This window comes from Pelodiscus sinensis, chromosome 26 (genome assembly GCF_049634645.1).
Source record: "Pelodiscus sinensis isolate JC-2024 chromosome 26, ASM4963464v1, whole genome shotgun sequence".
Classification (NCBI taxonomy): domain Eukaryota; kingdom Metazoa; phylum Chordata; order Testudines; family Trionychidae; genus Pelodiscus; species Pelodiscus sinensis.
The window spans coordinates 12648652-12718472 of record NC_134736.1 but is presented as its reverse complement, the minus strand read 5'-3'; the positions used below and the strand labels follow the sequence as shown (position 1 = coordinate 12718472).

The following is a 69821-nucleotide window of genomic DNA, read 5'->3' as shown; positions in this document are numbered from 1 at the left end:
TGGAGGGAAGATCTGAAGTGAATCTTTTGGGGTGATCACTAGGTGACATTCTTCAGCTCACCCCCAGCTGCAACTGAGGACTCACACCACTGGCTGTGGTCTCCAATGAGAGATGAAACACAAAACCCCTTGTCATTAATGACTGCATAGTTCTTCTTGAAGAGTTAATCCCCAGACATTTGCTAAAGGAGGGGTCATTCCATTCTCCCTACCTTAAGGCCTCTTTGAGCTTAAATTGGACACATAATCATCTACACAGGACTCTGAACGGATATTACCCTTTACTCCTTCCTGTCCTAAATTGTCATGGGGTGTTATGAATGCCCAATCAGGGTGTTGCCAATACTTAGCAGCCTATAGGTTTCAAATGGCTACACTTAAAAGACGTGCAACTTTGCAATACATTTTTTTCAGCCTCGTAAAAAGCACATCTCAGGCCTTGCATATAAACACACAAAGACTTTGTAAAGTGTAAAAACGAATCATTCTTGTTACATGGTGGCAAAAAATGCGCAAGGGCGAAGGCGAGACCCTTTCCACTGGGTAACGAATGGAACTTTTAAACTGATTCACCGACTCACGTCAAGCTTCCTAAGCCACGTGGCCCTCAGCTGTCACCGGCCAGGAGCCAATGTAGCCACATTTGTTTTTTCAAAGGAGCAGCATGGAGCTGAAGTCAGAGGCTCTATGGCAAGGCAGCGCTTACAGCTCTACCTGTAGGCTCACTAGCGATTCCGTGAGGCTCTGTCTGGCACGCTGGGTGACTTGTTGTGCTAAGAATAGTGATAGAAATGTAGCCGTGTTAGTCTGGTGTAGCTGAAACAAAAAACAGGACTATGGCCCACGAAAGCTCATCACCTAATAAGCCATCTTGTTAGTCTTTAAAGTGCTACATAGTCCAGTTTTTGTTGTGCTAAGGCAGCCAGGGGCAGATTTTGGTCTCCATTGCTGGACTGAACAACACCCCGGCACACAAGAGGAAGTGACAATTATTACTGGCCCCAGGTACCCCCCTCCCCACCGCAGTCAGTCTGGCTGTGAGACGGGTGGTGAACACACAAGGAAGGGAGAGGCCCTGGCATAGACACCACCCAGACAGAACGGCAGGAAGGGTCACAAGTGGGAAACCGAGCAGACCCATGGCAGGGCTAGGGAGCGCATGGAGATCTCCAGGGTCCCAGACCTGGGCCTTAACCCTAAAATCCTCTTGGGAAAAGAAGCAAGACCCCCTCTCCCAGGGCCTGGGATACAGCGGGATACGTTTACACGCTCACACCTGCCTGGAATTTGGCCAGGATGCTCTTGTGCAGCGTGTCCGGCGATGTTGCTACTGGTTGGCCAGGCCCTGCCGAGGGCTCACATCCATCAGCAAGGCAGCAGCCGCCGCGAGTCTCTGCTGAAGCACTGGGCTCCTAGGGACTCAGAGGGAGCCCTGCTGCCTATTCCAGCACCAGCATCTCATGCTCCGTCCTCCCGCCCCGGGAGGTTTCTGCCGACGGAGGCTCCACCCCTGCCCTGGGGCGGGAGGGCGGAGCATGACATGCTGGTGTTGGGGGAGCCCAGCCCTCTTAGGACATGCAGACGTGCCTTTGGAGATGTGGCGTTGGCGCGCGCTGCCCAGCACCCCGCAAGGTGGGACAGAAGGACGCATGTGTGACGTGTTCTCCTGCGGGGGCCATCCCAGCACGTCTGCAGTGCTGCTGGGGGCTCCCACTGCATCCCTGGGAAGATTCCACTGAGCGGGCTTTGGATCCAGACACAGGCCCTGCTAGCCAAGGGTCTCCAAGTCTTCTACAAAGCCTTGTCCCTGTTTTAATGAGGAGCCAGGCAGGCTTGCAGGGACGGGCATGTGGCCAAGCATTTCCTGACACCCCCCCAAACTCTGGCTGCCAAGTGAGGCTGGCACAAGCCAGTGCAGCCTGCTTAATACGCTGTGTTCCTTCCCAAAGCCAAGCTGCCCATGGCTTGTAGCACGTCGCTTCAGCGGTGCTATCTCAGCAGGCTGGCCTGCACGGGGCGAGCACCTCTGGTCCGGTCCACTGCATCACGTTCAGGCATGGCGGCCGAGGCTCTCAGCTGCGCCCGTAGGAGGCACAGCCTGGCACATGTAACCCGGGAGCAGGGGCTCAAATGGCGTTCCCATACCGGGCTGCTCTGTGGCCATGCAGCCTCTTCCACGAGGGCAGCTTTTGCTTACAGAAGCCCCATGTCCGCGCACTGCAGAGCCCCTGTGAGCACCCGGTACACCCCGTGTGGGGCTGGGGCGGGTTGGGGGGCGGGCCTGGCATGCAGCAGCTGAAGCCGAGGGACGTATCCTTCCCATTATTCCTAAGTCTAGGAAGCTTTGCCCAAGATTTCAGCTGTTTTCCCAACTCCCAGTCCTGTGCGTCCTCCTTCCGGTCAGCACTGGGTGCAACCAATCTCCTTCCGTGGGTGCCGGTCCTGTCGCTGTACTTGCCACTATCCTAACAGTCACCTGGGGGGAAGCACCCAGCAAATGGATGGTCTGTCTTTGCCCTCCCCTCCCTGCGTCGCATCGGAAACGTTTCCTGCAGCGCAACAAAATTCTAGATTTCATCCACCTTTCTCCCTAGCAACGGCATCTGCCCATGTGCCCCGGCTAACTGCCACCTTCCCACCCCCTGGGCCCCCTGTCCAGCCTTCGGCTCCACGTGCCCTGCCCGCTGCCCCTGACCCGGTGCTCCCTGGAGCCCTCCGGCAGAAGCGTTTTCTCCCTGCGCTGGCTGGGCAGAGGATGGTGCGCGGTTGCCATTCTTCCACGCGGAAAGTGGCGTTTCCTCCCTGCCGCCTTTCACTGCACCCCATCGCGTGAGGCGCTGCCGTCTCAAGGCACCGCCATGGAAAATGGGTCCCCTGCCCTGGGCCTGTGAGTCATGGAGCTCAACCTTTCAAATAAAATCTCCGCACCTCATTCCTTCTCCCATCTGGACAGCAGAGGCTGCGGCACATCTGCAGGCCAGATGCGAGGGACCTGACGAAGCCACGGCGAAGCCCTCAGCTGCGCAGGGCCGGTGCTCGGTCTGCTGACATGTGGGAACTCCAAAGAACCTTCAGTCCTGCTGCCCAGCCACGGCGAAGCTCCCCCGCCCCCCGGCTTCTTGTTCTTTGAATGGGGCTATGCTGGAAATGCTGGCTCGGGTGCCGGCGGCTGGCTCCGTCCTCCGGGTTCAGCACCTGCTGCTGAGGAGGGCTCTGGGAAAAAGACAGAAAGGGACTCGCCTGCTTTGCTGAGCAGCCCTGGCCCCAGACAGGGAGACAGCTGGAGCCCTCCCCCTTTGGCCCTGGAGCAGCGGGGAGGAGCAGCCAGTGCAGCTGCGGAGCAGTTCTAGGCAGCATGTCCACAACGGGCAAAGCAATCGGCCTCGGAGCTGCTGAGAACCAGATGAGGATGTGGCTCATTGCTCCCCAGCCGGTCGGTCGGACACAGAGAGCTGCGTTTCCAGCAGGACGGCCATCACAGAATCCTAGAATCCCAGGCTGGAGGAGACCTCAGGAGTCATCGAGTCCAGCCCCCTGCTCAAAGCAGGACCAACCCAACTAAATCAACCCAGCCAGGGCTTTGTCAAGCTGAGACTTAAACACCTCTAGGGACGGAGACTCCGCCCCCTCCCTAGGGAACCCAGCCCAGGGCTTCCCCACCCGCCTAGGGAAATCGTTTTTCCTAATCTCCAACCTAGACCCCCCCCCCACTGCCACTTGAGCCCATTGCTTCTCATTCTGCCATCTGCCCCACTGAGAACAGCCTCTCTCCAGCCTCTCTGGAATCCCCCTTCTGTTAGCGGAAGGCTGCTCTCAAATCCCCCCCACTCTTGTCTTCTGCAGCCCAAATCCCTCAGCCTCTCCTCAGAGGTCATGTGCCCTCATCATTTCTGTTGCCCTCCACTGGACTCACTCCAATGCATCCCCATCCTTTCTGTAGAGGGGGGCCCAGATTTGGATGCAATATTCCAGCTGTGGCCTCATCCGAGCCGAATAAAGGGGAATAATCACTTCCCTAGATCTGCCGGCAACGCTCCTCCTAATGCCCCCCAGTGAGCCGTTAGCCTGCTTGGCTACCAGGGCGCCCTGTTGACTCAAGTGCTGAGTCAGCAATGGGGAATTGTTGGGGTCCAACCCCTTCCCTTCAAGCTGCCAGGGAAGGAGGAGTAGGCCGGACAGTGTGAGATTGGAGAACCCTGCACAGGTGAGGAGTTATAAGACTTAGTGTCTTCTCCAAACTCTGCCCTGTCACTCAGGCAAGTCACGTCCTTGCTCTCTGCCTCAGTTTCCCCATCTGTCAAATGGGGTTATTGGGGTTTCCTTTCCTGTGTAAGGCACTTGGAGAGCGACAGGAGTGGGGCCTGAGAGGACAGTGACGTTGTGCCACGGGAGAGCCACAAAAGCAGCCTGGTGCATGGGCTGAGTCCTTTGCCAGCTTGCAGTTGCATCTATGGCACATAGTGTCAGCGCTGCCAACACCTCATCTCCTCACCCGACGTGCTGGTCTGGCGAGTGATGAGGAAGCAGCATTGCTTCCACACCAGGCTCCACACAGGTCCCCAGACACTTTCTCTCTATTCTTAGACTGCTTGGAAGAGAGATGACAAAGCTTCAATGAGATGGAAAATGTGGCGTTCCGAACCCGGCCTCACTGGAAACGAAGGTGGGACCAGCAAATGTACTTTCCTTGTGCAACTTTATTACACAGAAAAGAACTTTAATAACATCACCAGAGTTTTATAGGAAAAGAAACTATCAGACAAAATCAGTGTCTAAGTGAAAAGACATATGGCATCGTAAAGGGTCCTGGGAAGGGAGCCATATTAATAAAGGGGAAAATGCAAAGGAGGCTGTGACGAGAAAGCAGTTAAGCAAACTCAAGCACTTGTAAAAATCTGCTCCAGAAAGTTACTGCAAGGGTTAGTTTTAATTTGAGCTTTTCCCTTCTCTCTCCCAGGGCTGCTGTGCCTTCTGGGGGCGGAGGCACGTCTTTGCCGGGAGTCGGTGGAGGTAAGAACGACTGTGCAGCCTGTGGAACGGCGGAGCTGTGAGCACAGTCGGGTCCAAAAGCCACCGTGGCTGTGAAGCGCTCCCTTGGTTGTGTGCACGGCAACGTTCTCCGGCTGGGAAGCAAGCTGGTCCCAAATGTCCGAGGCCCACAGCCATTCAAATCTCAGCCAGACCCACCCTATGCTGGCCAACGCATGGGGCCCTTCCCAGCTTAGAGCACCAGATGGTGAGGTGGGAACTAAAGAGCCAAGGTGGCTGGAACAAACATCATCCTGAACTCAAGACACTGACAACAAACCATGGGAGGCGAACAGAGTTGGGGGCTTGGAAAGATGCAGCTTGTGGTACCCCCGATCCTGCACCGCGTAGCAGCAAGATGAGACTCGCCAGCCAGTAGAACGGGGGGTTATTGCTTCTCCAGGTACAGCCCAGCACAGCCGTGATGTGTCTACAGGAGCCAGGGCCAGGCAGCCCTAGACCCCTTGGGGTGGGGTCCCCAGGCCCCTGAACCCTCAGTACTCAGCTTAGTCTCCTCTCTTCATGTTTTCCCAGCCAAGACTGCCCAGCTGCCAGGCCCTGCCCCCCAGCCTGGTGGCCACCTCCGCCTCCCTCCCTTTGTCTCTCCCCCTGGGAAGAGCCTTGTTACCTGCTCAGGCTGGGACTAGGTGTCTGGGCCAATCCACGTGTGGGGGAGTCAGTGGAATCCCACAGCACAGCCTAAGGAAACCCCGGGTCACAGAGCAGACAGCCCCCACTACGGCACACAGCTGCCATGGAGTTCTTAAATGGCCACAGGCTGCTCACAACCCACTGCCCAGCATAGCAACCAGCAAGGTACCCCCCACTACGTCAGAACCTGGGATGCAGGGGGTCCCAGGCCCAGCAGAAGCCCCCATGGGCACGGTGCCTGCAGCTGCGAGGTCTGTGGATGGGCAGGCTGGACACGCTCTGACTCAGGATGTAACAAACACACCCCCCCCCCCGCCCCCCGAGGTCCGGCCACGCCCCATCTGCCCACCTTCCATTGCCCCGGCCATAGTTTTGGGATGTTCTTGAGCCTCTTGGACTGGTTCAGCCTTCTACGCCTCCACGGCTCTTGGGGGCAAATGGGGAGGAGCTGGATCCAGCCATCTGCTGACTGTCCTGGCAGGCCCTAACCCTCAGGCTGGAAATCCCTCAGCTCTCTGGAATCGCGTGTGTGAATGCTCTGCTGTAGCAGGCGCCCCTGTCTCCGGGACGTTTTCTAAGTGCAGACCTTGAAAAGCAGGGCTGGGGCTGATCTGTGTGAGCATCAGAGACGCCCTGGCACTCCCCGAGGAGCTGGCATTTGCTCCAATGCCTGGATAAAACGGCAGTGGCTCCTCCGCTGTTGTATGTGCTGAGTTCTGGTTCTCCCCCACCTGGCTGCGCTCCAGGGCGTCTGGCACAGTGCAGGGCCACTGCACGCAGCTTTCCCCTCCTGAGTCCAGCAAGGGCAGCCACTGTCCGTCCTCTGACTCCCCACCCTGGCCGTTTGAGAGGGGACCTGGCTCCCCTCCGTACAGAGCGAGCTATTCCCGGCAGCTAGGCCCAGCAGAGGCAGCTTGAGTCAATTAAACCTAGGCTGGACCAAGGTCTGGAAAATGCACTGCTGGGAATATTCCTGTGCCGGCCCCTGTGTGCTGGGTCAGCTCGGTGGGCATTGTACCCCTCGGACTTCTGATTCGCTACGTCGTGGACTCAGGGGCCCAAATCCATCCCTGCCGGTCTCCGAGGAATTACACCGCTGGCATCATTGCTGAGCCCTAAGATCTGTGACGGGCTCGCAGACAACGGCTCAACAGCTGAAGCTCCTGCTGAACTAACAGAACACGGCCGAAAACGGCATGCACGGAAAGCGGCCTGTGGAGTGTGCAGTGTTAAAGGCCGACAGCTGTGCACAGCTGTACGTCAAAGGCTGGCGGGTGGAGAGCCTGGGACAGGCAGAGTTTGCCGTGGTGGGGGGTTGGGGGCTGGGGCTGTAGTTGCTAGCGCATCCCACTACCTGGCCTTGAGGATGAAAGCTAAACAGGCACAAACTGCTGGAACAAAGGGCTGCGCATCCTCAAGCCTTCCCTTTACAGGCCACGAGTTCAAAGCCAGCCCCGGGTACAAGGAGTGAAAATTGTAGGTTAAAAATGCATTCGGCTTCCATGAAGAGCTCAGGTGGGTGCATGTCATAACGCTGTCCTGGTGATCTTCCTGGAAACACCATCCTGGCCACCACAGATGCAGAAACTCTTCCCCCATCATTCCCTGGGATGGCTTTGAACTCATCATTCCATTATAGATTTGCCCTTTTCTAGTCCTCTGGAATCTCTCCTGACTTCCGTGACTTTGCAGAGACAATCGCCAATGGGTCAGATACCTCCTCCGGCAGCTCCCTGGGGATTGGAAGAGGCACGTCTCCAGGCCCTGGTGCCTTGAAGACGTCTAACGTGTGTAAACATGTTTGACTTGCTTTTCCCTTCCAGCAGAGCGAGCTGAGCTCACATGATGCTCTCAGAGATTGGGAGGTGGGCAGTTGTGCCTAGCAGTTAGAGCAGGAGTTGGTTGCCAAGAATCAGAGCCCAGGGTCTAGCCAGAGACAAAGGTCAAATCCAAGAGTCACAACCCACGTCAGAGCCAAGGGTCAGACTCAGAGTCAGAGCTGATGGCAGAGGTTGGGAAGTGGAACCAAGTGGCAGAACCAGGTTACCTGGAGTGAGGCAGGTTCCTACAGGGTGGGTGTTCACATGGCAGACAGCCATGACAGTCGGCCATGGCAACTGGAACTGATGAACCTCCACGATGGACATTTGCGCCCGACCTCACCCCCCCTGTCCCTGCCTGTGAGGTTTGGGACAGGAGCTGGGGGAGCGGTTGCAGCTGTCAGCCATGCCATACAGGTCCCTGCGCTGAGGAGTAATTCCCATGTTTCCACGCCCAGGATTGTCATCCCAGCACCTGTGGCCGCGACTACAGTGAACCTGCACACAACTTCCCTGCCGCTCATGGCCGCCTGTGGGGAAGAGCAGCACTCTGGGTGCCCGCTGTTTTACCGGCAAACTCAGAGAGCTATTTCCATAGAAATGCACAGGATGTTTATGTCTCAAAACACCTCTCAGTTCCAAGCCCCTTTCTTGGGCTGCTTGACTGCTCTGAACCCAGGCCATGTGGCTGTCTGGAAGGCATTTCACAGTACACTGCAAAACCCATCTCCGTCCCCTGGAGCTCGCCAGAATGAGCTGTTCACACTCGCACAAAAAAACACCTTTCCGATATTTTACAGATTCCCAAGTAACGTGGCCCTGGCTTTTTCATCTGTTTCTTATTCTGGCCTCCTTTGTGCGTTCAGTACTGCAGAGCAGCAAAACCCACTTACAGGACGGACAGCAGCTGGGAGAAGCGAGTCTTCCAGATCCCACGAAATACTGGCCTTTGATTGAACGGTGCTTTCTGGATGTGCCAAGCATACTGTAGAATCGGCACGCGTTGGCCTTGGGGGGGTGGGTGCTTTTATGGCAATATTCACACTGCACAGCCAGCCATTAGAACAAAACAACACGCAGAAGCAGTGAGCAGCTCCGGGGACATTATGTGATCCTCACACAGGCCTAGTGACAATGTGAGGGGCTGGAGCACAGGACCTATGAGGAGAGGCTGAGGGATTTGGGTTTGTTTAGTCTGCAGAAGAGAAGAGTGAGGGGGGATTTGAGAGCAGCCTTCAACTTCCTAAAGGGAGGTTCCAAAGAAGATGGAGAGAGGCTGTTCTCAGTGGTGACGGATGGCAGAACGAGGAGCAGTGGGCTCAAGTTGAAGCTCTGGGATGGGTTCCCTAGGGAGGGGGTGGAATCTCCATCCCTAGAGGTGTTTAAGTCCTGGCTTGACAAAGCCCTGGCTGGGTTGATTTAGTTGGGATTGGTCCTGCCTTGGGCAGGGGGCTGGACTCGATGACTCCTGAGGTCTCTTCCTGCCCTGGGATTCTCTGACGATGGGCATGAGGGGAAACCAGAGGAATTTCCTTTCACTGAACAAACTCTTCCCTGGTTTAAATGCTCCGGTTCTTTCCCAGCAAAAATACATTTGTCTCCTGGATTCTGATCTTCCTGCTGCCGACTAACTCCTTTGACATCAGTGGAGCTAAAGCTAGATCAGTGGTGCGCAACCCATGGGTTACGACCCCCAAGGGGGCGGATGTCTTCCTGGGGGACCGCCAATGGCCAGCCCCAGCCCCCGGCTGCCCGGATCTAAGTGCTGCACCACTTCGCACTGCTCAAATTATCTTGGGGGTCACGACACAAGTATATGGGGGTCGTGGTTGAAAAAAGGTTGCGCACCACTGAGCTAGATCACCACCATGCTATCTGACACTCTGTACAACTCCCATTACCACAGCACAACCTGTTTACTCTAACCGTGAGCTCCGCTGAGGGAACGTGTATAAAAGGCACCACAATAGCCTATCCCAGAGAATGCTAACGGGAAAAGGAGCAAGACAGAACATGGGAACTAGTCCAAGCAAAAGGCCTACAGCTATAATTCGAGGACTTTGTTAAGCAATGGACTAAAATTGCCACAAGAAAGGTTTAAGCTGGACATTAGGAGAAACCTCCTAACTGTCAGCGTAGTGAAGCACTGAAACAATTGCCCGTGAAATGGGGAATTGCCATCCCTGGAGATATTTAAGAGCAAGTTAGAGCAGGGGTGGTCCACACACAAAAAGCTCAATGAAAAAGCGCTGTGCTATTTTGAAAGAGCGTCCACACTGCCAGGACGCGACCTCGCATTGGAAGCCACTTGGAACCAGTTCAGGCAGGGCATTGGGTCAGCAGTTGCTTCCGGGTGCTGCTGCCTAAGGCTAGCTGAGACTCGTGCTCATATGGACCCCCCCTGGTCAGTCATCCATGGAGACACTGTCCCTGAGGCCTTGCCCTCATTAGTAAGCTGAAAGCAACAGTCCTGACAAGCAGACGGGGGAAGTGTTTGGCCACACTGGGATCCCATGGGCGGGAGAGGGACCGGAAGCAGCCTGGCCTTCCATGGGGGCCGCGCACACACCTGTGCCTGGCAGCGCTGTCCCTGGGAGCGGGTGGTGCCATGGGCGGGTAGGCATGCCCGTATGCCGTGTGTGGCACTCCTCAGTCTCTGTGCATGTGCTCTTGTCCCCAGCCTGCTTCCAGCAGTGGCTGGCGGTGGGAGGGCATCTCCCGGGGTAGACATGAGGGCGTCCCCCCCGGGGGTCAGAAGCGTGTCTGGCCTCCCCAGAATCTGTGAGCAGGAGCCCAGAGCTGCTGACAGAAGGGCTCAAGGAGCTGTCTCCATGTCAAAATAACACAATTGCAGCATGGAGGCAGGTATTGTTTTTCTGGAATAATGGACGGCGTTGTGCTGAGCTTGTGTTTGTCCATTTGTTTGGAGATTCAAGTGCTGAGCTGTTTCTTTGAAGGGCCGTGTGCTCTGACCAGCAGCTGGAAGCTGTGAGCCTCTTAAGAAAGATTTGAAATCTAGAACCCTCTGTTCATTAGCAAGCCTAGAGCAGGGGGCTGGACTTGATGACCTTCTGAGGTCTCTTCCAGTTCTATGATTCTATGATAATCAGGAAGACCAGGGGTTTATAAAGCCACTAGTAAATGTAGTCCTCTTACTAAAGGTACCTCTGACTTTTTCTGGGAGAATCCTGTGTGTTGCAATCTAGCCCTAAGGACTACAACTCCCATGAGCCCTTGAGGAAACCAGGAAGAGAAGGCTTGTCTGGGCATGTGGAGAGAGGGCTCAGAGTCCGGGATTCTCTATTTTGGGGCAGAGGAGCCAGGCTGCTGTGAGGGAGCCTTATCCAGTCCAAGAACTGGTATTTTGCAGCTACAGCCTGGGACTGAGAGCCTGCGGGACTTGGATCTAGCTAGCTGCTTCTGGGGCAGCTGATTGCCCCAGAGGGGAAAGACTCTGGCTGCACCTGTGGCCGAGAAGGACACAACAACCAGCGCACAGGAGGAGGCTGTAAGGAACTGGGCTCTTTGGGAAAGGGCTGCCTGGGATGGACTCAGAGATACAGACTAACCCTGGGTCCAAAGAGAGTCTGTGTGTCCAACTCAGGGAACCAGAACTGCTGGCATTTGGTGGAGCCTGCTTCAGTGGCAGAGGGAGTCTGCAGCTGGCTGCACAACTTGGACTAACACACACAACCTACAGAAAACCTCCTGCAGATCTTCAAGCGCGCTCACGAAGCAAGGGTCTGGGGCTCTGAGTCCAGAGGAGAGCACACTCTGGGGTGGGAGAAATGGTGGCAGTGCAAATGACAGCTAGGTAAGTTCCTATTCCTTCTGCGTACTTTGTGAATTGATTTTATTCACTGTTAATCTGTTAAACCCTCAGCTGGGCCCTCATTGGCTAATTCCTGCCACAACTGCTGGCTCCACAGCTCCAGCCCTCTCCCAGGGCTGGGTTTTAACCCTTACGGGGCCAGCGTGGGGCAGATGCCCTTCACAGCTGCTTGCTAGCAGGAGCAGCAACAGCGCTGCACAGTAGAGTTGTCCAAGACACACTGGCAGGTCCTCTGAAGTGGTGGCCAACTAGGGTGCAGGCCTCATGTGCCTCATGACCCAGGAGACAGAGAAGGGCCGATCAGGCCGTCCTGGCCTGTGCCAAGGTGTTTCGGCTCCTTTGTCTTGCCGGCGGCAGCTTTCCAAACTGATTTCCCCCCCCAGCCCCAACCAGAGCTCGGTCGTAGCCAGCTTCCCCTACGAGCCAGCCTCCATTCCCCTTTCCTTCATTGCTTCCTATGGCTTCTAATCATTCCCTCTTGTCCCCAGCAAAACGTTCCTTCTGCCTTGGTGCTTACGCCCTTCCAATGCCTGCCCTGCCCCGCTTTGGTCACCATGGAGACAACTCCTGGGGCCCTTCTGTCAGGCCTCAGTCCCCTCCTGGATTTCCGTACCATTCTGGCACGCCGGGTCCCGGACAGGCCGGAGCGCTGCTCCCCTCGTAGGTTCCATCCACCGTGACTGCAGACGTCAGTGGAGTGGTGCTGGTTTACACTGGATGAAGATCTGGACCAGGACTCTAGCTGCGGCCTCTCCAGAGCTGCATTATTATTATTTTGCATGCTAGGCTCTGTGCAGCCACTCCAGAAGGGCAGCCCGTGCCCTGAAGAGCTCCCCGTCCGATAGCAAGAGATGGGCAGATAGGGTTTGCTACCCTCTCGCCTTGCAAGCTGATGTTTTCTAGTCCCTCCCACCCCTAGATCTCATCCTCTGCACCTGTGCGCCGCTTCACATTGCGGATTATCCCCCCAACTTTCAGCTCCTGCTTGTCCCGGTTCAGATCTGCTCTTGCACTGTCCTGGAAGGGAGCTGAGTGGAAGAGCCCAGGGTGGGGAGAAGGAGTCAGAAGCTGAAGGGAGAGATGGAAGAGGAGGAAGCTACTTCAGAGCTTCCTCGTGCCACTGCTGAGCAGGCTGAGTGAGCCAGGGAAGCGCTGAGCAGCCATATTGGCGTCCTCGGGAGCACTCCTAAGTGTCCGTGTTTCCCCGCTCTGGCCAGCCTGCTCAGCCCCTCGGAGCAGGGGGAGGGTTAATCCCCCCCCCCCAGGTGTGAGAGGGGAGAAGGGCTGGAATGAGCCTGACACAGGAATGAAGGGAATGCTGGAGGGGAGAAGGAAAAGGGCTGGAAGGGGAAGGCCTGGACAGGGGCGCCTGGTGTCTGTGGGAGGAGGGGGTACAGAGAGGGCCACCCAGAGGGGCAGGAAGAAGCCTGGGGGGGGCACCCTTTTTAGCAATTAAAATTTTGTCAGGGGCATGAGGGGCGGTGGCACCGCCAGAGTGCTGCCATGAGGCTCCTGTGCGCCCAGACACTGACTCCGTTAGATTAACAGGCGGGGCCGCGTGTGATTGCTGCATTGGGGCGGCTGGGCACGAGTGCCGCAAGCCCCCTAGAAGTGTAGGGAGTCACTAGCACTGTGGCTCTGCCCCCAATCCACCCTGAGGCCTGCTTCTGCCTGCCCCCTCCCGTGAGGCCCCCTGCCCATGTCCTTCCTCCGTCACTAGTGCCTCTCTACCCCAGTGGGTGGGAGGAGGCCCTGTGAGGAGGGGGCTCAGATGTGCAAGTGGGGAGCCGCTGGGGAAGAGGTGGAGTCAGGGCAGGGCGTTGGCTGAGCCGAGGCGGTGAACTGGCCTGCCTCCAGCGAGAGATGCGCCACATCCTCCCCGGGTCTCTCAGGCCCACGGCAACAGGGTGTAACATAAGCGAGAGGCTCCCAAAACGTTAAGAGGTGAATGAAGGCAAGAATCCGAGCCCCCAGGTTAGCGCTGAAGGCAATTCATAGGCAATGGGAAAGCAGTTCAGACAGGCATGGCTGGAGTAGCCAGTGGTCGCTGGGTGTACACAGGGCTTCATGGGTTGGCAGGCCTGGACTCAAGTTGCTGTTGTCCTGCTCCCATCTGCCGCCTGCACACAGACTGCCCTACCCAGCTGGGCTCTCTAAGCCCCCCCCCACTCCCTCATGTAGAAATGGGCCGTGATGGAGAATCTACGACTCCCCCACCCCCGTGTATATTGTTCCGTGGTGAGCGTTCACATGTTGTCTTGTTTCCAGTGCGGCTTCAACTTCCCGCCACTGCAGCAGGTCAGACTTTCTTCTGCGCAGCGAGACTGAAGAGCTGCTTGTTAAATCTCTGTGCCCCAGTCACACCTTCGCCTTCTAAGAGTGAGGTCACTATGGGCACCAGCTGGTGACCGCACTGCAGTGGTGAGTCAGAAAGACAAGAGGTGGGGTAAGGTCTGTTGGGGAGAGAGACAAGTGGAGCGTTAACACTCCTCCCTAAACCCTGAAGGGTCCATTAGAACAAAAGCTAACTATGTCTGCTAGACTATCCACTCAGCGGTGCCTGTAGCTGTGACACTTGACTAGGCTCCACTGTGCACCTTGCCACGGGCGCGCCACGGGACGGAATGCCCTGCAGGCGCCATTTTGTAAGGACTGGGCAAGAGCGCTCCTGGAAGCAAAATAAAATGCTCCCCCTTAGGTAGCCCCACGGCTGGGAGAGTCTCTCCTCCCGCCTCAGCCTTTGTCACTGGTAAAGCCCAAACATTTTGAAGATGAACGTGCCGTCTAGCCCCGGCCTAAGGCCCTTTCCCAGCCCTGGAGCAGACTCTGCAGCTCTTTCTCCCACAGACGCCGGTCCAAGGTAGATGTCAGTTCACCCATCTTGTGTCTCCCATGCCGTGAGACCGCACAACTCCAGCGCGGTGCCCAGCTGTGAATGGCCTTTGCGTGTTCCAGTCACCCTGTGTCTGGTTTGCCCCCTTGCTTTCCTGTGATACCAGCTCCCCACACCCTGCTGCCTCCCTGGCTGAATTTCAAGCTTCCTCCCCCCCCCCCCCTCAAATCCAAGACAGCTGTGCCCCTTCGTGAGAACTGAGCTCTGCCCAGGATTTCCAGCTGTTTCAAGAACTCATGCGACGGGTTCAGCTTTTCCCCAGTAACATAAAATGGTCCAGTTGGAGCGTGTGTGTGTGTATGTAGGGGAAGGGCAGCGGTCACCACTTTCCCCCTTTACATCCCTCCAGGCCTGTCTGTTCCCGGTAGCTTGGTGAAGACTGGTTCTTCCTTCTGCAGGGGTGGGTTTGGCATTTGTAAGTGAGAAGAGAGAAAACAGCCCGGCCCTCTCCAAGCGGCCCACAAAGACTCAGCTTCATGGAATCTGCAAAGAGAAAAGTTTTCACTTTCTTTAATGATCTACGGCTCTGTAAGCAACACTTGGGGAGTGTGTGCTTACCTTGGTGCTGAGCCAAGACAAAGGCCAGGCCGGCACATAGTAACCGACTGTTGAAAGTGAGAACTAGCAGCAGCAAGTCCCGTGTTCGGGCTCTCCAGCCCTTGCAGGGTGCTGAGTGGCTCCTTTTTAGGAGGCTTGGCAGTCCAACGGTGCTGGGTGCGGCGCCGGCACTGATGGGGCTCACAGGACTGTGGAGTCTTGACACTAGCAATGGCCTTTGCACTGGCTCCAAACTGACCCTGCCTGACTGGGGAGTCCCTGTTGCCATGAAGAGCCAATTGGTCCCAAGACTTGTCTCTCTTGTGGGCTCGCAGTGACACCTTTCATCACCAGCCAGGGAAGAGAGAGGCCCCTCTTCTTAGTCCCCGTTTGGAATAGGTACGCATGCCGAGCGGCAGAGCGTGAGGTCACTTTTGGCACTGCATCCTGGTTTGTTTCAACTGCCTTAAGCTCTGTTTTAATATCTGCAGAAACATTCTTGAGCAGGGTGGGTAGGAGTTATTCTGGATAAGTCATTTCTTAATCAGAAATTATTACTCCTATCCACTAGGGTCAAATTGCCTTTTCCCCTCTTAGCCTGAGCAGTCATTGCACAGATGTTCCATTCAAACGTAGAGGGATGGCGAGGGAACCAGAAATGTGGATTTCAGTGTTCAGGGCCTGTTGGGAAAACAGAAATATGGATCTCAGCAGGCTGACAAAGAGCTTTCAAGCTGCACGTGTGCTCCAGGAATGCTGGGGAATCAAAACAGTTTGGGATGTTTGTGGGCAGCTTCTAAGTGAATTTCCTGCTGAGAAAAACTCCAGGCTGACAGCACCGGAGTCCTGTATCTACCCAAGGGTATGTCTACACTACCCCTCTAGTTCAAACTAGGGGGGGTAATGTAGTCATACGGAGTTACAAATGAAGCCCGGGATTTGAATTTCCCGGGCTTCATTTGCATAAAGCCGGCCGGCGCCATTTTTAAATGCCGGCTAGTTCGGACTGCGTGCTGCGCGGCTACACGCGGCACGAACTAGCTAGTTCAGATTAGGCTTCCTAATCTGAACTAGCTGTACATGAAAAACATGGAACGAGGCGTACAGCTAGTTCGGATTAGGAAACCTAATCCGAACTAGCTAGTTCGTGCCGCGTGTAGCCGCGCGGCACGCAGTCCAAACTAGCCAGCATTTAAAAATGGCGCCGGCCAGCTTTATGCAAATGAAGCCCGGGAAATTCAAATCCCGGGCTTCATTTGCAACTCCGTATGACTACATTACCCCCCACCAGTTCGAACTAGGGGGGTAGTGTAGACATACCCCAACAGAGATAACATGGGGAGTAGCAGTGCAAACCTCCCCCACGCTGCTCCAGCAGGGTGGCTCGGCATGAGCCGCCAGGCGGATGGAAATTCAGCTGTAATAATTGAATGTTGGGTAAAATTTTCAAAAGCACCGAAAGGGACTCGGAAGCCTGGCTCCGACAATGCGAGTGCTGATTAGCGCCACCGTGGTAGTGTGTGGATGTGGACACCTGTCCCATGGGAAGCGTCCGAGGCCACCACTGCATGGTCATCAGTTGGCCATGGCTTTGATTGAATGCAATCTGGTTACCTATGAAAGGCCTCGGTTTGCCATCTGCTGCATTTCTTAGCAACTGACGAATGTTTATTCAACACAATGCAATACATCTGGCTCGGTTTTTATTTCATACTCTTTGCACACAGCCCAGAGCTTCGCAAGGCGTCAGGGGCAGGCGGAGGCTGATGAGAAAACGGAGGCTGTCAGGTGAGTGCGGAGCGGGCTTGCGGAGCCAGGGTCTAATGGAAGGGCTCGGTCGGGAGGTGGGGTGCAAGCGGAGAGCCTGGAGGGGCTGAACTGGGGGCTTGTGCTCGTGGAGTTTGGAAAACAGGCAGTTGGCTCTAGTGATACAGAAGGGGCTTTATGGTCCCATTTCCTGGTGTGAGTGAGCAGCCTGGCCACGGTGTGTGGAACCCCCTGACATGCAGAATGAGTACAACCGTGCAGATGGACGCAGTTAACTCCTGGAGCACAGATTGGCTGAGGCAGGTCAAGGGGTGACCTGCCAATGTTCGGGCGGTGGAGATGACTAAGACATCAGAGAGGGAGGAACTGAAGCCTGAACACGCCCTTTGGAAGCACATGCAAAAGGAACACTCTGTACATGGCTCTTCCTTTCCCTCCGCCACGCCCCTGGCAGAAGTCCCCCTCTCTGGGGCTCTGACGCAGATGGAGGGAATGGGTCATGAGAGGGCTGGGGACTGAGGGTGGAGCTGGATGGACACATGTCAGGGCTGTTCCCCGCTCTGGCACTCCGAGTGCAGAAGGTGGGGGCCTGCAAGAGAGCTTCCAAACCTTGCCTCTGCAGGCCCTGGTTACAAAATCTCCCCCCATCCTAATGCACAGATTTTGGGGAACTGCTGCCATCATCAAGTGCTTTTTTGTCCCTAAAAATCAGGGGTGAACACTTGAAATCACCCCCAGGGGGACCCCAAGTTCTTTTGCCCCAAAAGAGCTTGAAAAAAGGAAAGAGAAAACCAAGCTGCAGTCCCTGGTAGCTGACCCCTCAGCCGGAGGCCTGCACACACACACACTGAGCTGCCAGGACGCAAGAATCAAACCATCACCTTTAAGTGATTTTTCTTACAAAACAAAAGGTAAGCGCGATAAAGCAGACTGGGCTGCTAGATGTTACAGAGCCACTAAGGAAAACCAATTAAATCACAGAGAAAAGTTTCTGGGCACAATGGGGGATGGTAAAGGGGGGGGGAGACGCAGAGATTCACACGGAGCAGTTCAAACCAAATCACAAAATAAAGAAAAACACGACTGGATTCACTTTTCCCTTTTACTTACTTCCAGTGTTCGCTTGCTCAGTCCACTCCCATGCTCTGACTCCTTGGAGGCATGGCAGTCCTGCCTGGGTTTACATCATCCTGTGTCTCAACTCCTGGTTTCTCTCTCCCACACAAGGGAAACAGGCAAGGAACCTAGAACCAATTCAAATGTCGACTCTCCATCTCGCCTGGTTCCCCTGGGCCCCCCGGCCAGCGCCTTTGTTTACCTATCTGCGTTTAGCCCCTTAGTCAGCACTCCTCCCGTCATTGCACCACACACCCTCCCGCCACCAGTCTGGTGGGAATTAGTCGTAGAGTCCCCCGGGGCGACCACGTCTGACCTCCTGTAAAATTCAGAAGGGAAGGTGGTAAAGCCACATTCGGCTGCTGCCCGGAAGCAGGGGCAGAACCGCTGTGGATCTCCAGGGCTGTAGAGATCTTGTGGGCCAGGCCCTCGCTTTGCTCCATGGGGGGAGAGAGGTGAGCTCCGTATTTAACTGTAGTCTGTGAGCTGACATGAACATTTCCAGCTCCCCACTCCCTGCGCTCCCCACCAGACCTCCCATTGGCGCAATGGGGCCTTTGCACACTGGCCAAGAGGGTATCTGGCTTTGCCGAGTCACTGAGCTTCTGGCTGTGGTTATGATTTCATAGCTATTCGGCTCTGTGTTGTCTCACTCAGCATCACTCAACAGGCAAAGCTGCTCCTCTTTAGAGCTCCCCAACTTATGCCCTTTGCTTCTCTTCCTTTTCCGTCCACCTTTCCCTGCTTGTCTGGGGCAGGGATGCCTCAGCCATGGACACGGGTACGGTCTGCGAGGAGGGGAGTGTCATGGATTTTGTTCTTTGGACAACTCAGCAGGAGGGTGTAACTAGGAGCTGGGTGGAGCCACAAACCAGTGAGTCCAGGAAAGCTGGATTACGGATTGGCTGCCACCCACAGAGAAGGGGTGGACAAGGCTGTGCGTGGTGGGGAGATGTCCCAGAAGGAGCAGGTGGATGGGAGACACTCGCGGATACAGTTGTGTTCATGCCCTGATGGAAGGAACACAGGGAAATTGGAACACACCAGCCCAAACTGTAAGTGGAATCAGGAAATCTGCCTTGCAACAGGTTTCATCATTGGCTGCTGTACAGAGGGTGTGAAACACAAGTGCTAGCGTGAGCAAGAGTGCCTGCTTGCAGTTCACCCTGGATTTGCACAAGCCCATCAGGGCAGATCCCAGTGTCTGATCTGTCAGCCTGGAGACCAGCTCTCCTGGCTACATGGAAGTCCATTCTAGCATATGGTGTTATGGTCAATTCATACACTGGTTCCTATATAATAGTGTACAGCCAATGGAGCTAAGTTGTAGGTTGCATGGGGCTGGTAAGCATTTAGGGGCAGTGAGCGTATATTAGGGCTATAAGTAAAGTATGGTTGGAGCGCCAGGCCAAGGGCTGGAGGATTTTAGCTTAGTCATGCCAGGCCGTAGGCGTAAGAGCGTTTGATATGCGAGGAGCTAGAAGTAGTAGCCCTGTGCCTGGAGGGTCACAAGCTGACTCCATGAGATGTGCTGCCAGGTGAGGTTACGGGACATCGGACTGCAGGGCACCGCGATGTCTCCACCTGAACAGAGCGTCTCCAAATGTCAGTTCGACTTCACGGCTGCGCAAAGATGCTAATAAGAGGAACTATGTCAAATGGGGAACCTCAGCATTCACGGGCCAGGCGATCGGGGGACAGTCGGCATTGCTGTATTATGGAGCGTCACTCGTCTAAGTGAGCTGTGGGATCTGCCCCATGGAGAAACTCATCTGAGGCCAGTGAGCCCAGGCCCGGTGAAACCCGTTACGCCCTGACGAAACCCCATTGCCTTCTCCTTTGCACCCCCGCAAGAAGAGCGCCCTGCGGAGCTGGGCTAAGTGGGAGAAGGATCAGGCCAGGAACTCAGCCACGCCGGCACGAATCAGGCCGATGGAGCAGTGTGGAAGGCAGAGCAGGTTCCTAGTCTTCAAGGGTGTTGCATTAGTGGCATCGCTTAGATCGGGCTCTGGCCTCTTTTTCCCATCACCCAGGGTCTGTTGTGTCCATTCCCAGGCTGCTGTGAAGGGTCTTAAGCTGGGCAGGTCACATCTGCTGCGTGGAATGTTTGATCAAATCGCTCTTGGCCCAGAGCTGCACAACAGCTGTTGTCTTGCAAAACCGGAATCATGCACCCCCATCATTTGTCTTCACACACAGGGCCAAGCATTCCCCTTCTCCAGCACATGGTCCCAGTAGGACAGTGAACAATGGGACACACATAGCTCAGAGGAAGGCTCTTTCATTAGCTGGGCAGCTGAGAGCAGAGACATGTTGGGCAGCAGGCGTGTGGGAATATTTGCTGTGTTAAAGCATCAGTGTAAAGTATCCACTCGTTTATCTCGCTCACAGCATTTCTGCCAAGAAATAATGGAACCGAGACCCTCGGTGGGCATCCATCAGCAAAGATACATCAAAGTCAGCAGCGCTGATTAATGGATAATTTGACCTAAACTACTCGACATTTGAGAGCGTTTGTGTGTCTGTTCAAGAACTCCTCCTAAACGGAAAGAGCTAGGACCACCACATTCTGTAGGCAGCTTCTTCCTCTCCTAACGTAAAGCAAGGGAAGGGCTTGGTTGAGTCAGGAAAACGGGATGTGCCTGGAATGGGATTGCTTCTCCTAAACCCATGCAGAAAAAACAGAATCACCAAGCACGTGAAAGGGGATGGCTGGGGATTCTTCCCCCTTCTCCCTTCCCATCCAGGACTGGCCCAAAGCTGCTTCGATCAGCATGGGCTGGGGTAGTTCTCTCTGCCCGGGGTAGCCTGCAGACTGAACCCCTCACCCCCAGCCCTACCCCACAGCAATGGTTTACATGAAGCATGGACATTTTCATTTTATTTTTCAAAAAATAAAAATTAATGGAGTTAAGGATCCAAGCAACACTGGGTAAATCTTCTAGTATGTTTAAAAGCGAATTAGTCCTGTCTGTGCCAGCTGGCTAATAGAGCTTCTATCTATACTCCGCATATGCCATCTATCTGCCTGTCTGTCTGTCTGTCTATCCATCTCAGGACATGGCCATCTGTTTATCCACCTGTCTAGCTCTTGGCCCGACTGTTCTCTCACTTATTCCAATTTCAGAGGAGTCACTTCTGATCTGTTCTGATGTAAGAGAGAAGTGGTGGACCACTGAGTACTTTCAAGGTCCTGCACATGAAGAGCATGCCAGCATCTATGCCCACCCGGCCACACTGGCTGCACCGTAAGTTGCTCCCCAGCGAGGCCTTGAAGGATGGATTGTAGCAGCTTAACTCTCCAGCGGCGCTGCCTGCTCTTGGAGCTGGTATCTGGAATATTTTGAAGCTCTTTGCCTCCATCATCTGCTTCTGCTTTGGCTTGGCCTAAGCTGGTTCTGATCTCAGCAGGGCAGGGTCCCTCCCCTCACTGCAGCGGGCTCCCCACCCCACTCTGCTCATTGCTGTGCTCATGTTCCCAACCTGCCGCCAAAGCGCCTCAGGAACGTGTGTGAAACCTCAGCCAGCAGCCCTCTGCCCCACGTACGAGGGGACCTTCATCAGCAGGGAGCAGCAGACACGGCTCCTCTGCCTCCCCTTTCCCAGCACCGTCCTTTGCCACGAGGTGAACGAGCAGCACCTTGGCGGGACACCGACCGGCCTGAGCAAACCCGCTGCAGAATCCAGCTGGTGGCTGTACTTAGCAGATTCCCAAACTGCCAGGGCTCCTGCCCTTCTTCCATTGCCCCCACCCCACCCCGCCGATCCGCCCGGGACGTATCGTACTTACTCCCTTCTGCTCTGGCCAAGTCCTTTGAGAACCCACAAGCAGAAACATGCAGCGCGGACACAATCCCATGCAAAACACAGACTATGGAGAGGGAGTCTCCAGACCCCTTCCCTGAGAAGGACCCAAGGCCAGGGAAAGGCCAAGCCACTGGGAACCGTCCCTAGTTTGCACAGGAGTCGGAAGGCAACGGACAGGAGGGGGTGATACAGAAACATTTCCAGAACCGCCGAAAGCCAAGGGAGGATGGCCCGGTGGCTAGCAGGGTGGCCTGGCCTGTTGGCGTCCCTACTCTATAGCAGCATGGGAAGTCCCTCAGCCAAGCGACAACCACTCCGCCTGAGGTGCATTGGTCCGATCGGAGCAGCACGGCCTGCGTCCCAGCCACGGTCGTCGGACTCAGGAATCGGTGGCTCTAGGTACCGAGGTCTCAAATGAAACCCTGTCCCTGCGGTGCTGGGGGCGTGTTGTGGGTTTAGTGCTAGCGAAAGGGCTGATGTTCGGGAGAGCGACGGCCATTCATCCACGGAGCAGCGGCTGACAGCTCTGCCCCGCCCGTGAGCAACACCCAGCTTTGATGAGCGTTTGGACCCAGGCTCCAGGAGTGGTTCTGTCCCCAGAGCCGGGAGGGGGGTGGCTTTGTGCTGAGGGATTAATTCTTGAAGAGAGATTGTCTGGGGCTAACCTGTCTCTTTCCTGGCACCGTCCGGGGGCTCTCACCTGCCTGGGCGAGAAGGAGAACCCGTGAGTTGCCCCAGGCCTTGGAAGGAATCTCAGCGAGGGCCAGGACTGGAAACAAAGTCTTTGGCCTCTTAGACTGAGCCAGATTCAGGGCTCTGCCTCCGTGCAGCTCAGGAGGGAGTGTGCAAAGGGGGCTTGTGGCCACATCTGCTCTCCTCTCTCCCTGGAGTTACTGCCATGCCCCCGGATCAATCAGAGCCGTCTTCCGGGTGCCCTGCATTGCCAGCCGCCAGGGCGATGGTTCACAGGCTGCATCCCATGAATGGAGTGCACAGCAGGAGGCAGAGCCCAAGCGTCGTGAGACTGGTCCCATCAGTCACGCGGTTTTAGAAAGCTCCCCAGGCCCTGCTTTTAATCTTTTTGGCTCCCCACCATTCCCCTGCCCATGCATGTTGGAGAATTTCGGATTGAAAAGTCGCTGTCCAGTGCACTCACTGATGCATCTCTCCTTGGATGCGTGGCTGGAGACTTGGGTTAGCATCTCTGGAGCCAGCACTGGGGGCTGCTGGCTGTGTCCTATTTCCATTCTCCCCTTTCTTCCCCACCTTGCTGCCCGCTGGGGCTTCCCTCTGAAAAGTCTCGGGGGAGAAGTCCCAAGGCAGCGGGAAGCCAGAAAGTCTTCCCAGACCCAAGCCAAGTTTTGCAGCTTGAGACCAACTCTAGTGGCAACAATTCTGAGCAGCGGTCGGCTTCACAACGACACGTGTTAAAGGCTTGGTCAGTGAGCCCCAAGAGCCTTTCAGTCCCTCTGCTGAGCCAAAGAGCCCCCTTCTTCGCCCCCGACCTAACCTCCTGCGACAGATTTTAGAAACCCGGGGCCCTGCCGTAGTGAGAGGGTAGCTCCCCAGCCACCTTAGCTCCTTTATCTCTCAGCTCACGCCACTCACAAAGCCGGGAGGCTTGCCCTGAGCTCCTCAGCTGGGCTAGACTGTCCCAACACCCTCCTAATGCTTTTCTTTTGATCAGGCTGGTTTCTAACATTACAGTGTCACTTTGTGAAAAACAACCTGCCGGGCTGAGATCTGAGCGGGTAGATTTCCTGAAATCCCCCTTTCTTTTATCAAACACTTATTTCATTTGCCTCCCCCAGCCGGGCGCAGCTGTTGCAGGGCCAGGTTTCGCCAGGCCCAGGCCGAAGGAGATCGCCTCGGCCGGGCTCTTACGGAGCCCTGCTTTGTGAAATCCGAACCCGGGGCTGGCCTCAGGTTTCAGCCCTACTGCTAAACTCTTCAATGGAGTCTACTGGGTCCTGGCTGGAATTCCAGGGTAACTGTATCTCTCGGGTGCATCTCTAGGCAAGCTGCATAGGGCTGGGAACACGGGACATGGCAAAACACGGATTTCTGAAGTGCCAGGCAGGGAGCCGTGTGACAAGGGACACGGGATGAGCTGGCTGGATCCAAAGATCCACCGGTACCTCTGCCCCAAACTGGCCGGCAGCTCTGGAGACAGATCACTGGTGGGTTTGCTTTGTTGCACTTTGTGGGTGCACTAGGAACCACGCCTAAATGCCCTGCTGGAAGCTGCCCAGCCCCTGTTTCTGGCTGGACCCAGGGAATAGGGCAGGCCTTCGTTAACATTACTGAGCAGGGACTATTGGCGTGCACAGTCCCTACTGCGATGGTCAAAGCCAGGCCGACAGTATGAATCACACACGACATGACAAAGGCACCAGACGTTTTATCACCATGGGGGCAGCCTCTAACGTAGCTTTCCTGCCCCCTATGCCTGCTTGCTGCCCCGCCCACGGGAGGCTGCCTTAACTAGCCAGGCCAGCTGTTTTGGCTTGCCAGGCTGGTGCACGCTAGCTGGCGTGTTCTAGTTGGTGCACCTGGCCAGTGATCTGGAGACACGGCCAATGGCACTGCTGGGTGGTGCTTCGCATGGCGCAGATGCCTGACATCATCATTCTGGTGCATTGGCTCTGTGCTAAGACAAGCCCATTTAACCCCCCGGGGGTGCTAGGCCGGGGGGGGGGGGGCGGCAGAGCCATCTGCTGACTCACATGGGCCGCCAGGCCAGGAGCTTCCACTCAGGAGGCGGTGGGGATGTTGGCAGAGTCCGTGGATGCTCACAGGTTCTAGGGGCGCCTCTAGGTACCACTGGTGAGCCAGAATCCTGGATTTTCAAAGTCGGCCCCTGGTCAGCACATTTCTTCTCCCACTGGGAGCACCAGTGACAGGATGTGACAGGCTGGCATCCACTCCTGAAGGGAGGAGGCAAAGAGCTGTGTCTGGGCCGAGGCACATTCCCATAGCGTCTGGAATAACACTGCGGTGCGCCGGTTGCAGGGAACTTTCTTCAAAGTTCCTAAGGAAGGAAAACGGCCCAAAACTCTCCAGCCTGGGTCTGAGAGGTTCCGGCGTGGGGAGGAGACGGCAGGGCTCTGTGTTCCTTCAACACCAAGGTCAGATTTCCAAGCCAACTCCCCAGAGATTGGATCCGTCGGGGGACTTGGCAGGAGAATCACATTTTTAATGTCCACTTCAGGGTTCTTATCTCCTCTCTGTTTGGGGCTGATTTATGCTTCTCAGGGTTTTATCTGCACGGCGGAATTTCTCTTCCCGTGATTTATATCACCTTTGTGTTGCAGCAGATCGTCCGCATGCCTTTCCATGGGGAGCGGCTCCCAGCCGAGATTCTTCTCCCTGCTTCTTAGGGAAAGACTTTCCTCTCCGCTCCAGTGGGACCGTGGGCTCAGGGCGCCTGATCCCACAGACTGCGTGGCTGCATGCGTGATAGACGCTCGGTGGCTTTGGGACTTTGGAGAGCACAGACATAACGGTGTGTCAGCAGCAGCTGTTTTGTGCCATTGTAAAGTGATGGGGCCATGCAAGTAGCCCAGATGGCTAGATCTGGGAATGGAGCCCAGAAATGCCGACTCCCCATCCCTGCGATCAGACCTCCCTGCCTCCCAGGATGACAGTGGAGATTTGGGCAGAGAAACGGAGCCCACCTCCCACCAGAAACCGAGGGGAATTGGGGCCTGCTTCTCTGAGGCCCTTTGAAAACGCCTGACTTAGCAATCATGTCTCTAGTCACACCAGCTAGCACGTCGGCGGGGGGGTGGGGTGGGGGTGAAAGGAGACTGTCGCCTGGACTCGCGCCAACGTATCCGGACTTGCTGGGTTTCTAGGTCATACTGGAGAATCTGGAAGGTAAACAGGCTGGGGCATCCCTTGTGCAGTCGTCTTCCGGAGAAGCTCATTCCCCGATGGAAGTCTAAAGAGTAAAAACAATAGACCCGTCCTAAAATAGATCCATCTTCTAAAAGGTACAGAGAAAATCTTTGAGCTCTCCAGTCCTGAGCCAATCAGCCCCGGGCGTCAACGGAGACTTATCCTTCTACGAATTTCTGTCTGGCTGACTGGCTACGAGCTCGCACGGGAAGCACACCCCTCAATCCACAATCACCCCGCTAGTGGCCTCCCCCGGGTGGGGACAGGAGTCCACCTGAAAGTCTCCCTACTCTCAATTTCTCGTCTGTCTGGACAAGGCAGCCCCACGCTCCTGGAGCGACAGCTTCTAGGCGTAAGAGCACACTCCCATTTCAGTAGCCGGTTCAGAGCTTCGCCTTCTGCCTTGGCTGCCTGCACAGGCGCTGGTCACTTTCATGACTAGGGCGTTCGAGGTGTGCGGCAGGACTAAGACCCAGCACATCTCACTGAGGCCTGCAAACAGGCAGAATTCATAGGGTTTGGCCACTACTCTGCTGGCTTGGATTTGGGATGGCAGCGCAGAGGTTCTACCAAGCCCCGGGCCGGCCGTCTCCTGCCACCGTCGCTCGTCCCTGTGAACAGTCACCGGTCAGAGAGGCACTGCTCGGGGATTAGGCTGTAAAACCCACCTGTCCCTTCCTGACAGACGAGCGACGTCCATGGCTCATGAGGCAAAGCGTTCCCTGAGCCACTGGGCTTGGAAGTCTCCTCGTAGGAGTGCATCGGCCCTGGCCGTTGTTTTGGAAACAGACCGGCTCTGCGGAGATGAGTGCTCTGACCAGGCCTGTATTCCCACAGGGGCTGTCATCTACTCAGATGCGGGGCAGCAGTTCTGCCTGGCGTGTCCTGCGCTTTTATGGGCCTCTGAAAACACAACCCTTTTGTGGCAGCTGTTGCTAATTCCCACGGTTCATATTTATCTAAGCCCCACTGTCCTCTCACTGTTCTCACCATCCAGGTATTGTGCGGCTCGGAGGAGACCACTTCTGGGCAGTTCAGGCGGGGTGTCCGTGAAAGGAATTTCTCTCTGGAAGGCGCCTGGAGAATTCTGTTCCCCGGGGGCTCAGCGGGAGAGCACGAGGAAAATGGAATCCCACAGAGAGTCCTAGAGTTTAAGGCCAGAAGGGACGACCAGATCAGATTGCTTGTGTATCACAAGCCACTAACACCGCCCAGCCACACCTGCACCAAACCAACCACCATCACTAGACCAAAATATTCCATCCCTCAGGAGACTAAACTATGGTGTGTCAGAGAACAGAAGGAGTGAGGGGCGTCTGTGCCTGAGGCCCTGCAGCAGGGAGAGAGTCATTCCGTGAGGTGAACCCAGGAGTCCCTAGTGAGTGACTCATGTCACATGCCGCAGAAGGCGATGACCCCAAGGCTGCCTCGCCAGCTCTCTCCAGGGGGACGTGTTAGTTCCACGTGTCACTTGCGGAAGATGCTCCCGCCGCATGACGTCACCACCAGCACCGGAACCCGATGGCCCCTGGGTGGAGCCTGGGGAGACGATCAATCGATTCCAAGGCCGGAAGGGATGTCTGGTCTGCCCTTCTGGAGAGCACAGGCTGGAGAACGTCCCCTAGAACAGAGCTTTTAGTGATGGAGAATCCGCCATCACCCTTGGCAAATTGTCCCAACCATCCGTTAGTGACTCTCGCTGTCTGAATTTGTCTGACTTCAACTTCTGCCCATCAGGTCCCGTTCAGCCTTCCTCTGCTGACTCAACCTGATGCAATATTTGTGCCGTATGGTTGGACTGTGACCCACTCCCCCTTAGCTCTCCGACGCCTGGCCCAGTTCCACACACCCAGTAGATGCTCTCAGCCTGGAGGTGGGGCTTACAGGGGTGGCCATCTTGTGTGCCAAGGTCTAACGCAGGATGCGATGTGCAGCAAAGAGCAGACAAGAGGAGCATCATAAAAACGGTAGCACAGGAGCCTTCTCGTATCCAACATGGACGCTGGTGCACAGAGAGCTGCGCAGAGGAGCCGGCCGTACCCCTGCCATTTACCCATGCTGGAATGCTCTAATTAATCCGATGAAGCCAAAATGTAGCCCGCCAAGTTCAGCCCTAATCTAACTCCACTGCCTTGCGTTCAAGCGCGGAGCTGGAGGCAGTCTGGGAACCGTCAGGCAGGGAGTCGTGTGACTGGCGCACAAAGCAATCTGCAAGCACATCTGTGGAGTGTCTTTGGGTTTACAACAGTGCTCAGCGTGTATCGGGATGCAGAGACGCCAGGCACTGGCAGGAAGTGTTAGACTGGAAAAGGCGTCTTTATCCGATGGACCCAAACCCTGGGGGCTTGGCCAAAACCATCCCTGTGGTCAACATGTAACAGTCAATACGCATAGACCCTTTCCCCTCCCTTTTCCCTCCCCTGGTCAGAGTGCAGCCAGCTACAGACGGGGGCACGTGGGGCACACGGGAACATGCTCCTGGCAGCATTCCCTGTCGGGCATTACCTGCAAACCTGCCTGAGCCGTTTGTTATGGTTTGTCCTGGCGAGCCCCGTGCGAACACTGTCGCACAAGGGATGGCGTTGCACATGTGGGAGCGAAGACACAGAGGCCACGGACGGAGGCCCCTGGGCAGGCTGACGAGGAGCCCATCTTGCCACCCAGAGGCCAAGCGGCGCCTCCTTCATGGGACGCTGGCAATTCGGACCCACAGGACGTACGGCCCAAAGGGGCCAGTGCGGCAGCAACACCGTGGCTCTGGCCCACCTGCGTGACCTAAACCTGGAGGGTGCCCAGTGATTGGCTGAGGGATTGCACGGCTCTCGGACCTCACCTGGCTTTCTGGTCTCTGGGGTCCTGACACTGGCCCTGCCTCGCAGCATCCTAGAGACGTGGAGACCAGCCCACGAGGGCCAGTCCCTCCCCCGGTCACTGCTGCTGAGATGACAGGGGGTGAAACAGAGACAGACAGACAGAGACCCCACAAAACCTGCTCCAGCCCTTCGGGTCTCAAGGGGGCCTGAGAGCTGCCCTCGGAACGAAGGGCCCCTGGACGGAAAGGTCTTCTTGTGCCCACTGCAACTCCTTCTCCTGAAGCGACTGGCCGGGGGCCGGTTCCCCCATCTCGGGTCCATCTCTTTCTCCTCTTGGGTCCTACGATGCCATATGAAGGGAGATTAGTAAGACTGGGACTTTTCAGCTTAAAGAAGTGGAGACTAGGGGGATATGAGCGAGGTCCATATAAACATGATTGGTGTGGAGAAATTAAATGAGGAAAAGTTATTTACATGCTCCAATAACACAAGAACTAGGGGTCACCAAATGAAATTAACAGGCAGCAGGTTTAAAACAAACAAAAGAACAAGACCAAAGTTTAGAGAACAAGACCTATGAAGCCAGGCTTCATGAACTGAGCTTGTTTAGTTTGGAAAAAAGAAGATTAAGGGGGGACATGATAGCGGTTTTCAAATATCTAAAAGGGTGTCACAAGGAGGAAGGAGAAAATTTGTTCCTCTTGGTTTCTGAGGACAGGACAAGGAGTAATGGGCTTAAAGTGCAGCAGGGGAGGTTTAGATTGGACATTAGGAAAAAATTCCTAACTGTCAGGGTGGTCAAATATTGGAATAAATTGCCAAGGGAGGTGGTGGAATCTCCCTCTCTGGAGATATTTAAGAACAGGTTAGATAGACATCTGTCAGGGATGGTGTAGACGGAGCTTGGTCCTGCCTTGAGGGCAGGGGGCTGGACTCGATGACCTCTCGAGGTCCCTTCCAGTCCTATTATTCTATGATTCTATGAAAAGGAAGTATTTCTTCACACAACACACAGTCAACCTGTGGAACTCCTTGCCAGAGGATGTCATGAAGACCAGGACGCTAACAGGGTGCAAAAGAGAACTAGATAGATTCATGGAGGTTAGGTCCATCAATGGCTATTAGCCAGGCTGGGCAGGGAGGGGTTCCTGGCCTCTGTTTGGCAGAGTCTGGAAATGGGCGACAGGGGAGGGATCTTGTGATGGTTCCCTGTTCTGTTCGCTCCCTCGGGGGCACCTGTACTGGCCACAGTGAGCAGAGAGACACTGAGCTGGATGGACCATTGGTCTGACCCAGTCTGGCCGCTCTGTTCTTATCTTTCTGTTCCCTTTTCCCGTTCGCTTCCCCCTGCTGCTCCGGGCCTGGGCATTGTCGCTGTCAGGCCGCCTAGCCCGCAGGTCCAGCTCTCGCTGCCCAAGCTCCATCCCAGAGCCCGGGAAGGTTATCGGGCAAGTAAATGAGATTGACTCTCACGTACCAGCAGGTACCTGGGCCGTCTGTAAACTGACAGTCCCGGGGGGGCGGGGGGGGTAACTGCCGACAGGGGAAGCTGCAAATGAACATTCTTGGCTCAGTCTCCAGCCCCGTGATGGAAACTTTGAAACAACCACTTAATACAGACCATCTGGGAGGCTCGTCTGAGCAGCAGCACCCACTCGCTCCCCAGCAGCGGCTCCGCCGCGTTTCCCTCACGGCCCTTCTCAGAGGGGGCTCGCTGGCTGGGCCGCAGGCTGGGCCTCTGGTTGACTCAGTTTCCAGAATTTTCTCTCTGCCGGTTTCTCACTTTCAGGAGGTTTCTGTGTCTCGTTGATTTGTTACTTGCCTGGTCCAGCGGCCCCAGACGCGCCAGGCGCTGTGCGCAGAACAGAGGCAGGCTCTGCCCAGCAAGGTTACAGTCTAAATTGTCTCCCAGGCACCAGGGCTGGACCAGGCCGTGCCACGTAGGATCAGCCACAAGATCCGATTAGCAAAGCTTCTCCTGCCCCTGTGGCTGGCTCCCCTGGCCCCACGGGCCGCAGGAGGCCTTCTACTGGCCCTCTGCAGTGACATCGCAAGGGGCAGAACCAGCGGCTTTGGTGCTGAGACAAAGACTCTCTGGCCTTCCTCGTGACCTCGCCAACGGGGCCGTGCGGGAGGGTCTCAGGGCTGGAGGAGGCTGGGAGCTTCTCTCTGCTCGGGGTCCCTTCCCAACCCTTGCCCTGTGGCGTGGGGAGGCGAGCAGGAAGCTCAGCTGTGGGTATGTTTACACTGCAGGCTTTTCCCGGGAAAACGGCACTTATGTCCACACTGCTATTGTGTTCTTTCGGGACATCCCCGCCCTATCACACAGGAGGGACAGTGTCTGCAGGGATGACAGACCGCCCCTCCCTCTTTGTTCTCCACAGCCGGACCAGCCATCGCTGAGGGGGGAGCCACGCCAGCTGCCCACCCCTGGGGACCCAAAAGTGCTCCAGGGTCCACAAAGGCCTGGCGAGGCAGCACATGGGTGTCCTGCGCGACATGCAGCCAGACCCTGGCACTGACGGTCCGGGAGGACGCTGAGTGGCAGAGCCGCATGTGGGACCAGCTCATGCGGCAGAGCGACAACGTGTGCCACATCCGAGAGATGGTGCACCCGGCTGCTGTCCCTGCTCCTGCCTCGGGTTCCCTAACTGCAGGGAGAGATCGATGGAGCCCACATCCCAATCTGCGCACCAGCTCATCAAGCGGCCCAGTACATCACCCACAAAGGCTACTTCTCCATGGTGCTGCAGGCTCTGGTCGACCGTAGACAGTTTACTGATGTTTTTGTCGGGTGGTCGGGCAGGGCGCACGACGCTCGTGTATTTCGAAACTCCAGCCTCTGTGGGAAGCTGGAGGTGGCACATTCTTCCCCCAGCATGAACTTCACGTTGGGGACGTGCACATGCCACTGTGCATCGTGTGGGACGCGGCTCACCCCTCATGCCGTGCTTTCTGAATCTGTGCACCGGCCACCTGGACTCCAGCAGGGACCAAGTCAATGCCCACCGCAGCCGGGCCCGAATCCCGGTCGAGTGTGCTTCGGGCCCCTCGAGGCGCATGTCAGGTGCCTCCTGACCTGCCTCAACATCCCCAAGGTCGCCTGGCCGTGGTATGTCCTCCACAACAATGTGGAGAGGAAGGGGGAGCCTTCCTACCATGGTGGGGAGCAGAGGCTGGCCGGGAAGGGAGGGCCTTTGATGGTGCATTCGGCTGCTGTCTCTGCCTATGATCCAGAGCGAGGAGCTGCCGTGAGGATCAGCCCCACAGGTCAGCCAGCTCAGGGAGAAGGGCTGTTTGGTTTCGGCATGTGCCAGGTATAACTGGGTAGGTGCACTGTGGGGTCAATCGGCTGAGACGGCTGCACTGTGCCATTGGTCGGAAGCAGCGCCTCTCCCTGGAGAGCAGGACGGGACGCTGCTTGCAGACACATGGCTGGTAGGGCCTGGCATTATTAGGGCATGTGGATCTCGATCCGCAAACGGCTCAAAATCGGCTCTCGGGTTCAGAACCGCATGTCTCTGGCTCTTTAGTGTGTGTCGAGTCCGCAGCTGGCAGCTGGTCCGTGGGGACTGGCAGTCCGCGAAAGCCACTGGCCACTGGAGCGATACCTGCCTTCGGCATGGAAATCCCACGGCCAAGCTGGAAGGAGAGTTACTAGGGGTGGTTAATTCTTCCTGCTTGTTTTGCATCCTCGGCTGAGTCTGCGTCCCTTGGTTCCACCTGGCTCCGAAGCAAATTGCTGAAATATTGGGAGGGAGGCTGGTAGAACAGGCGGCACCAGAGCGCTCGTGAGAGGCTCCCAGCCTGGCTTGGCAGCGCTCTGGGCGGCTCAGATGGAGAAGAATCAGAATGTCCAGGGGATGGTCTGATCCAAACATCCACCCTGCTGGAGCGTCACCCGGCTCTGGCTGGAACCCAGGGCAGGAGAGCAATGCAGGAATGTTCAGAGCTGTGATTTATTCAGAGCTAGCAAAGTTAACACAGCGCAGGCCGCTTCAGACAGACGAGCTGGGCAGGGCCGGCTCCGGCGTGTGTGCAAAGCAGACAGCTGTGCGGGAGGCTGTGCCGTCGCTCTCGTTAGCACGTACGCTCTGGGGCGAGAATTCGCCCCTAGGCACCTGGGCCCTGCGTTCTCTCCCCTGCACAGGCACCGCTCTCACCCGGCCGTGCAGTTTTCCAGCTCCCAGGGGGGAGCAGACGTGAGGACACTGCTGCCTTTTGAACCCGGAAACCTGCAAAGAATCTGCAATTTAAATATTTTAAAAGCAGCTGCTCTACACCCTTCCCCCTCCATATAAACGCTCCCTGCCAATTCGAGAAATTTCTAACAGGGTTCGCTCCATTCAGACATCCCTCCCGCGAGACAGGCAAACAGCCATGCTCCTGAGCGAAGTGCCTGCCGGAGATAGGCCGTCCTGGCCTAATCCACGCGGCTAATCTGTTTTGTCTTTTCCAGGCATTCGCACGTTCAGACAGTTATGGTTACACGCTGTTTATTTTTCTAACCCTCGCAAACCCATAATATCGCCGTGGGCCGAGGGGGAGACGGCTGGGGGATTCACTGACATTTTTAAAAAGCAACCACTCCCCACTGCAGAGGGATGTTGAATTCGGGGTTGTGTTTTGGCTCCCCAGCTGTGGTACAGCTGTGAGCATGAGCGCCGGCCTTTCACGAGGGCGCGTCCACTCCAGTGCTCAGTGGGGGCCCCTGCCTCATGCCTGGAGAGCAGACGTGAGTGACCCGGCCGGGTTAGTGACCCAGGACTAGCCAGGGCTGGCAGGCGGGTGTCGCCCACTGGGGAGCGGGTGGTGCAGGTGTCAGTGCAGCGATGGTGAGGCAGCTCGCGCTACAGGGATTCAGCAGGTTCCTGGTACAATTTCCAATGTGCTGCCCAAAGTGGGAACAATTTTGGAGGGGGGGGCCTCTGAACAGCCCCACCCTTACCTCTGCCCTCACCTGGCACTGCCCTTAGAGCTGGGGCCAGCACCTGGGATCCTGCATGTGGGGCTGGTGGGCAGGACCCTGCAAGTGGCACCCAGTGGTGGGGCTGGCATCTGAGCAGGACCCAGGACCTTTGCGTGGAGCTGGTGGCCACACGGAGAGGAGAGCCTGCCGAATCGCCGCCAGCACTTCCTGCCGCAGCCGGGGCTCCCCGGAGGCCTCATGCCCCCGACCTTGCGCTGCTGAGTGTCGGACGGGCGAGCTCACAGCTGCTTAGCACCGCGTAGGCCAGTTCCTGTGCAATGTCTCCATCCAGCTAGCGGGGTGTGTTCTGGAGACACCAGAGTCCTGCTCATGGGCTGGGCCATGGGGAGAGCTCCCCAGCCATGGGCCACAGCTGGGCAGGCTCTGACCACCACCAGAGAGATCCCTGGACTATCACTGGGGGCTTTGCCCATTGGCCGCTCCTGATTTCAGTTCTCTGTCCCGTGGCGCTGGGCAAGATGCGGCCCGGGGGCCAGACTCAGCCTCCTGACACTTTGGTCCTGCAGCAGACGGCATCTGGCCGTGGTCTATTTCTATCCTGCTGCCCGGCCACCACATTTCTAGGTGGTGGCTCAGGCAGCAGGATCCTACTGAAACATCTCATGGCTCTAGGCCAGTGCTAACCTGGCAGGGGCAGGAGCCGTGAGCACTTTACACAGCCACAGCGATCCGGGCAGCTGGGAGCCACAGACCCTTTGCTGCGCTTTTAATTCAAAGCCTCTAGGCCCCGGCAACTTTGGGGGGGGGTGCTGGTCGCAGCCCCGCCCTTTCCAAGCAGGTGGAGCTGGCCCATGGCTGGGACATGCTGACCCTGTTGCGGCAGGTCACCAGGGCCCGCGCTGGCTACGGCACACTGACCCTGGGCGTCCTCTGTAACGGACCGGGCCGTGTCTGGGCACAGCTGAGGGTGTCAGCTCAGGACGAATTGCTCAACTTTGGGGCTCCTTACAGCCCCCAGACTGGAGACCTTCCCAAACAGGCCACAAACCAGTCCCACAGAGCGCTCCAGCTGCCTGCCTGAAGCCTCACGAGCAAAACCCCTCCGACACCCCAGCAATATCTGTGCCCCAGATGGCCCCAAGCCTCATACACAGGTGGGGGGTCTTAGAACCCAATCCCACCTACCCCGAACAAGTTCTGTCCGGTTCCAAGAAACCAGCCACAGATCCCTGGTCAATTTACCCTTTGGACCTTACCCACAAATCACGCTGAGCCAATCCTTTAGAATCTATAATCTAAAGTTTATTACTACAAGAAAGAAAAGCCTGAGAGCGAGGTTATTAAAGGATAGTACATTACATGCATCGAATCTCCCAGTTCTCGATGAAGGCTTGCAGCAGAGATGTTATAGCTGCTGGCTTAAAAGTCCTTGTTGCGCATCCTAGGATCAGGATGGGTCCACAGTTCTTCCCAGCTCGTGATTCCCTGTGAGGCTGCATCTGGGGTCAGGAGCAGATCTGAGTACCAAGATGGAGTCTGCCACATGGCATCTTTATCCCTCCTTCCTGGTCTGTTCTTGGCTACAGCAGGTCCCCTGGTCAGTGGCCTATCCCTGTGTTCCCTGCTGGTAGCCCTTAGGAGTCGGTCACCATTCCTGAGGTGTGTCCTTGGCCCATTGAGTGCCATTGTCCCACAGGGCCTCGCTAATTAGCATGTCCATAGGCCGGGCCCTGCCCAATGCTCAACCACATGCAGAGAGACTTCCAGTCTTCACACAGATTACAGATTCCTAACTCCACACACAGACATTATACAGGTGTATGAAGAGCAGATACAGAATCAGAAGAAACTAAGCTTTTGTTTGACCCCTCACATGGCCCCCTTTGTACCACTTTTGGGGTGAATACCCCCCCCCATGGGTGCGGCAGTGACCCGGCTGCTCCCCTCACAATCCAATAACGTGACAGCCCCATTGTGGCAGGTCGCCAGGGCCCACGCTGGCTGGAATTCGCTGACCCAGGCGGCCCTGGTGCGGCAGGTCACCAGGGCCCGTACTGGCTGGGACTCACTGACCCTGGCAGACTCATTGCGGCAGGTCACCAGGGCCCGCGCTGGCTGGGACTCGCTGACCCGGGCAGCCCCGTAGCGGCAGGTCACCAGGGCCCGCGCTGGCTGGGACTCGCTGACCCGGGCGGCCCCGTAGCGGCAGGTCACCAGGGCCCGCGCTGGCTGGGACTCGCTGACCCGGGCGGCCCCGTAGCGGCAGGTCACCAGGGCTCGCGCTGGCTGGGACTCGCTGACCCTGGCGGCCCCGTAGCGGCAGGTCACCAGGGCTCGCGCTGGCTGGGACTCGCTGACCCTGGCGGCCCCGTAGCGGCAGGTCACCAGGGCCCGTACTGGCTGGTACTCGCTGACCCTGGCGGCCCCGTAGCGGCAGGTCACCAGGGCCCGCGCTGGCTGGGACTCGCTGACCCGGGCAGCCCCGTAGCGGCAGGTCACCAGGGCCCGCGCTGGCTGGGACTCGCTGACCCGGGCAGCCCCGTAGCGGCAGGTCACCAGGGCCCGCGCTGGCTGGGACTCGCTGACCCTGGCGGCCCCGTAGCGGCAGGTCGCCAGGGCCAGATCGCAAGCTGACAGGAAGCGCACGTCGCCTTGCCCAAGCTCCAGGCAGATGGATCCTCCTCACCTGCGGCTGACACTGCGCAAAGCATCCTGGAGCCTGGTGCCGGGCTGCAGAGCCGCAGGGGGCTGGCACAGCAGCTCCATCATCCTGTCCTTGGAGTTAATGTTCTCACTAGGAGCAGCAAACAGTCTCCGAGACGACGTCTTGGCCCCGCTGCCAAACCAAACAGCTCTCCTCAGCACCGCCAGTTACTGATTTCTCCAGAGGGCTGGCGACTCCGGGAGAGAGGCGCTTCCTTCCCCGGAACTCTTCCCAGCATCTGCTGGGGCTTGCTAGCCCGGCTGGCTCGGTGCTAATACTTTCAGGCTGTGTTTGTTTGCAGAGGGCGCCGGTGATCCTGCGGGAAGGGCAGGTGCTGGGACCCCGCGCCCAGGAGTGCGTGCGAGTGTTTGTTTTACAAGTGTTGCTCGTCTCCGGGCTGGGGCTGCCAGCTGAGCAGCGTGCGAGCAGGCGGAGCGTCCAGCTTTGTTTATTTAGCTGAGTGGAGAGACAAGTGCAAGCCCTGCCTGGCCCTCTCTGCCTTCCAAGGCCGGGAGATGGGGCGGAGGCAGAGCCGGCTGGATGCCGGCTGTGTCCAAGTGTCCGCACAGAAAGGGGGAGAGATGCAACATTCTCCTGGAGTGCAAGGCCTGCGGCCCAAGGCCAGCCCACCTCCCCGCACTGGGCGATGGACACCTCCGGGAGGGGCACCCCGGCTGGCCTCATAGGGCCGGGGTCCATTGAGGGGCTCTCGCTCCCACATCAGTGCAGGGCTGCGTGCGGCACTCTGCAGCCAGGGAGCAGGGCTGGCCTGGCTGGGCTGGAGGAGCTGGGAGGGGGCGCTTGCCCCACTGAGGGTATGTCTACACTACCCTCCTAGTTCGAACTAGCGGGGTAATGTAGGCATACTGCAATTGCAAATGAAGCCCGGGATTTGAATTTCCCGGGCTTCATTTGCATAAGCGGGGAGCTGCCATTTTTAAAACCCCGCTGGTTCAAACCCCGTGCAGCGTGGCTACACGGGGCACGAACTAGGTAGTTCGAACTAGGAAGCCTAGTTCGAACTACCTAGTTCGTGCCCCGTGTAGCCGTGCGGCGCAGGGTTCGAACGAGCGGGGTTTTAAAAATGGCGGCTCCCCGCTTATGCAAATGAAGCCCGGGAAATTCAAATCCCAGGCTTCATTTGCAAGTGCGGTATGCCTACATTACCACCCTAGTTCGAACTAGGAGGGTAATGTAGACATACCCTGAGACAGCTGGGTCCCTGTGTGGAGGCCGGTGCTTTGGGAGCAGGAGGTGCTGTTCTCTGGGGCCAGCCTGACCCTGCCACGCTGCTCACTCGTGTCCCTCCGGACACCTGTCTGCAAGAGTCGCAGCATCGCCCCAGCCTCCTGGCCACTACATCCTGCTTGTGACAATACCCCACCCCTTGGGCAGCGTTGCTGCCTCCCGCCGTCCCAGCGCCCTGCCCCGCTGTTTCCCCGTGTCCCATGGGCACCCTCTCCGCATGGCTCCCATGCAGGCCAGGTGGCGTCTGTGATGCTCCCAGCACACACTGGAACAGGAGGGGCAGAGCAGGGCATGCGGGCAGATGACGTCCCTGCACAAAGACACACACAGCAACAACCCCCCATGCTGGGGCTCTCCCCTCCTCATCTGCACCGTGGCTTTTGAAGGGTGCCTTGGTGGTACCTGCCAGCCGAGACACAGAGCCAGCCCAGGGAGAGGCTGGGCCTATCGACTCTGCTCCCTCCAGCCACGGCATGTCCTAGGAAGTGCAGTGAAACCACCAGGTCCTTCCCCAGACGAGTCCTGGCTATTGTCAACAGCCCCCGCTCCTGCCCCCGTCCCTCAGCCCCCAGCAGATGGTTCATGTTACTGTGGGAGCCTACGATTGGCAGGAAGGGGTGTGAGCCGGGGAGGGGTGGCGCGCTGGAATTTACCCTTTGGCTTCCCATAAAAAGCCCAGGTGTCATCTCTGATCAGCAGGGTCGGGATCAGTGCTTGTGAGGGCTCAGTGAGCAGGTTAATGGGCTGAGGGGATGGCTGGCCGGCCGGAGCAGACCTGGCTGGGCTGAGAGAACACAGCTCGCGGCTTGGCTCCTGCCAGGCCCAGGCAGGCGAAGGAAGCCTGGGGGTTGCCGGGCCTGGGAGCCGTGGGTGAAATCCTGGTCCCCATGGAGCCAGTGGTGAAAGCCCCGCTTACTGCCGCGCGGTGAGGCGGGTGCCCGGTGGGGCCACATGGAACCAATTCTCCACACAACGGCATTTCGACAGGCAAAAGCAAAATGTTTTGTTTGGAACAAGCTGAACCGAACCGACCCTTCAGTCCCTGGCCGCCGCCTTGTGTCCCCAGCGAAAGGAAAGGCCCGTTGCATCTGCAGGAGTTCACACGGCCCAGCGGAGTCGGAGGCACCGCAGTCTCAGATGGAAATGGGCCCATCCCAGCTGTCTCAGCCTGCGCCTGCCCTGAGTCGCTGGCCAGGACACAGAGCTGGGGGCTGGGAGCCAGCCTGGCCTGCGATGCTGCTAGGCTGGGCAACTCCACGTATCTCAGCTTCAAGGCTTAGCCAGGAAGGACAGCAGGCCCGGGGCTGACCACCCTGCCTTTCTGGTGCCCAGCCGTGCTTGCAGCTTCCACTGCCCGTGTCCGGTGCACGAGGGACATTTCACGAGCCTCCAGGGCACTTTGCAGAGAGGCAGCCGGCCACAGAGTTTGGAGTCAACTCAACTAATAGCCAGAGAGAAAGGAGTCATCTCCAGCACAGGCCGGGCAGCTTACTCCAGCTCCACTCCCTCCCCCCCGCACTCCTCACCTGTGCATACCTCTCCCAGCAATGCGCGCTCCTGCCTGCCCGCATGTCTGGAGCCTCGTGGCGCTAGAGAGTCACACAGCAGCTGGCCTTCATCCACCCTGCAAGGCACATGCCCCACCGATGCCCTCGAGCACAGCTGTGGCCAGGGCGCTGGGCTGGCTGGCTTTGCAGCCTGGCAGAATCCGTGCTCACTGCTGGGCCCGTGTTGGGGCTTAGAGCCAGCGTGTGAGTCCTAAATCCCCCCAAACTGGACACGGCAGATCCAAGGGCTGATTCCTACCACAGAAGGGAGGGACCATCTTGCCTACTGAGCTGTGGAGGCCACCTCCTCTGCCAGCTTGGGGGTGCATGGGACTGGAGGCTGGAGTCAGAATTCTCCCTGGGTGTGTGTTGTGACCATGACGCTGAGCAGTGGCCAGTCACCCGACCAAACGTTTACTAGCCCCGCAGAGGGGGAGTGAAAAAAGAGTTTTGATACAGAAAACCTGTCCCGGCTCCCATCGGCCTCTGTGCTGTTAGCCCCACCTGAACAGCAACCGGACACACCACACTCGACCCACCCAGGCCCCATGTTCCGGCCTCATCCTCACTCTGTCAGAGGCGTTGGACTCCAGAGCCAAATGTTTCCGCCGGCCCCTCTCTCTTGTGGCCTGGACCTGCCATGCACAGTCTAGGTTCACTCATAGACTCATAGACTTTAAGGTCAGAAGGGACCATTATGATCATCTAGTCTGACCCCCTGCACAGTGCAGGCCACAAAATCTCACCCACCCCTCCTAGAATAATCCTCTCACCTATCTCTCAGATATTGAAGCCTTCAAATACTTTGAAGACCCCAAGATGCAGAGAATCCTCCAGCTGTGATCTGTGCCCCATGCTACAGAGGAAGGCGAAAAACCTCCAGGGCCTCTGCCAATCTACCCTGGAGGAAAATTCCTTCCCGACCCCAAATATGGCGATCAGCTAAACCCTGAGCATGTGGGCAAGACTCATCAGCCAGACACCCAGAAAGTTCTCTATAGTAACTCCTATCATCCCTCCATTGACCTATTTCCCACTGATAATGAATGGTCAATGGTTCACTCCATGAACTCTGGGACGTGGGCCCGTCTCTAAAAGCAGTGCCACCCCGATACGCTTTCGATTGGTTTCTGAACAGTGCTGCAGGGGAGGACGGAAAAAATCATTGAGTGGCAGGAAAGAAGAGACTAGCTGCACTGCAGAAGTGATTCGAATTGATCTGAGCTTGTCAGTGACCCAGCTGTTGTAAAGCAAGCCCCTGTGCGTGTGACAACCCCTCTGCTAGGCAGCTCCCTTCTCGGGCCCTGTTCTGTAAAAAGACGAGATGCCTAATGAGCAGCATTATTCTGGCAGAAGCTCTACAGAAAGAGCCCAGAGACAGACAGACGCCAGCACCTGCTCCAGTGGGACCGCTCATGGAGTCAGGGGCGCAAGCGTCACAGGCCCAGAGTCTTTGTTGCAATGAAAGGTTTCCCAGCAAGTAGGTTCCTGGATATGACCCTGCAGCCTCCCCGCGGGTCCGCAGCGGACGGGCATCGGCGTCTCCGCAGCTTGGCACATCCCACCCAATCCTTTGGCTCTGGAAACACAGAGTCTCTGCTCCTCCGGCCCCACCAGCCCTGCTGCTGCGGCCGCATGTCACTGAATCGGAGCATTGTTTCCGTAACCTGAACCCTGAGGCCACACTGGCAATCCATCCGCCACAAGGAGATCTCTCCCAAACACTGTGGGAGCACCACAGGCATGGGCTTCTGTGTCCTGACTGGGACTGTCTCTGGGGGACAGCTCCTAGCGCAGCGCAGCCTGGCTGTGCTCGGGAGGCACTAACGAACGATAAACGACTGATCCCAGCCTGGGGTCAGAGGCGGTGGTTTTCTGAACACAAAGAACCACCAGCAGCGTTCAGTCTCAGATCACCTTTCTAGGCTGAGAGCATCAGAACGGCCAGGCTGGGTCAGACCAACGGTGCATCCAGCCCAGTGTCTTGTGACCCAGAGGGAGCGAACAGACAGGCAGTCATCAGTGGTCCATCTCCTGTTGCTCATTCCCAGTGTAGTGAGCAGAGGTGGCCGCTCACTGACCCCGAGGAGGGAGAACCCCTCTGGGAGCCCGGATGGGCTGAGCTGGAGTCTGCCCCTTTAAGTCCGCAGCAGCGGGGGTGGGGGGGCAAGTATAAAAGCCAGGCCCAGAAACTCAGTAGGGCCCGGCTGTTGGAGGGAGCAGAGGCCAACCCTGAGCGGGTCGAGGAGCCGGGTGGGGTGGACGACTGGCCAGGGACACCAGGCCCCAGCCCAGAGGCGGAGAAGCCCCTTGTTGCCCTACCTCTAGACTGGGACCATACAGACCCTGGGGACCCGCCCCGAGCAGGGAAACAGGTACAACCCGAGGGGAGTCAGCGGCTTCGGTGTGGACCCCCTGCTGACCAGCAAGGCTGCCACTGCTAGGGCCCTGGGCCGGGACATGGTGGAGTAGGGAGGGCCCACGTCCCCCTGCCACCCTCGTGCTTGGGTGGCAGCCTCCTCCTCCCCCCTTTGTACTGCAGAAACTGTTTGCTTGTCTGCCCCACCCTGAACCGGGGCCCGGGCTGCCATTAGACGGCTGAGACTGTTCGCTTGCCTCACCCTGAACCGGGGCCCGGGCTGCCAGTTTGACTGTGAGGAATTGTTTGTTTGTTGGCCAGCCCTGGTCTTAGGCTATGTCTAGACTGCAAGCCTCTGTCGAAAAAGAGCATCTAGACTACAACCAGGACTTTCGAAAAAGCAAGCCGCTTTTGTAGTCTAGCAAGCCGCTGTTTCGAAAGAGTGCCCAGGTGGTCTGGATGCTCTTTCGAAAAAGCAACAGTTTGCATTACATAGCGCCTTTTCTCAAAAGAGCAATTTCGAAAAAAGTTGTTGTTCCTCGTAAAACGAGGTTTTCTGTGGTTGAAAAAACTGCCGCCTTCTTTTGGTTTACTTTCAAAAGAACACAGCGGCAATCTAGATGCAGGGGAAGTTTTTTCGAAAAAAGGCCACTTTTTTTGAAAAAAACTGTAGACTAGACACATCCTTAAAGGGGCAGCCAGGGTAGGATGTACAGGCCCGAGCACTGGGCAGGGACTCAGGCCCAAACAAGAACTCTTACACCCAGCCTCTGTCAAAGAGAGAGTAAGGATACCATTCCTACCCATCCTCACTAATAGGATGGATTCATGGAATTCCATTAATGTATCTAGCTCTTTTTGAACCCTGTTATAGTCTTGGTCTTCACAACATCCTCTAGCAGGGAGTTCCACAGGTTGACTGTGCAGGGAAAAATAAGAAAGAACAGAAATAAAGTTCTCACTATTGTGCACACAGTGTGTGTATCTATCCTCTAACATACCCCAGCAACTCCCACATCTTTTCAGATGAGATGTAAAATATCTCATATGAGTCAGGGTGTCAGACAGAGCATCCCATCCAAAGTCCAGCTCAGTCCTTCTATTCCTACAGTCTACCTTCTGCCTGGATACAGTTCCTGTTAGAAACTGGGGGGTAGCATTGCTGATACACAGCTGCCACACTTCACCCCAGAAGCAGTGGCATTGTAGGGAGAGGTAGATGAAAGGATTTCTACTTCTCCAGTTTCCCAGCTGATTTGGGCTGCCTGTGGGTGGGAAGTGCTATATAAGCATAAGACGGTTTGATATTCCACTCTTGCTATTCTGAATCAGAGAGAGGGGACTTTCCCAAGCAGCAGGCCGAGGGGAGAACTGCACAAAGTGATGAGAACACACAGAATAAAGGCGCACCACAGGAGATGAGACAGGGAAGACTCTAACCCAGCATCAGGTCTGAGCAGTCCCAAAGAGAGAGGCTGAGCTGTCCCCTAGCTGGTAGAGGCCCTCAGGGTACGTCTACACTACAGCGCTAGTTCGAACTAACTTAGTTCGAATTAGTTAATTCGAACTAAGCTAGTTCGAACTAGCGCATCTAGAACTAAAAACTAGTTCGAACTAGCGTTTTGCTAGTTCGAACTAGCGCGTCCACACTGATTGGACGCAGGGGGGCATTTAAGGGCAGCTGAAACCGGTTCTGGCAGGGCATCAGGTCAGCAGTTGCTTTGTGTGGCTGCTGTCTGAGGCTATCTGAGGCTCGTGCTTAAAGGGACCCCCCCTGGACAGCCGGTTCTCAGCTTTTCCTGCTTGCTTGCCAACCTCGCCGAGGGACAGCAAAGCGTCGGTCTCTGTGCCCGTCTGTGTCGGTGCTTCCCTTCGGGGGGGACCGCCGCAGGTGGCAACATGGAGCCACGGCTCGCCCTGCACCTTCTGGTGCACGTTCTGGACTTGCTGCTGCAAGCCTGCCAGCAATGGCTCGAGGCTGCCTGGCACCACCTGGGGAACGTCAGCCCCCTGCCTCTCCGCCTGGCCGCCCTGGGGGCCGTGGAGGAGCCGCGGCGGCGCCCCGGCACCGGTGTGCCCCGCCGCATCTGGCGTCTGGACACCAGCAGCGACTGGTGGGACCGCATCGTCCTGGAGCGCTGGGACGACCGACAGTGGACCCAGAACTTTAGGATGAGGAGGGACACCTTCCTGGAGCTCTGCGAGTGGCTCGCCCCTGCCCTGCAAAGAAGGGACACTCGCATGAGGCCCGCCATCCCCCTCCAGAAGCGGGTGGCCATCGCCCTCTGGAAGCTCTCCACGCCGGACAGCTACCGATCCGTCGGGAACCAGTTCGGCGTGGGGAGATCCACTGTCGGAGCAGTGCTCATGCAGGTACGGCGCTCGTCGGCCACCGAGCCGGGGGGGAGGGGGGCTGCGAGGAGGGGATGGGCCGCCCCAGGGACAAAGGGGGGGGCGGGAGGAGGCGAAAGCGCCCCGCACCGGAGGGGTCGGGCTGTCCCGGCCGTACTACACGCCGCCAGGGGGGTTGCTTCCGGGAGTGGGGCGCGGGGCACTGCCAGGGCACGCACGCTCCCAGCCACCCGGGCGCCCCACTGATTGACGCTTTGCTGTGTCTCTCTCCGCAGGTGGTCAAGGCCATCAACCGGGTGCTGCTCCGCAGGGTGGTCCGCCTCGCCGACCCGGATGCCGTCATCCGGGGATTCGGCGCCCTCGGCTTCCCCAACTGCGGGGGGGCCATCGACGGGACGCACATCCCCATCCGTGCCCCGGAACACCAGGCGTCCCGGTACGTGAACCGCAAGGGGTACTTCTCCGTCATCCTGCAGGCCGTATGTGACCACCGGGGACAGTTGACGGACATAAATGTGGGCTGGTCCGGCAAAGCACACGACGCCCGGGTGTACCGGAACTCCTCCGTGTGCCAGCGGCTGCAGGACGGGACCTTCTTCCCCGACCGCCACATCAGGGTCGGGGACGTGGACATGCCCGTCTGCCTGGTGGGGGATGCCGCCTACCCACTGCAGCCCTGGCTCATGAAGCCCTACACGGGACACCTCAATCCCTCCCGCCAGGCCTTCAATAACAGGCTGAGCAGGGCCCGCATCGTGGTGGAGGGGGCCTTCGGGCGACTGAAAGCCCGCTTTCGATGCCTCCTCACCCGTCTGGACCTGGCCGAGCACAACATCCCTCCCGTGGTGGCGGCATGTTGTGTGCTCCACAATTTGTGTGAGCGGAAGGGGGAGGCTTTCTTGCCAGCCTGGATGGCTGAGGCTGACCGCATGGCTGGACACTACGGTCAGCCCCGCACCGCCGCCGTCCGGGAAGCCCAGCGGGGGGCCATCCGGATCCGGGAAGCCCTGCGGGAGAGCTTCCAGGTGGAGGAGGAGGAGGACTGACCTCTCCCTGCATGCCCCACCGGGGCCTTCTTCCACCCTACCCCCCCCTTCCCCTTTCCCCTCCCTACCTACTGTCAAATAAAGACACCTGTTTTTCCAACAAAAACGTCTGTTTATTTCACAGAACTGGGGTGGGGGAGGGAGGAATGAAGGTGGGAGAAGGGAGGGGGAAACCTGGGACGAGGGAGCTGGAAGGGGAGGGGAGGGAAGGGAGGAAGGGAAAGGAAAGCTCAGGGGTGGGAGTCTGGGTGCCTCTCCCGTCTCGCCACACTGCGGGTCCGGGGGCGTCGGTGGGGAATGGTTGTGGAGGGGGGGGCAGAGAGGACAGGGGGTGTGGAGGAAGCAGGAGCGGAAGCAGGAGGAGCAGGAGGAGCAGGAGGAGCAAGAGGGGGAGCAGGAGGAGCAAGAGGGGGAGCAGGGGGAGCAAGAGGGGGAGCAAGAGGGGGAGCAGGGGGAGGAGGAAATGGAAAGCGGTCTAGCAGGCTCTGGAGGTGGCCTCGCAGGGCACGGCCCTGCTCCTCCAGGGCCTCCAGACTCCTCTGGCGCAGCCTGAGGTCCTCCTGGACCCAGTGGTCCTGGAGACGGAGCTGTCGGTCCAGGAACCGGAGATGCCGCCTCTGGTAGTCCTCCTGGTTCCTGGCTGTCCTGCTTGCCCGGGCGCGGGCGGCTGCTGCAGGCGGTGTGGTGCGCCCTGCAGTCCCCGGTGCTGCAGCTGTGGTGCAAGAAGACCAGCGGTCAATTACCCCAGGGGCCCAGGTGTGTGAAACCCAGCTCCCCTCTGCAAGGCCAGGGCCCCTGCAGGATCCCCAGCTGCTGCTCCGTGGTGGGCAAGGCCCAGGCGCACGGTCCCGGGGCTCCCTCTCGCCCCAGCCCCCCGTACACATAAGGGGAACACGAGGGTACTCACAGGTGGACGCCTCCCCGGCCTCTGATGATGCAGGCGAGCGGCTCTGTGGGGTGCCTCGGGGGTCCCGGGTCCTGGGAAGGCTGGCAGCAGGCTCCTGGCTCTCAGAGCCCTCTTGCTCCTCCTCGGTGTCCAGGAGCGGTCCCTCTGCCCCGGGGTCAATCACGTCCCGGGGGGCAGGGACGGCATGAGCCCCCAGGAGGCGGTCCAGGGCATGGAAGTGGGGGCAGGCCTCCGGGTCAGCCCCTGGCAGGCAGGCCCGGGAGTAGGACTGCCGCAAGTCTTTAATCTTGCAGCGCACCTGCTCCCGGCTGCGCTGGTGGCCCCTGGCGGCCAGGCTGGCAGCCATGCGTCCATAGACGGCCGCATTCCGGTGGCTAGTGCGGAGATCGTGGACATTGGAGGCTTCCCCCCAAACCTCGATGAGGTCCACGATCTCCGCACTTGACCAGGCGGGCGCCCGCCTTTTGCGCCCCCGGGCAGGCTCCTGGGAGCCGCCAGGCTGGTCGTGGGGAGCAGTGGAGGGCTGGGAGCCCTCGGATGGCTGGCTCATTGTGTGGCAGGTGCAGGCTGTGCAGGCACGGGTGCTTGCAGCCTTGCAACTGGCACAAAGTGAGTAGCCAGCCCGTGGCCCTTTAAGGGCTCCGGGGCCGGGAGGGGGGCAATAGAGTTTCCCTGGTGTTGGCCAGAGTGGCCACCAGGGAAACCTGGGAAGCCTTAGCCTCCCACTAGTTCGAACTAAAGGGCTACACAGCCCTTAGTTCGAACTAGCTAGTTCGAACTAGGCGTTAGTCCTCGTAAAATGAGGTTTACCTAGTTCGAACTAAGCGCTCCGTTAGTTCGAATTAAGTTCGAACTAACGGAGCGCTAGTGTAGCGCATAGGAAAGTTAGTTCGAACTAACGTCCGTTAGTTCGAACTAACTTTCTAGTGTAGACATACCCTCACTGAGCAGGCTATGGGCCAGGGGCAGGCTTCAAAAGGAAGGGCTATTGGAGAGGGATGCTGGGGAATGGCTGTGTTAGAAGACGGAGAGATGCGCTGCTCCTGGGGGAGAGACAGGTGGCGGTTCTGGGAAGGGAAAATGAGAGGGGAGCTGGTGCTAGCCACAGAACTAAGGGTGGAGCAGAGAAAATAGCTGGCAGTGACTGCAATGGAGAGGCTCTGGATTGACAGGGTGTATGTGAGATTAGAAGCCAGCGGCAGCCAAGCTAGTCTCTGTGGCCAGCCCCTCTCTCCACCATCTCTGCTCCTCGGCGGCACAGCATGGGCTGAGAATGTTCTCGCAAGCCCGGCCCGTATTTCACTGCAGACAAATAGTTCAGCTCCTGCCAGGAGGAGCTGCCCACTGCGGCTGGATCAAAGAGCCAGGGAATAGGCCTGGGCTCAGAGAGGGCCAGAGTTTTATTAGCATCAGATGGTCGTTTGCTGCTGTTTCCTCTCACATCTGCTGGGATGGGCCACTGATAGCAGCTCGGCACTGGCACCAGCAGGCTTGACCCAGACACTCATGACGCCACTTCTGCTCTGCTTGCTTGGTTTGCCTCAACATACCTACCTGCGGCTTCTCCCCACGCCCAAAGCAGGCCTCTTCTGACGCAGCCGACATGGAGTTTGGACTCCACGGTATTTGGCTAGTAATTGTAATACATAAACACACTCACCTGATAACTTTCTTTGGAAGAAAAACAAATATTGTGGATGAGGGGAAGTGGTAGATGTGGTATATCTAGATTGGGGTAAGGCTTTTCATACTGTCTCAGGAAGCCTCCTCACAAACAAACCTGGGAAATACAACCTAGATGGATCTACTGTACATCAGGTACATAACTGGTTGGAAAACTATTCCGAATGAATAGTTATCAATGGTTCACTAGCAAGCTAGAAGGGCAAAACAAGTGAGGTTTCACAAGGATCAGTTCTGTTTAAGATCTTCATCAATGATTTAGATAATGGCATAGAGTGTATGCTTATAAAGTTTGCAGACGACAGAAGGGCAGCCAGCAGGGATGTTAAATTTCGAGTAATTGACTAATCGGATAGTTGATGCATACTCAACTGGAGTAGTGTATCTAGTTCTGGGTGCCACGTTTTGGGAAAGATGTGGACGAATTGGAGAAAATCCAGAGAAGAGCAACAAAAATGATTGAAGGCCTAGAAAACATGACCTGTGAGGGAAGATTAAAGGAATTGAATTTATTTAGTCTGGAAGAGAGAAGACTAAGAGGGGACGTAACAATTTTCAAGCACACAAAAGGTTGCAAAAAAGATGAATGAGAAAAATTATTCTCCTTGCCCTTTAAGGATGGGACGAGCAGCAATGGGCTTAAATTATAGCAAGAAAGGTTTAGGTTGGACTTCAGGAAAAACTTCCTAATTGTTAGAGAAAGTTAAGCACTGGAATAAATTGCAAGAAGGTTGTGGGATCTCCATCACTGGAGATATTTAAGAGCAGATTAGACAAACACTTGTCAAGGTTGGTCTAGAAAATACTTATTCCTGCCATGAGTGCAGGGGATTGGACATGAAGACCTCTTGAGGTCCCTTCCAGTCCTACGATGCAATGATTCTATGTGACTTACTGCCCATTCAAAACTAACTCAGTTCAGCTTTGAGCTACTCAGTGCTCCCAGCAAACTGCTCACCTGTGACCTATAGATCAAAACTTATTTTCAGATCATGAATAAACATGAAAGAGCTCTGAGACACTCACAGACAAACCACACACAAAAGAAGAGGGGGGAAAGGTTGAACAGATGATCGGCTTTGCTGTGTTTTTTTGTAACCATGGCAAAAGTAAGTTAATTCAAGGCAAGGTTTTCCCAAACCTTATCCATCAATCCCTACCCAACCCGCCGGTTATTTCTTTTCCGTATACTAATTGCCATTATTGGCAAGCATTTTTAAATCGCCACGTAAGTCAAAGCAGAAAGACATGCATGGGAAGGAGGTATACAACACTGCTCTTCCCACATTCTTCCCAGCATATTCGGGACCTCTGCAGGGCAATCCAACTCAGTCTACTGAGAGTACACGCCAGACACAAAACACATTTCAGCCTGAGTTTCTCCAAGCGAGCTGGGGTGAAAGCACTTAGCATGTGGCTTGACTTTCTCCTTCTAGTTTATTTCCCATCAGAGAAGAGAGACCGATGGACGTGAGCCAGGTCTGCAAATGGGACCCAACTCCGGAGAAGGCAGCTGATTCCTCCAGCATGCAGAAAAGATACCTGCTGCCTTTGATGGGAGGGAGCCCTTTGACTTCAGGAGGGGTGGGGATCGTGTCTTTAGTGCATGTGACTGGGTGGCAGGGCAAAGAATAATAGCAACGTTTCTTCAGTCCATCAGAAGCAGGCAGCCGGCGAAACGACCAGTGGGGCAGTGGATGATCGAGATGCTGAAGAAACAACCAGTGGGGCAGTGGATGATGGAGATGCTGAAGAAACGACCAGTGGGGCAGTGGATGATCGAGATGCTGAAGAAACGACCAGTGGGGCAGTGGATGATCGGGATGCTGAAGAAACGACCAGTGGGGCAGTGGATGATCGAGATGCTGAAGAAACGACCAGTGGGGCAGTGGATGATCGAGATGCTGAAGAAACGACCAGTGGGGCAGTGGATGATCGGGATGCTGAAGAAACGACCAGTGGGGCAGTGGATGACCGAGATGCTAAAGAAGCCCTCGAGGACGATGAGGTCATTGCGGAGAAACAAAATGAATTCGTTGCTTCGGTCTCCACGGCGGAGGATGTGAGGGAGATTCCCAAGCCTGAGCCATTCCTGGTAGGTGACAGATCTGAGGAACTGTCCCAGACTGCAGTGTTGTTAGAGGAGGTTTTGGAACAAATGGATTAACTCAACAGTAACACGTCACCAGGACCAGATGGCGTTCACCCAAGAGTTCTCCGAGCCCAGCGATCTTTCCTGCAGCAGCACGGGGCTGCAGAAAGCCTTGTGCTGGATCCTGGGGGACGGGCACAGGGCTTCTCTCCGGAGCTGTCCCCGCCCCTGACTGGCACAGGGAAGGTGTCTGCTGGGAGAGACGCCTGTGCCGAGCAGCGGAATGGGGGAAGCTGGGGGGATGTTTTATCCAAAACACATGGTTTAGCCACTATTCTAGTTATCTGGACTATTTCCTGCATGTTTGTTGCTAGGGCGACGGGCCCAGCGCGAAAGCCCTGTTTGCTGGGCCCTAGGATAAGAAACGTCCATGTGGTGTCAATTTGAAGGCTTCCCTGGGCCGCGTTCCCGGAGGGTGCGGCGCCGCGCCCCGCGTGGGGAGCCAGCCCTCTCCGCTCACCCCCTCGCCCTGCTGTGCAGCAGGGCCGGGAGGGAGGGCTGGGCTGCATGGGGAGCACGGTGGGGCAGGGGCTCCACCTGAGAGAGGGGTCCGGTGGCTGCATGGTGAGGAGCTGGTGGAGCGGGGGGTGAGTGGCACCCACAGCTTTTTGGAGGCAAAGCTGCTGGGTTACTCGCGGGATCCAGGGCGTCTCACCTGCTTGCTCCCTGTGGCAAGGGAGGCGGGTGCTGCTGTCGCTGCTTTTCAGAAACTCTTTGGCCTGGGCAGTGCTGTGGGCCACGGACTCTTGGGTTTGAATTCACGTGGGACCATCAGACGTTCCCACCAGTCTCCCGTTGGGGCAGCAAAGTGACCAGGCCCGAGGGTCCGCTCATGCAGCACCCAGGCACGGAGACATCTTGGGGAACTTGAAGCTAAGATGTGTGGCTTGGGCCCACCTGCACTAGCTCTCCCCTGAGAGTCCCCTAGCAGGTACCAGTGAGCCCCACGAGCCTGGAGACTCCGGACTGGGAGGGATTCTCTGTGACACCTGCTAAGGGATGGGGGAGCAGGGGGACGAGAAAGCTGGGGGAGCTCAGAAGGGGTTTGCTGGACCCTGCTTTGGAAATGATGTAGTCGGAGCTTGGAGCTACTGGGCCGGGGGCTCCGTGGCCCTCTGTCCTTCCTGTGGCTCCATGGACAGGCGCTGGTGAGAGGGGAGGGGCACCCTGGAGAGGTTCCAGCACGGACACGGCTGAGAAGGGCTTATGGAAATGTACTAGCCTGAAGTACGCCCTTCCCCTTCTTCCCCCCCAGCGAGTCTCGTGCGAACCTCGCTGGCACCCTGGAGTTATTTCCTGCTGCTTGCGCCGCGGCGCCGGGCGCCTCCCTCGGCAGGGTGGGCTGCGCGGTGGAAAAGGGAAAAGTGCAAGTCAATTGCAGCACAAACAAAAAGTCCAAGTTTCAGTCAGATCCTTACGAAAGCAACTTCCCGCGGGCGCCCGCAGGGCTGTGTTGGCACCCCCTCGCCAGGCCCTGTGCCCGCTCCGAGAGAGGCAACATATCCCATGAGCAGGGTCAGGGGCTCTCTCCTTCATGCTCCTCAGCAATCCCGCTGTGCTCCTGTGACGTAGTGGGGGTACCTGGCTGGTTTCTATGCTGCTGGCTCTGGGGGAACCCCCACTGGCTGCCGTGGGTACCACGACCCAGCAAAACAGGATGAGTCACTATGCAAACCAGTGGCCAGACACCCCCCATGGAGAGGAACAAAGGAAGGTGGAATGCTGCCCTGGCTGGGGGGCAGGGCTGGAAGTTAGTGAGTTGGTTGGTGGCTGTCTGTGAGGATGGAGGAGACAGCCTAGGGAGAGGAGCTGGAGTTTAGGGGCCCAGTCTCCCCCATCTCAAGGGGGCCTGAGGCATCCTAGCCCAGTTCCTGTAACCAGATTACATCTGTGCTGCGCTGTGCTGGAGGAGCAATAAACCACCCTCAATTCCACTGGCTGGTACAGTCTGTTTGTGCCATTTCGGGGTGCAGGAGACGGGGAACCCCCAACGCGCCGTCACACTGGTGTCAGGAGTGGGATGCACTGCACCCCGTGGATGGAGCTTCCAGCGGCAAGCGACAAGGCGCAGTAGAAGCAAGAGCCCTGGAGCCAGGCGTGCTGGAGACAGAGCGAAGCGGTTCCGGGGAATCGTGGGGCGCTGCAGCACTAGACTGGTGAGTCTGCACCGAGGGGACCAGCGGGCAGATGGCCTACGCCCGACTCTTGAAGGCAGAGCTGGTGGGGCTGTGCAGAGAGAGGGGCTTGCCTGTGCGGAAAGCAACCAAGGCCCAGCTGATTGCCCAGCTGGAAGAGAATGACCAGCCACAGGGCCAGGATCTTGTCCCCAGGGGAAGCAGCCAGACCCCCCCTGAGAGTGTGTCAGGCTCAGAGAGGGGGAGGAGCACTGGAACCCACCGGAGAGATGAGACAGCGTCTCCCGGGAGGCCTGCAAGCCGTAGCCCATCTAGGGCAGGGGCCAGCCCAGCGGAGCTGCGGCGGCTGGAGATCCAGCTGCGGATCAGGGAATTGGAAGTAGAGGACCGAGAGAAGGAGCGCCAAGATCGAGAGAAGGAGCGCCAAGACCGAGAGAGGCAGCGACAGCATGAGCTGGCCATGGCAGAGCGGAGAACCGGCGGGGCACCGGCTGCGCCAAGTGCGGATGGGCCCCAGGGTCCCAGGACTGCCAGACGCTTGGAGAGGCTCGTGGTGGCCCAACTGAAGGACATGGGTGACATAGACGGGTTCCTCAGTGCCTTTGAGAGGGCCTGTGGACTGCAACGGGTCCCCCCGGCTGACTGGCTGCAGGAGCTCGTCCCCGCACTGAACCAGGAGGCGGCCGGAGTGCTCAGTCAGCTGGAGAACCTACAGCCAGGGGATTACAACCGAGTCAAGGAGGCCCTGCTGCACAAGTTCGGGCTGACCCCCGAGATGTACAGGAAGAAGTTCCGGGGGGTACAGAAAGGGCCACGGGAGACCTATGTGGACCTGGCCTCCCGCCTGGCGCAATACGGCCGCAAGTGGGTGTCTGGAGTCGGAGCCCAGACCGCAGAGGAGCTGCTCAAGCTGGTCATGATGGAGCAGTTCTATGAAGCGTGCCCACCCAAACTGAGGCTGTGGCTCAAGGACCGGAGACCAGAGAACCCCCAGGAGGCCGGGAGACTGGCGGATGAGTTCACGGAGAGCCGGTCCGGGTGTGAACGGGAGTCCCGGAGAGAAAGGGAACCGCGCAGAGACCGGATCTCGGCTGAGCGACGGAGGGAGTCAACTACGGGGCGAGACCAAGGAACAGGTCGTCTGCGCCCCAGAGAACCAGCCAGGGCCTGGACAGAGACAGCCCAAAGCCTAACTTGCCATCGCTGTGGGCAAAAAGGCCACAAGAGGGCTCAGTGCACCAGGTCCCAGGACCGGGGACTTTCCAGGGTTAACTGGCTGGGGCGGGAGGAAGGGCAGGCTGCCCCAGAGGCAGGGGCTGGCAGGCAAACCTCAGCTCAGAGAGAGGGGAAGGATGCTCAGTGCACCTCCCCTGGGAGGTCTGATTCTCAGGAGGCGGATTTCTCCGTGTACCGGGTGGGGGCAGGACGGCCCCTGCGGAGCGAGTGCCTCATACCCCTGGAGGTGGATGGTAGGAAGGTGACGGGCTTCTGGGACACGGGGGCGGAGGTGACTCTGGCCCGATCCGACATAGTGGCCCCGGAGCGGATACTACCCCACGCGCAGCTGACCCTGAAGGGCATAGACGGGTCCCCGTTTAAGGTGCCTGTAGCCAGGGTGCATCTGAAATGGGGGGCGAAGGAAGGCCTCAAGGAAGTGGGGGTGCACCCGCACTTGCCCACCGAGGTGCTGATGGGGAACGACCTAGAGGAGTGGCCCCATGAATCCCAGCGGGCTCTAGTCACTACCTGGAGCCAGAGCCAGCGGGGGGCTGACAACGTGGGTCCAGGGAAGGACTCCTGGCAGCGTCCTCAGGGTCCCATCCCAGTGGACACGGGGTCCAGCCAGGCTGGGACTCCGGACCTAGGCAGAGGTGGGGGACAGGTCCCGATCCCTGCCTCAGCAGCTGAATTCCAGGCTGAGGTGCAGGCAGACCCCTCCTTGCAGAGGCTGAGGGACCAGGCTGGCCTCCGTGCAGCTCAGCCCCGGGGGAGAGGTGGCCAGGAGAGATTCCTGCGGGAGCGTGGGCTCCTGTTCCGTGAGTGGCTCCCCCCCAGGAAGGCGAGGGCATGGAGGGTCCAGCGGCAGCTGGTCGTCCCCCAAAAGTATCGCCTCAAGCTGCTGTATTTGGCCCACGACGTCCCCGTTGGGGGCCACCGGGGGATCCGGAGCACCCGGCTGAGGCTGCTCCAGCACTTCTATTGGCCGGGAATCTTTACAGCCGTGCAGCGGTACTGCCGGTCCTGTGACTCCTGCCAGAGGGGCGGGAAGGCCCAAGACAGTAGGAAAGCGGCTTGGGGGTCTCTACCCCAGATAGACCCTCTGGGCTTGCTGAGAGAGTTATGGGAGGGGAAGTCCTCCCTGGATGGAGCATCGGGGGTGGAAGCCGCCCTGGCTGTCCAGAGAAGGCTCACTGGACTCATGGCCCCGGCCCGAGAGACCCTGGCCAGAGATCAAGGCCAGCGGAAGGGTGGGTGTGACCCCCGAGGACAGGCCTGTGCCAGTCGCCCTGGAGCGGGGCGGCGAGTGGACAGAGGGAAGCCAGCTCATGTGGGGCCTCGCCACGGCCGGCCCGAGTCAAGGGGAGCACCCATGTCCCCAGGGCGGGTTCCCACGCAGAGGACCCGAACTTCCCTAGGTCACGAGCGGAGTGACCCTGCTCAGTTCGCTCTCGGAGGGGGGAGAACTGTGACGTAGTGGGGGTACCTGGCTGGTTTCTATGCTGCTGGCTCTGGGGGAACCCCCACTGGCTGCCGTGGGTACCACGACCCAGCAAAACAGGATGAGTCACTATGCAAACCAGTGGCCAGACACCCCCCATGGAGAGGAACAAAGGAAGGTGGAATGCTGCCCTGGCTGGGGGGCAGGGCTGGAAGTTAGTGAGTTGGTTGGTGGCTGTCTGTGAGGATGGAGGAGACAGCCTAGGGAGAGGAGCTGGAGTTTAGGGGCCCAGTCTCCCCCATCTCAAGGGGGCCTGAGGCATCCTAGCCCAGTTCCTGTAACCAGATTACATCTGTGCTGCGCTGTGCTGGAGGAGCAATAAACCACCCTCAATTCCACTGGCTGGTACAGTCTGTTTGTGCCATTTCGGGGTGCAGGAGACGGGGAACCCCCAACGCGCCGTCACAGCTCCCAGAAATCCCCGACTTGGGCTCCCAGCGCCCTGGGAATCAGCCAGTATCGTTATCCCATTTTGTGGCCTAGAGAAGCTGTTGCCAAGATTTAACGTGGGAAGGCAATTTCAGAGCTGGAAGGCAGAATCCAGTGGCCCTGATTTCCAGGCCTGCGACCAGTGGGCAGCGCTCCCTCCACTGGGTGGTATCAGCAACACGATAGATACAGAAAGGCGGATTCTTTGTGCAGCAGGTGAGCGACAAGCTGTCCCCGGACGCCATTAATTGAATGACAACGGCTTCAGGCTAGTACACGGAGCCAGGGCCTGTGTCAGGTCTGGCCATGCGCTCTGTGCACGCAGCTCTGGCAGGGCCGGGGCCTCAAGCCATGACATGCCTTGCAATAGCTGCGTCTCCGCCGCCGGCCCGGAGAGCGCTGGTCACGCGAAGCTGGGAAATACCAAGCCCTCTGCGCAGCCCGTCACGAGCCGCTGCGTGACGGGCCAGGCAGCCGTCTGATCCAGAGCAGCCCTGGCATGTGCTGGTGCCAGTGTGCCAAGAGGCCGGGGCCTTGTTTATAATAACCCATGGAGGCGTGTGAGAGCAGCCTTTAAAAGGCAATGGGCTCGCGGAGGAATGTAAACAACCCGGGGCTCGCACATGCAAGGTTAGACTCAGCACCCCCCCCCCCCTCCCGAGGGCTCAGAGACCTGGCCAGGCCTCTGGGACAGGCAGGGCGGGAGCAGCTGCATAGCCCGGCTGAGTAACTCCAGTGGGAAAAGTGCTGCTGCTGAAGGGTTGCCACCCTCTTCCAGCACGCTGGGCATGAGCGGCCTGTGTTCGGTTCCTGGCTCCGACACTGATCTCCTGAGCGGCCTTGGGCAGATCACAGCCTCCTCACTGGACGCTGGTTTCGCCGTCCACGACAGGGGGCTAATCCTGCCGCACCTCCTGGGCAGGGGGAGGTTTGCAAAGCATGTGCTTTGAACTCCCCGGTTGCAAGCTGTCCTAGGAGTGCCAATGGGGCTGACTGTGCGTTCAGAGAGCGGGGGTCCCGCTGGTGCACCTGGCAAAGCTGGCCAGGGCAGACTGCTCTAGCACCGTCCCCACGACCTCCAGGCAGAGCAGCTAAGGAACAGGCACCTGCATTTCATCTCCTGCCCCCTCCAGCGGCAAAGCTCACACCTGCCCGTGCTACATGTGATTCCAGCCTCTTCCCCAGAGAGTGCATCCCGTTGCCCAGCACCATGACTCTGCACCGTAAGTGTGAAACCCCTTGGCTTGTGTGTAATGCCCGACTTACGCCAGACACGCTGGACTTGTCTTCAGTCTGGGTTTGAAAGCCCAGGTTCCTAGGGCCTCGTGTCTCCCAGCGGGGGGCCTCAGGACTCCTGAGTTCTGCCCTGTCTCTGCAGCTGGTTGTCTCTGTCACCTTGCTCAAGTTGCTTCCCTTCTCCGTGCCTCAGTTTCCCCGTCTGTGATCTGGGCCCATGCCCACCATGCAGGGCTCCTGCTACGCTCCTGAAGTGCCATGAGGGACAGTGTGGGGAGAGCTGGCTGTCCTCCTGGCTTGTCAATACATGACTGGCTTGTGCAGGGCAGGCGGGACGGGGGCAGGCAGCATGAGATGCTGAGCATTTCCTGGGCAGCCACAAATGCCTCTGGCTCGGCGGGTTCCAGTCAAAGATGCAGGCTCTCCTGTGATGTCGCCTTCCCCAATATAAACCCCGAGCAGCCAGGATGTGCCAGCCGCCATCACCAACCAACGCTCCACCCGACCAGACCCTCGCCTCCGGCTTCCCCCTCTGAGAGCAAACGCCACCTCCCGCCGGGCAGAGACGCCCGAGAGACGGCGCCCCGCTGCCGCTGCAACAAGCAGTGCGGCTTAACACTGGGCGGGGGCTGGAACAGGACAGGAGGGCAGCCCTCCCCCCCCCCCGGTCCCCAGTGGTGGGCAGCCCTCCCCCCCCAGTCCCCAGTGGAGGGCAGCCCTCCCCCCCCCAGTCCCCAGTGGTGGGCAGCCCTCCCCCCCCCAGTCCCCAGTGGAGGGCAGCCTTCCGCCCCCCCCCCTTAGGTCCCAGTGGTGGGCAGCCCAGGGAGCTGCAGGGGGGTCCCAGCTGGTATTTGGCTGGGGGCTGCGTGCGGAACACCCAGGCTGCTTGCTGTCAGCAGAGCCGCGTGCAGGCCGCGGGGAGCGGGGGAGCAGCCTTGGCTGCAGGCCTGAGTCTGACAGCGGGAGAGCTGCCCACCCCGGTACCTGGCTCTGCTCTCGCCTCCTTCGCAAGCAGCCTGCAGAGGAGGGACTGGCGGGTCAGAGCCCTGCAGGGCTCAGCCAGGTGTGAGCTCCCTGCTCTGGCTGCACAGGGGCTCTGCGGAAGCATTTTCTCCCTCACCTGCCTTCTAGGTGTCCTCTGCCCCAGCACGTCTCCGCCCCCCTCGCTCCCCTCTCTGCTGACACACGTGCCTGTGCCTCTGGGGCTCCCCCACCTCCTCTGCCCGGCCTGGCTCTCACACGATCCCCGAGGGTGCCAGGGAAATGCCCCTGGGCGACCGCACTGTTGGCTGCACCGCGTCAGCCCCAGGGCAGGGCAGATCCCCGGGCTGTGCCCTGGCCTGCGAAAGGCTGCAGTGCGGCCTGGTGCGCGCCGGCCTGGGCCACGGGCTGCAGACGGGGGTCTGCACACATGGCCAAGGGGCCTGCCATCTATTTGTCAGCCTGGGTTAGCGGCAAGCCAGCCCTGGCCATTGGCCTGCCTCAGCCTGGCCCTGAAAGGGCCAATCCAGGCTGCAGCACGTCCCTCCCCCCCCCCCCCCCCCGCAGGTCTCCAGCTGGGCCGCCGACGGGGTGTCACGGCCACTGCAGGCGTGTTGCGCTCAGCACCCTGGCAGGGCCCCACTGCTCGCCCAGCGCCCCACTCTGCTGCCTTTCTCGGGGGCGGCTCCGAATGGCGGGCGCCCTCGGGGCCCAGCTCTGGGACTCTTCCACCCCGCCCAGAGTGCTGGACTCAGAGGTCCCGGCCCCTCTGCCACCCGTGTGCCAGGGCGCTGGGCGCTGGCCTGAGAGCACCCGGCCCTGACGACTTCCTGGGCCTGTCCTCTGCCCTGCACACTGGGGCGTGGAGGGCGCCAGCCAGCCGAAGGCCAGGGCTGCAAGCCGGCGTGCTCCACTGGCAGCAACGAGCCGGGTACTCTGCTCGGCGCAGGACGGCACCGTCGCCTGGCAGCTCCGGGGATTAGCTCTGCCAGGCCGATGCCCCTTCCGGCAGCTGCCCGCCGTCCCTGTCTGCCATGGCTGCGGACGTGGGCGACAGAGAAACACCACGAGCCGCCGGGGGGGGGGGACTGCTCCTGCTTGACCCCAGGGTCTCCCAGCTTGAGAGATTCCCAGGCCAGAAGAGACTGTGCACAGACCACCGACCGGCCCCCAAATAACCCCTAGCACAGCTCTTTTCAACAGCCATCCAGGCCTGATCTAAAACAGTCAGAGATTGGCTAGGAACAGTGATCCACGGCCAATGGGAGATGAGCTCGCCGACACCTATGGAGGCGCAGGTCATGGGTAAGCAGGCCCAGTGGTTAGTTACCCCCCCTGTCAAAAATGTAGCGGTCTCGCTCCGTCTCCCCGCCATCGGGGTGCTAGACCTTTCTCTGCTGGGCTGCGAGCCCCTCGTTAAATCTGTGCCCGCGGCGGTACTGGCGGCTAGGACCTGTCACCCCTTCCTGTCTCTTGGCTAAACAGACTGAGCTGGCGGGAAAGCAGGTTTCTAGCCTTTCTCATCCCCTGGCTCTTGGCTTGCACACGAGCTAGCGAGAGCCCCTGAGCCCTGCTGTGCCTTAGGCTTGGGGGGGGGGCACATTGGGACTGTGAAAACCGTGGGGGTGGGGTTTTGGGGCAGGGGCTTGGACCGTGATGGGGCTGAGGAGCGTGGCAGTAGTTCTGTGTGGCGCTCAGCAGTTCTGTGACCCACTCGCTCATGGAGGCCTGGGGTGAGCTGTGGCCTTGGGTTCTCGGGCAGTTCGGGAACTGGCTTTGGCACTCAGCACTGTCCTTCTCTGCCCCGAGTCCTGGGAACGCCGGCTGCTTCGCCAGCTGCTTCTCCGTCCGATGCTCCCGCTGGCCCTTGCCAGTGCGCTTTCGTCCGGCGCGCAGAGCAATGGCTCCAGCGAGACGCTTGTCTGTGTTACGAGACGTTGTTTGGAAGGGCTTGGGTGTATTTTAAAATTTACAAGAAAAACTTTTGGAGCCTCCTGGCCCCCTGGTGATTGAACTAAGACTTCTGGCTTCGTTATACAGGAAGCCACAAAAGCTGTGAGAGACAGGGCAGGGCTCTCTGCTTGCTGCAAGAAAGAGACACGGGTGCTTTTCTGCATGGGCTGAGAAGTGTGAGCTGCAAACCCCCACCTGGGCTGACAAAGGCTTTGCCCCGACCTGACAGCCCTGCTGATAACCACCTTCCCGTGGGATCCTAGGGCTGCCAACTCTGCTGGAATAAAACCCAGCCCCCTTGTCCTCCGCCCCCCCTCTGCCACATGCGCCCCCCCGCTGGCTCACTCATTCATTGCCACGGGGCTGCAAGGACTGGGGTGGGCCCCTTTTCAGGAGGGTCTTCGGTTAAAAGCGTTAAACAAGGGTGGGCAATAAAACGACAGCAGTTCACCAGGGTTATCCCATGGGCCGCTGCCACTATGTCGACCTGTGCCTCCATAGGTACCAGCGATCGCAGCTCCCATTGGCCACGGAGCTCTGTTCCCAGCCAATCAGTGCGGCAGGAAGCAGCGTGGACTAGGCCACCACTTCCCACAGCTCCCATTGGCCACGGAGCTCTGTTCCCAGCCAATCAGTGCGGCGGAAAGCAGCGTGGACTAGGCCACCACTTCCCACAGCTCCCATTGGCCACGGAGCTCTGTTCCCAGCCAATCAGTGCGGCGGAAAGCAGCGTGGACTAGACCACCACTTCCCACAGCTCCCATTGGCCACGGAGCTCTGTTCCCAGCCAATCAGTGCGGCAGGAAGCAGCGTGGACTAGGCCACCACTTCCCACAGCTCCCATTGGCCACGGAGCTCTGTTCCCAGCCAATCAGTGCGGCGGAAAGCAGCGTGGACTAGACCACCACTTCCCACAGCTCCCATTGGCCACGGAGCTCTGTTCCCAGCCAATCAGTGCGGCAGGAAGCAACGTGGACTAGGCCACCACTTCCCACAGCTCCCGTTGGCCAGGAACAGCAGCCTGCCCATTCCTGCGGAGGCACAGGTGAATATAGCAGTGGGGCCAGCATTTGCCCACCCTGATGTAAAATCTGGCACCAATTTCATTGCTGTGGGCCAGTTAAATGGAGTGTGGACATGCTGCTTTCAGTTTAAACGAGGCTTATTGTGGATTAGCCAGCACAGGACCAGGTTTGGGCTAAACCAAAATAAGCTGCTCTGAAAGAAATGTTCACAGAGGAGTTTGCACCGAACTACTGGCTATAAAAACAGATTTAAATTAGACGTGTGCAAGTGTCTTGTGTAGACAAGACCACAGCCTTTAGCACCAGTTTAATTTAAAATCGTCCCTAAGAGGAGTCATCGGGTGTGTGGACGCAGGCAGCCCTTCACCCACGTCTACACTGGGAAAAGCCCTGCAGGAGCGAGTCTCAGACGCCAGGTGGCCAGGCGGGCTCCTGCCGCAGCGCTAACAGCCGTGTAGACAGTCTGATCCTGACGGAGCCTGGCTCAGGAGCCTGGGGAGGAGGCCGGCGCCAGAGCCAGAGCAGGAACATTGACCCAGCTGTTCCACCGCTGTAGTGCAAACTGCATAAGCCTGAGTCTGTGGCCTGGGCTCGCTGCTGGGGCTTCTTTTCTCAGTGCAAACATGACGTGAAGCATCTGTGGAATCCTAGAAGATACGGGCCAGAAGAGACCTCAGGAGGGTCATTTAGTCCAATCGCCCCCCCGCCCCCGTCTGCTCCCAAAGCAGGACCAGCCCCAACTCAATCATCCTAGCCAGGGCTTTGTCCAGCCGGGCACTAAAAACCTCTAGGGATGGAGATTCCACCCCCTCCCTAGGGAACCCATCCTAGCGCTTCCCCACCCTCCTGGGGAAACAGTTTTTCCTACTATCCCACCTGGACCTCCCCCACTGCAACTTGAGCCAATTGCTCCTCATTCTGCCATCTGCCCCCACTGAGAACAGCCTCTCTCCATCCTCTATGGAACCCCCCTTCAGGTAGCTGAAGGCTGCTCTCAAATCCCCCCTCACTCCTCTCTTTTGCAGACTAAACAAGACCAAATCCCTTGGCCTCTCCGTGTAGGTCATGTGCTCCAGCCCCCTCATCATTTTTGTTGTCTCTGCTGGACTCGCTCCAGTCTGTACACATCCTTTCTGTAGCGGGACGCCAAACCTGGACGCACTACTCCAGATGTGGCCTCACCAGCGCCAAGGAAAGAGGAATAATCACTTCTCTAGATCTGCTGGCAATGCTCCTTCTAATGCAGCCAGCTTTCTATCCACCTTATACTCCTTTCATCCAATCCATAATTCTTTAACTCACTGGCAAGAATCCTGTGGGAGAACGCATCAAACGCTTTGCTACAGTCAACGTATGTCACGTCCACCGACTTCCCCATGTCCACAGAGCCAGATATCCGGTCACAAAAGGCAATCAGGGTGCTCAGGCATGACCTGCCCTTGGTGAATCCATGCTGACTGTTCCTGATCACTTTCCCTCTTCCAAGTGCTTCAACATGGATTCCTTGAGGTTTCCCTTCAAGACTTTTCTGGGGAGTGAAGTGAGGCTGACTGGTCTGTAGTTCCCTGGATCGTCCTTCTTCCCTTTTTAAAAGATGGGTACAATATTTGCCTTTTTCCAATCATCCGGATCCTCGTTTCAAAGATAATGGCCAATGGTTCTGCAGTGACACCTGCCAACTCCCTAAGCACCCTTGGATGCATTAGATCCAGCCCCATGGATTTGTGTGTGTCCAACTTTTCTAAAAAGCTCTTAACCTGTTCTTTCTCCACCAAGGGCTGCCCGCGTCCTTAGGGCAGTAAATAGTCCGGGAGCAGACCTGGTCTGTGAAGACAGAGGCAAAAAAGCATCGAGTACTTCAGCTTTCCCCACATCACGTGCATCTACGCAGCAGGGCTGACCTCAAAATAAGCCAGGCAAATTGAGCTACGTCAATTGCATATCTTATTTCGAAATAGCAAATGTCTACAGCACTAATGTTGATCCAGAGCACTCTCCCTCCGACTTCCTTATTCCTCGTACGATGAGGGTTGCAGGAGTCAGAGTGAGAAGTCCTCCAGCTTGACAGTATTTTGAAATAACTGCCTGCTGTGCAGACACAGACTACGTTATTTCGGAATAGTGTTGCAGTGCACATGTACCCTAGGTTACCTCCTTCATCCAGTAAGGGCCTCACACCCTCTCTGATCACCCTCTTATTGCTAACATGCCTGGTGAAACCTTTCTTGTTCCCCTTCACATCCCTTGCTAGCTGCAATTCCAGCTGTGCTTTCGCCTTCCTGATAACTCCCCTGCATTCTCGAGCAATATATTTCTACTCCTTCCTAGTCATCTGTCCAAGTTTCCATTTCTTATAAGCTTCCCTTTTTGTGTTTAAGCTCACCAAGGATGTCCCCAGTGAGCCATTCTGGTCGCCTACCATATTTGCTTTTCTTACTGCGCACTGGGATGGTTTGTTCCTGCAAGTCAAATCTGCTTTTCTGCAGTCCCGGGTGTGTGTTTTGCTGCTCTCCTTTCTTCCTTGGGTCAGGATCCTGACTTCTACCATCTCATGATCACTGCTGCCTGAGTTTGCAACCCACCTCTACTTCCCCTACTAGTTCCTCCCTGTTTGAGAGCAGCAGGTCAAGCTGCGCACGGCCCCTGGTCGGTTCCTTCAGCACTTGTACCAGGAAGTTATCCCCAACATTCTCCAAGCACGCCCTGGAGTGCCTGTGTGCTGCCGTGTGGGTCTCCCAGCAGATGTCGGGGTGATTACAGTCCCCCATGAGAACCAGGGCCTGTGATCTGGAAGCTTCTCTCAGTTGTCTGAAGAAAGCCTCGTCTACCTTGTCCACCTGATCTGGTGGTCTGTGGCATCACCCTTGGCTCTGGTCTAGGAGCCTCCCAGCAGTGGGGATGTGTGGTGGGAGATGTTCTATTTCCATAGCCCAGGCTTGGCCAGTCCCTTCCCCCCAGTGCATTGTTACTGTCACCTGGGGTAGAGCAGCGCAGAGAGGGCTCGGCTGAGCTCAGGGCTCCAATGCGCTAGCCGCTGGACATACTCACTTACCCCTAGTGAGAGAGCCTCTGCCCCCAGGAGACGGCAGGGCAAGTGACAGATGGCAGAACAAGGAGCAATGGTCTCAAGTTGTGGTGGGAGAGGTCCAGGTTGGATATTAGGAAAAACTATTTCCCTAGGAGGGTGGTGAAGCACTGGGCTGGGTTCCCTAGGGAGGGGGTGGAGTCTCCATCCCTAGAGGTGTTTAAGTCTCGGCTTGACAAAGCCCTGGCCGGGTTGATTTAGTTGGGTTGGTCCTGCCTAGAGCAGGGGGCTGGACTTGACCTTCTGAGGTCTCTTCCAGCTCTGTGGTTCTATGATTCTATGACAGAGGCAATTTGATAGCTGGGAGCTGAGGCTCAGAGATTACATGTTTGCCCAGGATCACACAGGAGCGTCTCTTCCCCTGCAGCCTCTGACCACCTTCCGGCCATGCCTACCATCCGTCCCATGCTGCTTTCCCCCGCCCTGGGAAGAACAGGGCCTGCCATGGAGAGGTTTGGTGCTTGCTGGATCCTCGCTGCGCAGTGTCTGTGCTAGCCAGGCAAGCTGCAGAAAGGGGCCTGGGCTGGAAGTGGAAGACAGGGAGGTCTCTGATGGGCCATAGTTCTTAGGCTGTTCGGTCTTCAGCAAGAAGGCCCTGGGCCAGGTGGGGGGATGGCTCTAAGCTCCCAGAATTGTCGGGGCTGGGGCAGAAGGGGAGGACTGGGGGCAGCCAGCCCTCAGCCCTTCAGCGTCCTGGGCACGTCGTGTGGGGCTCCAGAAGTTCTACCTGAATAGCTGGGCCCTGAGGTAGCTGCTCCCTTTGCCACCCCCCCAGTGCTGGCTCCCAGACAGACAGGCTGGGCACCCTGACAGTAAAGGGGCTAACTTCCGGAGGTGGGTGGACGGATTAACGCCACCATCCTTCTGGGGGCTTCGGCCGTGACGTCTGGGTGTGAAAACGGTTCTCTGCCACCAAGCAGGCTGGCACGTGGCTTGCAGACCGATTCTCTCCAGATCGGGCCCCGAGCCTCGCAAGGAATGGTGAGAGTTGGCAGCACGAGAGATGCTCATGCAGCAATGAGGTCAGACAGCCATTGCAAGAGAACCGTGTCCGAATGCCTGTAACTGGATGTTGATTTATAACTGAACTCTGGACGCGGTGACGAACTTTCCTCTTATAAGCCGCCCTGGAGTAATTCCTGGGGTTCGCAGCTGTCAGCTGGGAAGCCAGCTCTGTAGGTTTGGCTTGCAGACAAGCTCTGGTTTGTTAGGGGGTTAGTTTGGTGTTTGTTTTTGAGGGAAGTAATGTTCAGAGTTTGCATTCCGATACTGAAAGTGCCAAGCACGGTTTGTGTGCGTTTACACACACGCCTCAGGAAGTGTGGCTATTCCCACGTGGCTACACACATGTAGCAAGTCTGACAGTCACGCCTGGGGAGCAGAGGGGCTGCATGAGCCCCATTATGAGAGCTCTCAGAGGCACGTGGACCTTTTGTGGGTTCCTTGCATAATGGGGATTTCATCCCAGGGACTCGCGCTGCGTGTTCCTATTGACTGACATTCGCCCCTCCGCTCCCTTCTACGCCGCAGCCATTTTCAACTGGCTGTGGATTGCACAGTGTGTTGGCATGGGGCATGCCCGGCGCGGCACCTTGGGCAGCACATTGGCATGACAGATGCTGCCCAGGTACAGAGCTGGCAGAGGTTCCCAGTGCTACTCAAAGGACAGGCTTGTGTTTACGGCACTGGAGGGCTGGTTTCCCATCCTAGCTCTGGGCCAGACTCCTGCTGTGACCTCGGCAGGTAACTTCACCGCCCTGCCCATGGTTTCCTGGGGGTGTGAGAGAACCATTCTTCCCTCCGCTCATGAGTGGCTGTGAGTTGTCCAGATGCGATGGTGGCTGCAGCACCACGGGAAGGGAGCTAGTGACGACTACAGCTGGCCAGGAGGGCTTCACTATTGTGCTCGAGGTTCATAGTTATTTCTCTTGCAAATACAGAGACTGTCAAATTTCCAAGTGAGTTTGTTTGTTTCAAACTTTTTCATTTTGTTTTGGTGGAAAAATACCATTTTCTCCTTATTTTTCAGTTCCTCCGCTGACCCATTTTTCCCACTCTTGAGAGCAGGAAGGTGAGGAGAAGGGTATGGAGGGTCTAAAAGTGAGGCAGATTTGGGGAGGACATTTTTACTCTCATTTCTCCATTTTGTGTTGCATAATCTCACTTAGGCTATGTCTAGACAACACTGATCTATCAGAAAGGAAATTTGCGGACCTTTTTCCAACAATTTTTTCAGAAGAGGTTTTTCTGAAATTTGGCCCATCTACCCTGGGCCAAATTTCAGAAAAGCCTCCTCTTTCGGAAGAGCCCTTCTTCCTCGTGGAAGGAGGAAGACAGGGCTTCTGGAAGAGAGTGTCTCCTCTTCCACAAAGAAAAGCGGAAGCGTAGACACGGCCCCTGGATGCAGTGGAGTTTTTCCGGGATACCGGCATTATCTTGGAAAAACCCCGTAGTGTAGACATAGCCCCAGAGACAAAGTAAAAAAGTGGGAAAAACTGCTACCGTGAAAAGTGCGAGTGGTGCTTTTCACTTTTAAAATTGTTCTCTCATTTTTTCACTTGCCCTACTTTTCCAGTGGGTGGGCGGCGGTGGGAGGGAGTAAATAACTAAGGGAAAATGGGCATTTCCCCACTGTTTTGGAATGTACAACTTCAAAATCACTGAGAAACTTCCCGCTTGGTTCCCTATGTTTTTTAATTTTGATTTTTTTTAAAGTGTCAGAACTGAAATTTTTCACAGAAAATACTTGGTTTGGAGGAACCCATATGCTTTTAGCTGAACACACTTTGAGCAGCTGCGGCAAAGACATTCGATCGACCTGACTTACTCCTGCACAGCCAGTGTATGACTAGGTTGTTCTGCACTTCCTGCCCTAAAAGGCTGTGCACAGTTTTGCACTGTTAGCTGTTGAGATCCACCCCAGAGACAGCTGCATTTCAAGAGTGGGGCTGCTGAGTCCTAGAGAACATAGGGTGCAAAGTCTTTGGGGATCCTTTCGGGTGAGGAGCATTGTAGGGGAGAATAGGCTCAGAGGGGGAGCCGTGTTGGTCTGTAACGTTGAAACCAACGAGCAGTCCCGTGGCACCTTAGGCTATGTCTAGACTGCAGGCTTCTTTCGAAAGAGAAATCCGCTTTTTCGAAAGAGAGCACCCAGCGAGTCTGGATGCTCTCTTTCGAAGACGGCCTCTTTACATTGAAGAACGCCTTCTTTCGAAAGAGGAACTTTCAAAAGAAGGCGTTCTTCCTCGTAAATTGAGGTTTACCGCCATCGAAAGAAAAGCCGCGTTCTTTCGAAATAATTTCGAAAGAACGCGGCTTGAGTCTGGACGCAGGGGAAGTTTTTTCGGGAAAAGGCTACTTTTCCCGAAAAAACCCCTGAGTCTGGACACGGCCTTAGACACTAACAAACATTATAACATGAGCTTTCATGGGTAAAACCCACTTCGTCAGATGAGCTGGAATGGCAGTTACAGAATCCAGAGCGTGCATATAACAGCAACAGCAGTCACCTGTCCATTGCAGGACCCGTGTTAATGGTGCTAGTAGAGTCGGGCCGGATGTGCCCCATTCATAGTTTTTGATGTGTAAAAAAGAACAAGGGTCAGAAATCTGGTGGGTTTTTCCCAGGCATTTGCAGCTCCGATTTTTTGCTGTTGTGTTTCTGGATCCCCTTTTCTCCTCCCAGTTCAGGGCTAGTTGTGTTTATTGCTGTTTTGTATCCAAGGGAGCGGGTGGAAAACCTCCTACACTGGCTATATCAGCTGAGATCACTTCTGGGAATGCATGAGGCCGTGTAGGAAAGCAGGCAAGTATTCAATTCCAATCAGAAGGAAATGAGGTGGATGGAGCAGCCTTTTTCTCAGGACGATCGCCAGGAAGGCTTTATTCAGGGCATACGATAAAGCACAGGGCCTGAAAAGATCAAATGTGCTCTACTAATGTTCCCTTTGGTGACTTGCACCCAGGCTGTGCTACCCTGTCACTTATCTGCCTTCGGAAACTTCTGAGACGCGAGCCGAGCTCTGTGGAAGAGTCTATCTGTGAGCATTTCCGTACCAGCCCCACGTTTTAGTTGCACACTCTTTGCTGGCGTGCGATGGAGCAGGCAGCACACGTGGGGCGGCTAGAGTTGGGGATAATAGGGTCTGACACTAGTCTGAGCCGGTCACGTTCTGAAAGTGCAGGCGGCTCTTGACTGTTGGACAGGAGCCTAGAACCCGACCCCCGGGCCTCCGACCCTGTATCCTGCTGTGACACCAGCGGAAGGTGTAAGACCCTGCAGTAGCAGAGATGGAATAATCTGCCCCCACATGGGTCTCATCCTGATCTCTGATAACCATGAATGTCGCTTCCAGAATTTGTGTTCTCATTCAAAGAAACTGTGGCTATTCTTGCTATCCATATACATGTCCAATCCTTGTAATCCTTTTTACGTTCTTGGCTTCAGTGACTTCCTGTGACAGTGAGTTCCCCAGTTCAGTCACATGGTACGGGAACATATTTTCTCTTCCCCATTTTCATTTCATTGGGTGTCCCCTTGTTATTGGGTTATAAGGCAGAGAGAAGAGAATCTCCTGATTTCTCTGATCTAGACCATTCAGGATTTTACATTCTTTTATCACGTTGCCCTCTTGGCGGTCTCCTTTCTAAGATGACAGTCCCAGTCTCTTCAGGGATTCAGCTGCACCAACAGGGCCGCTAACGTCTTATTACAATAGCAAACAGAAGCTGAATTCTGCTCGACTGGGCCTCCTGGTCCATTCCGCCTGGTGCTGTTACTAAATGTGCCAGCTCGTACCGAATGGGGTGTGAATGCATGGGCACTGTGAACTGCAGAGATTAATTCCCCAGTGGTTTGCAAACCACCCCCGGCAGCAATGAAAACGGTCATTGTCGAGCCAAAAGCACGTTGCCAAGCCCCTAAACCAGCCAGCCCTACTGGAGCAGCTCTTGCTTCCATTTGTATCGGGGGAAACCCCGGGTTCTGCTCTAGGGAGCTGCACACAGCGCATCCGCTAACCCAGCATTCCTTCTGCCCGGGGATGTTTCTGTGTCCGTCCGACCTGGGTACAGGCAGACACCTGCAGGGGTCACACCCAGTGCCAGGGGGTAGCGCTTTACCCATGCTCCACACACGCTCCAAGACTAGCTGTGTATTTCTGCTCAAGTGCTCCTGGGGGAGCCAGGTAACAATGGGATACACTGCCCACGAAAACGTTCACTTGGGTCAAAAAGCCAATTTTCCTCTCAAAAGACACTGCTGGCCACGCTAAACATTTTCAGGTCTCGTCTTCTGTTACCCCTTGTCCATAATGTTCTGAAACATTCCCCCATAGGACTGCTGTGATCCACCCTAAAGCTTTTGGTGAAGGCAAATGGTTTTGGAAAATTTAATTAAAAATCTGTTCAGCTATTTGCTAAGTAAAAAAGCATTTTCCTACGTTAGAAAAAATCACCAAGCTTTTTTTTTTTTAACCACACAGCTCAGAAACAGATGAGTTTGATTCTTGTGTGTGTTTTGTGGTCACGGTATAGTCCATTCACCAACGCTTTGTTTTAATTGGGTGAATAATAATAAGCCAGTTTTGAGCATGCTCTGTTTTCAGCAGAGCCTGAGGAAGTCTTGTGACAATGTACCTACTCCCTGACAGACATACCACTTTTTGGCTGTGTCTACACTGCCCAAAATAGTACCCATGATGCCCCTGCCAATGGTAGCGATGTTGGAAAGCTAATGTGTAGGTGGTGCTGATGCAGGCTTGGGTATTTACTCCCTCTTGAGAGAGAGGTTCAATATTAGAACCATTTCACTGACAGCAGAACTCAGAATATGGGAAATTTCTCTCCCCACCCCAACAGAAAACCAAGAGCTCTCAGTGCCAGAAACGTTGTTAATGGACCACCAAAGTTACATTGTTACAAGAGAGGGGAAGACAGGGAATGCAAATGCTTGGCCACATCGTGCATTCTGCAGAGTTTATGGTCTGGCCCAGTTCTTCCCAAATAGTTCCGTAGTGGGCAATTACATTTACACAGAGACGGTCTTGTGGCTATCTCCTCTCCTATGCACTAATGTGCAACATCCGTGTGGCAGCTACAGCACTGAGCCAGAGAGAAGTGACACTGGCAGAGGGTTTAATGCAATTGTAGCGGGAGACAGGGAGACGCATCAACAGGCAGACCTTCGTAGACCATCTGCAGAGTTCCGCAGACCAGTGGGGGTCTCAGCCCACGAGTCCTTGGCATTGAGTTCACCGAATAGCCAAACATATTAAGTGTCACCTGGAACAGGGCCAGGACAGGTTATAAGTGACAGCTAAAGGTGCTGAGAACACCTGCCCATTGGCTGGGGTGCTCAGGCCATGCAAGTCACTGTCTGCCGTGTTGCTGGGCATTGCAGCCTCTTCATGGGCAACTGGGAAGCACTGCACCGCCTTCCCTTGCACCTTTCTGGATTTCCCGTCATCGGGGCGGCCGACCTCATGATTTTAGTGCAAGCACGCCAGGGGGTTTCTTGAAGCTCCAGTTCCTGATCTCATGTGGACACGAGCCTCAACTTCCATGGTAAAGCCCCTGTACAGTGCTAGCCTCCGTGTGCATGGAGCAAAGGCTGAAACTGTGACACAGTCCTTCCTCCTCACAAGGCTCCCGCCAGGAGCCCAAGAAAAGGCCCGATATTTTAAAATTCAAGATTTTGGAGCTAGGCTTGTGACTTTTGTGGGGCCAGCAACTCCATGTGATAGAAAAGCTGTAAAATTCCAATCCCACTCCGGCTTTCAGACACCCAGCACCAAGTGGGACTCAGGTTGGGGTGGGAGTGTTGTACCCGATATAGAAGGGCCCAACTGCAAATTTGGATCTAGTTCCAAACCTCCGCAAAAGGCAGGGCTGTGCCAAGGGGGCTCTTTCAGTCCTGATTTCCAAGTGTGTCACCTTCGGAGGGGCTTCGAAGTCCCTCTGCAGCTGCACGGCTAGCTCACAGCACAGACTTCTTACCAAGCCTGCCCCAGTCCCAAAACCTTTCCATGCCTAACGGCTCTGATTCCCTTCATCCCTGGGGCAAGGCAAGGAGACGGTGAGGAAACCGACTCTTTCCTATTCCTAGAAGAGTCGAGATTTCATTTGAAGATGGTTCTTCACTTCCTGCTTTGCATGCTTCAAAGCCA

At 57.0% G+C, this 69821-nt stretch overlaps 1 protein-coding gene across 1 annotated transcript; it reads right to left on the bottom strand.

Annotated features, from left to right (window-relative positions):
• Positions 1-44445: 44445 nt before the first annotated feature.
• LOC142820503 (uncharacterized) lies at positions 44446-45992 on the bottom strand. The gene is made up of 2 exons (XM_075909614.1): positions 45258-45992; positions 44446-45062 (listed from the first exon to the last, which is right to left on the bottom strand). The coding sequence occupies exons 1-2, from the start codon at positions 45805-45807 to the stop codon at positions 44581-44583; spliced, it is 1032 nt and encodes a 343-aa protein (XP_075765729.1). The 5' UTR covers positions 45808-45992; the 3' UTR covers positions 44446-44580.
• Between the last annotated feature and the right edge of the window lie 23829 nt (positions 45993-69821).

What these genes read in the sequence shown, in the direction of transcription:
- LOC142820503 (XM_075909614.1), bottom strand. Translation starts at nt 45,807, where the DNA reads ATGAGCCAGCCATCCGAGGGCTCCCAGCCCTCCACTGCTCCCCACGAC. An exon ending in GGCCGGGGAGGCGTCCACCT is followed by an intron (nt 45,063 to 45,257) that starts GTGAGTACCCTC and finishes CTTGCACCACAG; the next exon opens with CTGCAGCACCGGGGACTGCA.